The sequence below is a fragment of the Pinus tabuliformis genome, chromosome J (assembly GCF_031772625.1).
Source record: "Pinus tabuliformis cultivar Carrire ecotype Pingquan chromosome J, CPIR1, whole genome shotgun sequence".
Lineage (NCBI taxonomy): Eukaryota > Viridiplantae > Streptophyta > Pinopsida > Pinales > Pinaceae > Pinus > Pinus tabuliformis.
In genome coordinates, this window is record NC_142295.1 from 1,514,123,860 (window position 1) to 1,514,195,948 (window position 72,089).

Consider the following 72,089-nt stretch of genomic DNA (forward strand, 5'->3'; position numbering starts at 1 on the left):
GATGTTAAAAGCATTTGATGGATGATCATACACTCCATACGGGATTTTAAGTAACTTGCAAGTTGAACTGGGGGAAAAAATAGTAGAAATTGATGTTGAAGTAATCGACGGAAACCTCGATTACAACATCCTACTGGGAAGGCCCTGGATATATGCCATGGCCACAGTTGTGTCGACCTACTTCAGGAAGATTGCATTTCCCTTCCAAGGAGGAATTACAATCGTCGACCAACAAACATTTCTCCCCAACAGTTCACAAGTTACGGGAAGCATTCCAATGATCCATGGAAGCAATCATTCGCTTCAAAATATTGGAGTAGGCCTCCTAAAAGACCTTGCCTTAATGGGTACTTTTGCCCTACCGCCTCCGAGTAATCTGGCGGAAGTGGCCACAGTGGAAACCTGCAATATGAAATCTTCTATATCTAATAGATTCAAAAAATTCCTAAACATTTTGTCAGCATGGATCATCGCCATTTTAGAAATATTGTAGCAATCAATTTTCTTGGCCTGGGGGGCAAGCCCAAATCAACACTCATCGGTCTTTGGATAGATAGGTCTAAGGAATATGGTACCTCTTCAGATCCTTGGTCGCATGTACATTCTACAGACAAAGGAATCATTTAGTCAATGATGATAGGAGAGGCACCATGGGAAGATCACCACCATCGTTCCTGTCTTCCGAATTACCAGGAAGATAATTCCAGCAACCTTAATCATCCTTCAATTTTGATTTTCTATCAAATACTGTAAATACGGTGGGTTCTGAGGACGGTTCTTATCTCGTGTCGACCTCGTTAAAAAATGAAACAAGGAGTCATGAGGATAGTTCTTTTACTGTGCCAACCTCATTAAAAAATGAAACAACTCCCTTTCCAAATCGAGTCTTTGATTATGATCTCATAAAATCCAAGTCGAGACTTTCAAAGATCTTGGAGGTAAACCTTCATTCCAACCACCGAGATGAATGCAATGAAGCTTGGGGGGCATGCACCTTGATTTGTGTTATTATGTTGGGGGCATGCAAACTTATCATGAGCAGTGTTACCGCAGGGTTAAAGCTCGTTAAAAAATAAACCCGCCTCGAGCAGTTTTTATGTGGAGTTCAAGCTCGTTAAAAATTAAACATAAGCAGTGAGCAAATGTTTCCCCCAGAGTTTAAGCTCATTCATTAAAAAATGAACCAATTTCTAGAAAATAACCATCGTGAATGAATTATCATCAGCCTTTGAAGCCTTGGTCGTATTCTCATCATCACTTCCACTCTATTTTGGCCGATCATTCACCTCCATTTGATTGTTTACCCTTTTTGAAGAACAACTGCGAAGAGTGATCCTGTTAGCCATCCTTGTGACACTGCCGTGATTGGAAAATTCCAAACCTTACCTGGAATCAGCTGCTATCCGAATTTATCACTCGTTCCTCGAAAAAGGAGTCTCCTTTAAGCTCTTTTCATCTGACTCATAAAATATGAAAAGATTGCCAAGTAATTTTCCTCTCCAGCTCGTTAAAGTGACTGGAAGTGCTGTCCCTCCTTTAGATTTTAATCTTTTTGGACCTGAGGGATTATTACACAAAAAGATCAAGCGCTTGTTTTGTTCGACTCGTTAAAATTACCGAAAATTCATCCCTTTTGTATTATTTTATATTTTTTCGGACTTAAGGGATTATATGACAAAAAAGGATTGTTGGATTTTTATTTACGTCCCTTTCAGACTCTCTAAAATTGAAAAGGACCGAGTTATCTTTGTCGTTAAATTCGTTAAAACCAAATAGCGACAAACTTGTCCATACAGACAAGAACGAGTTTCACTATCGCTAGGCTCGTTAAAACAGAGCGATGGGTTTTCCCGAAGGGAAAATTATAGGACAAGAATATGTTATCCTCCTCAAGCTTGACAAAAATAAAGAGGTACTGGTCAGCAATGACTGGGGAAAAATTGGGAAGAAAACTTGAAGAAACTTTATTGGTAGCAAGTCGCTCTTGAACATGACACTTTCACTCCGCATCCGAGTCAAGTTGGGTTGTTCCGTTCATTGGTCATATCACCATTGGTCCATCACACCATCCATATTTGGGGTTAACGCTACCAATCCATCATGTCAGTGTCGCCGGTATGTTCAAGAGAAGTCGCTCAGAGAATTCACCTGTGTCTCATCCACTGCAATACATTTACGCTCCATTCTTTCATGACCGCCACCCTGAACCTTATATCATCAGATCGTTTTCACCTCCATTAAAATCATTTGCTCCGTTCCGTGTCATAGATGTGGGATTCATTAAGGCCCTCCTATGACGGATTGCTTCTTGTCGACATTAGCTCATTATCCAGGAAGTCGATCTAGGAACAACCCTTTCAGTACTTTGAAGCTTGCATGCCTCAATGGCAAGTTTCTCACTTCCGGCGACAGGTTTACATCAATGGCCTTCGACCGAAAGATTTTGTGTGGTGTTCGACACCAAGTCCCTTATTCACACCACGTGAATTGTACTGTAGTACCTTGAGGGTCATCATCATTATCGGTGATTCCTCTCGCGCCTGTTAACAACTTACATCATTGGCTGGTAATCAGGTGATGTCTTTCCATGTTCGACTCCAGAACATATCTCACATGGATCGACTTGTACTTTGAGTGAAGATCAAACGAGATTGAAGACCCCGGATCTAGTTTCATCCATCCAAGTTGCGATATATATTCAGGAAAATAAAGACATCAAATGTACATCATTGCTGCACAGATAATCATCCAATCTAAGGGATGATGGCTCTACCAGAATCATCAGTCTGCACACAGACGATTGTCTGTCTTATGTACATGAAAATGAATTTATAAAGCTGAGCATGGGAATGCCCGCCTCAACTAGATCATGAAAATATTATGAAGATAATGTATTGTATTGTATCTTATTACAGGTCGCCTTCCAGCTCGAAAAAACTTTGGATCCTCATGATAAAGCATTTCACCCGACATCAAAAGATTAACGACCTCATGCTTTAGGGGGCAACTGTTATAGACATTTTTGGGCACTGCAACCCCAATCATATATGTCCATAAACCAAGGGCTCCTAAGTCCCTAAAAGTGTTGCTTAACACTCTAAAGAAACAAGGTCAGCTGATTACATCATCTCCCAGAAGTTCTCCATGAAAAACTACTCAGAAATGGTCAAAACTGGACCATGCTGATTGCTCAGTGCTGAGGGTGAGATGCATTGCACCTATTACAAACGGGAGGTGCGATGCATACTAAAAAATCCTTCTATAGGGTGTGATGGACGAGAATAGACAAGTGGTGGAGACAATTTGCAAGGTGGATGATCATGGAATCTTCCAGAAACTTCTCCTGTGACACTTGCCTCTCAGAATTGCCCAAGGATGAGTAAGAGATCAATGAGATCTCCAAGTGGAATCAAGAACTATCAGAGAGAAGAAACTAATCAAAAACCCAGAGCTACCTCACACCTTTGCAAATATCTATACATAGATCTCTCATCCCAGAGATCCAGAGGTTGGAGGCTGGAATTTTGTATCTTGTAAGGAAGTGCTGCTGGTTTTTTGGTGTAACATCATAGTGTTGGGTGATCTAAGCTTTTCATGAGGTGAAGAAGGGCTTTCTTGCTGAGAGGATGACGCTGGGTCAGAACAATTGGTTGTAATCCTCTTTGTTATTCCTGATATTAATAAAGCTATTCAAGTTTTCCTCCACATTCTTGTATGATTGATGATATATGCATTTGTGTGGTCAATATATATCTGGTCCTATATTGTTTATGATTGTAGATCTTTGTTCTTGGATAGTGTTATGCTGCTTTGATTCCACAGGTGCTCTTTGAAGCTAGGTAGACGAGGAAGCGAGTGGCAAAGATCTATCAGAAGGGAGAGGAATCAAGCAAGGAACCAAGCGCAAGACAGAGGTTGGTCTCCTTTGTTCTCCTCTTATCTACTTCTCATAAAGGAAAGCGAAAGTAGTTTTAGTTTGTTTGTTTCTAAGATAGCTACCAGTCTTAGTGGGACTAGCAGATCCGAGTGGACACTAGATTTCCCGATAACACTCTCCAGTTCTTCTGTTACGACAAGTCAGCTGCAGCTTATTCATAGGGATATCTACCAGATGGTGCTGCTCTAGAAGATGCTCCATAGTGTCCAAGAGGGGGTCCAACTGGGCATTGTGTCCCCAAGATTCCGCATGTCCAATTGAGAAATTGAGATCCCCTCCCAGAATAAGATTGTCGAAGTTTGTGAGAGATAGGTTGAGTAGGTGATTCCAAAATTATTCCCTGTTATGACAGGGAGCATAAACATTGATAATTCTGAATTCCAGGCCCAGCTCCGAGGAGTATATATCCATACCAATAAAACCAGCCCCTCCCCCACCCCCCCAAGGATGAAAGAAGCTTAATCGTGCAGGGGTTAATGCCAAGTGTGATTCCCCCAGATTGTCCACTAACATCCAAAGCATGGAAGGTCCATCCCGACTTCAGGGAGTTCATCACAGAGATGACCTACTCGGCCAACCCAAGGGTTTCTTGTAGATAGATAATATCGATCTGCTCAAAATCCAAAAATCTTCTGAGGGCTAGTTTTTTGGTAGGGCTAGAACAACCCTCTACAGTTAAAAGAGATCCACTTCATGTATGAGGCTGGGCGAGGGTGTTCGATGCTCTAAGAACCCTATCAAGTGTAGTTTGCTTACTTTGAGCCACATCCACCCCTACTTGGATAATGGCTTTAGAAATGAAAGAATGCTGACCCCTTGGAGGCTTGGAGATCTTGGAGGGAAGAGATCAGGCCAATACCAGAAGTCTCAAAGGGCTATTTCCCCCGAGAGCAAAGATTGTAGGGGTGAGAGTGACAAGAGGAGACCGATGCACTAGGAGAGGGAGGTGAAGTGGTCAGCCCAACTACAGATGGCGAGGTGGTAGTAAAGGATGGGGGAGGGGGGTTTAGAGGGCAAGTAAGAGGAGTGGTGGATATGCATGCAAAGGATGCAAATGCAACATGCAATTGAGGTGCAAAAGTAGATAACGATAAAGAATATGCAGAGCAAAGAGATGAAGAAATACCCACAGAAAGGGCGGCCGCAGTAGCTGCCCGAGATCTTGTCATGGGAGGTGAAGGAGGTCGAGGGGTGGCCGATGAAGTCCTCTGTGCAGAACTACGACCCGGTGGCTTCAGACGAGAGGACTAAGAAGGCTGCTTATCCACGGGTGCTTGTGTTGCAGGGTCGACGCCATCCGTGTCTTTGATGGGAGAGGAGGTAGCAGTAACCAATGGGCATTCCTTGTAGAGATGGCCAACCTTGTGACACCTCCTACATCTGAACGACACCCCTTCATAATCTAGAATCTGGATGTGGGTGAATCTTTTCCACTGAAGAGTGATCTTCTCCTCCAGTCCTTCTCTGGTGTCTAGGTACACCAGGATGCGTGCCAACGATTTGTTGCCTGAGGTAATGAAAGATTTATCATAATCAAGGAATGTGCCCAATACATTCCCAATGCGAGTAAAAATGTCCTCATACCAGAAATGCAAGGGAAGTCCCAAGAGACAGACCCAAAGCAGTCAAGCACCCAATTGCTCCCACTCGGGGTCAAAAAGAGGACTCCATCTCTTAAGCAGCACAGGTGCCAATTCTATGTGCTAGTACCGTGAGAGGACCCATGATGTATAATCCTCCCTTTGAAAACTTAGAGCGAACCAGCCACAAGCCAGAGTGGTAACGGACGGGAGTTCACTGAGGATGTTCCCCCAAATCTCAGTGACCCAAAGACGGAGCTGGGCGGCCGAGTAAGACCTTCCTCTGACCCTTCCCACCAGAACCTTGTTCGTCGTGTCCACTACATCGCCCATTTGTACTCCTTCTCTAAAACAGAGGGACAAGTCCCTGTGTGAGGCTTTGACGCACTTAGATCTTCTAGCTTTTGCCCGAACGAGGGGCCACCGGATGATCATGTAGGGGATCCTGGGTACTCGAGGGAGCCTCCTGTGACCTAGGGTTTACGGCTGGGACATTGAAACAACGAGATGAAATGGATCGCTGCCCAAGTTCAACAATAGAGGTTGGAAACGATGATGAAGCCGAGTGTGCGAACGGGGATTAACCCGAGAGTTGATACCCACAAACGAGGGATGGGCGAAATTGGACTGCAATAGGGGTGAGTCAGGGAGCGAATGGTCGAAAGACGGAGATGGAGGAATGCAGGAGGAAAGAAATTGTAAGGAGGCCGGAGAGAAGGAAGGACTATCGAGACCCGATGATGAAATTGAGAGAGATGAAAACGGCAGGCTGGGCACAGAGGCGCTGGGGTCCGAGTGAACAGGCAGCGGTCCCGACCATGACAAATGAGGATGACTCGGGGACCCAGAAACGACACACCCGGCAAAGAGCTAGGGTATGTCCAAATGGGCTCATAGGGGAAAGGCTCCTCCGAGTAGTCGACAACATCTTCCTCCATCACCGACAAATGCTGCAACCAAAAAATGGAATGGTAGGAACGGGCTGTAGGGTGTGTTGACCACAATGTCGATGGAATATGCGGCAAACCGTCATGGTGAGATCACCACGCAGATTGGGCAAGGCGAAGATAGCTGCAGCTATAGTGAGAGTGAAACAAAGCCTAAACCCTAACCGAAATCCGTCACTACCCTTGATCAGAGCTCCATTTTTTAATGGTCCAAAAAGTTACACTTAGTTTGAAAAGATTTTCATTTGTTTTTTAATTTTATTTTATTTTAAAAGTCAAAATATTAAACATTACGACATCTCTACTACATGAAACTTAAGAAAACCTCTTTACTAAGATAATAATATTTTTCACAAATAATTAAAGATAATTATTATTCATTTATAATAATTAATTTATTATAAAAAAGATGTAAAATTAAAATGAATATAAATTTAATTTTCATAAAATGCTTTTCTTTTTTATTAATATATAAAAAAGTGATATATATTTAAAGCACCGAAGAAAACAACAACGTAAGTGAATGACAAGGAACAACGTCAACCAGAGGATGAAAATTTAGCGTCAACAAGGAGATCTACAGCCAACACTAACTTGTAGATGAAGTAAACTTTTAGTATTGGTTTACTGCTTACAAACTAAACTTTTGCATACTCTGTTTTCACCGAAACAAAAACATTTCGAGGTTTGGAACCTGGGTTGTGCTACAATAAACGTTCAGGCACATCCTCAGCCCGGCCAACAGCTAGAGACACATACAGAAATCAATCAAGATATTTCAAAATATAAGACTTCCAAATGTTTTGGAAGGATTTTGAAATTCATGCATAATCTCTATGACAAATAGGAGGGAGTTGCTAAACTATCTATTTCCCCAACTTTAGGTTACTCTTGTACAGAACTGTTGTGCAAATCATGGATGACGTCATCCATGGCCGCCTTGTGGGCTTCCTCAGCCAGGAACGAGGGGCTCAATCTGATCATTAGAACACATAATTCCTTTTCGTCAAGGGCCCCATCACCATCTGAGTCACCTTCCTTGATCATCGCCTGGAACTCCTCGTCCTTCATGCAATCCATTCCCAGGAGCGTGGCGTTTCTCTTGAGACTATGGAATGTGATGAGGCCTTTCTCTGGATCTGCCAGGAGACGGAAGCCATTGCAGAGCTCCTTCATGAGCCCTTCCTCCCCTAATTTCTCCGCCATCAGAGGCAGATAGTCCTCAAACTGAAAGTCCACACTGGGTTTGCCCGCCATTTCCTTTGTCACTTGGGCATTCAAACGTGTATCTGCAGAGTTATGAAATTGCAGTATCTCTGATGAAGCATAAAGCGATGAAGGTTGTGAATATATAAGTAACAATGGCAGCGAAAATTAATGGAAGAGGCACAGGTTATATTCGCGGAAGTTGCCGAGGGGAGTCACGGAAACTTCCTTGAATTGAATGGCATTGGTGAGACTCACGGACCTACGTAACGCTATTCCTTTACAGGCAGTCGCCGTAACTGCAGTCCTCGTTTGGCGAGAAAGACAACTCAATGGCTCCAAATTCCAGAGCATTGTCCACAAAATGTCATGTTAGGGATTTTCCATGCCATTTCCGCCTATCTGTCTCTGTCCCTCTTTTCCTAACAATACAAATTGGGATGCACGCCACGTAAATTGAGTCTTAAAAGGACAGCTCCAGTTAAGCTTTATTTTATTTGGATTCATCAATGTCGTCATGCCCTGATGCAATTAAAATTGAATTGGGAACTCCTAGATACTAGAGATCAAGGGTTGGAAATGACGATACGTAGGTTTGGACATTGAATCCCTAAAGTTCAATCACTATCAATACCAAAACCAAGAGTTACCATTTTCTATGGATGGATTACGGATAGTAAGCAGTATTTATCATTTTCTTTGAAACTTCACTTGAAGTTAATGAGAGCATGGAGTGTAAGTGGTCGCATGGAAAAACAAATTAGTTTTTTTAATTATATTATTTTAGAAGTTTTCTGGTGGGCTTTTCTCTTAAATCTGTTAGGAATTTCTTGAAATGACAAGTTTGATGGGTAACTTCTGCACAATTGAAGTGCTTTAAGAGTTTTTCACGACACTAAATCCAAAAAAACCTGTTTAAATAACACAAATCAAAATTTCACCTCAAATTTTTTAGCTGATTCCAACACCAAAAAATCAATAAAATCACACGGAAAACAACTCCTTAGAAAAATATATTCTACACTTTTATTTTTATGGCAAAAATGGCTTAATTTACTCTTTAGTTACAATTTTATTTATATGGCAAAAAGGCTTAATTAACTCATTAGTTACAATTGAATGAGTCATAAACGACTCTCTGTATAAATGTTGGATGAGGACATTATATAAATGTAGGTTGAGGTCATTAATTCATCACTAGTCTATTTTATTTATTTTTTGGGTTGGAGTAGTTTATTTTAATAATTAATTTAATAGGAAATAAAAGAAATATTATAAACAGAGTTGAGAAATTTATATTATATCATTTATATGAATGGTTGTGACACGATTCAAGGATTGAATTACTTCACATTAAGTTGTTAGTAATTTTTATGATAAGCATATATATTGTATGCAAGAGAATAGTTTATAAAAGAAATAATCCACAATCATGTATAGTTTATATGATATGATTATTAATGTAAATTTATTTTAAATAATGATTTATCAAATACTAAAATTAATTTGATTTTTTAAGGTGTAATTTGTTATTATTTAATTTCATTTTATGTATTAATTTTTTATATAGTAAATGAAATAGAATTAAATGATACAAACAATATATTTTTGGATCTTTCTCCATGTTTGATAGATCTCTATTTAAGATGGATTTATGTTGATTTAATTTTTTAGATGTTGTCATACGCATAGTTATTTATTTTTCAATTACAAATTAAGCAAATATATTTTTCCATTTCCATATCAACTTACAATAAATAGTAATTATAAATCTAAATTTACACTAAATGTTGGAATAAGAGGGGGGACGGGGGTGCGGGGTAGGAGGGGGGCTTAATCAGTAAAAGTGAGGTTCTTAAAACTTTAAGTATAAGTCTTTAATTCTTTTCACTACTCCCCAGTTACTGGTGAGAGCATTTATACACAATACAAATGAACAACAAGATAAGGCAATCACATGTACATACAATCCATCACATGCACAACATACACATATTGACGCATTTATTTTTACATGGAAACTGAAAGGGAGAAAACCACCAATTTGCTTGTTGTTATGACTTGAATTAAGTACCTACTCAATTACATCAATTTGTTTGTGAGCACCCACTCATAGGAGGCACCAACCCCCTTAAGATAACAAGCCACTACTTGCCAAGAGGCACCAACCTCTTATGAATGTAGGCAACTACCTTCTCTAGCCATTGTTCTACTTTTCATACAATTTTCAAACTAAAAACAAAGACAAATGTATATACATAGAAATGCAAATTTGGCATGTTCTGGTACCAGTTCCTTTCTTTCAGCTCCCCACTTCTCCTTTGAATTGTTCTCTTTACTGCGTAAACAACTCAATTCTTGGCCCTATGATACACCTTCTCTTAGTGACGATTAGCTCAGTCACACACCCACAACACTGCACTCTGTAACACTATACAATTATGCATTCCCCACATTTCATAACTTCTCTCCACTGTTTTGTTCCTCTGTTGTGATGTGACCGATGTTGTTTATGTTGTCTCTATACCTGATAGTGTGCTACAACATGGTATGGTCTGTTGTTTCTCGATTAGATTGCTTGCACACTTCAGAAAGGCTCCCTATTCTGTTGTAACTTGTGTTCTCAATCACGACAACTAATTTAATGTAGAGGAAGAAATTCTGAGTGATTCCCCATGCTGAGAATTAATTCTAAGTAAAATTGTGCACTTCCAGAGAGGCGTTCCATGCTTACAAACTGATCCAATTGAAAAAATTGTACCTCAAGCATGACTTTCTTGTTTCAGGTCAAACTTTTCTACACCCAACCGTCTTTTTCATTTAATTCTTCATGGCATGCAAGTAACATTGGGGAAATCTAGTTTTCATTTCATCCAGGCCCATTAAATTTGCTTTGCAAGATGAGTTCCTCGCTTCCTTGTTTATGCTCTTTGCAGTCACCATTAATACTGGCACCAACTCTAATCCTCTACCACAATTAATGAATTCACCAATAATACAAAAATAACATGCAAAATTAATTCTTGGGTATGTCTTTCAATATTGGTCGGGAGTTCATGAGTTGACCCGATCTGCCTGCTTGTGCACCCATATTAGCCTTAACCCCCAACTTCCCCGTAGGTTTGACTAGGGACTTTTTCCACTATTTTCGGCTTGTTCTAATCATTCAACACTGACATCTAAATATACAGGAAAAATTACACAAAAAAATCTTGGCACAAACTTCGAGGTTCTCCCAAATCATCAATGTATGTCATGTTGACATCATCCAGGCCACATGGGTCCTTCTGTATGGTGACACATGTCACCTAAATTTAGTCCATTAGGCCATCCAAATTGTCGAAACTCCCTGACACATATACTCCATACTCCCACGTCATGTTGATGTCACCTACCATGTTGCCTGTATTGGGTCTCACACAGGTTGGAGGTCAGGAGTCGGGGCTTTGTTTTTCTACTAATTTTTTTACACGACCTGACCTCCAACTTGTCCTGAGTAGACCCACCTCTTCACTTGGCTGACTACCAAATAATCCACATGCCCGACCTGGTAGCTAGTCCCACATAGGTTAGGGGCCAGGGTCAAATCTTTGTTCTCTTGCCAAACTCTGATCCACCACCCAACCTATGACTTTGTAAACTTTCTATGCAACACGACCCTACTCCAAAAATGGCTAAGTCCAAATTTTTTTTAACAAAAATATTTCACACAAAACACGAAGTCTATGTGGAACCTTGAGCCATGGAACCATGTCTATTGACCTTTTGATCTGCAACCTTTGACCACAATATCTTTCGATCCAAGAGGTCATTTGAAAACTTCAATATACCATTGGAAATCTCTTTCTGAGCACTATCCAACTATGTCATTTCTAAGAGCTTTTGAACTAATATTCTGAGGTATAATCTCCTCCAAAGTCTAGGAATCCCTAACCATCATAGTCATCTCTTCATGGCTTCTTCATAACCTTGCTACTATGATGATTCTCTACAGAGTATTGCGACAACCATGGGACTCCCCTTGAATAACATGTTCTTCACGGCCAACATATGTTTCCTATGATCTCAATACTAGTCTGGTTGACATCAATGCCAACATATCAGGTGCCACCAACCAATTAGACAATGTCAATTCTCTAAAAATCTCCCCCTTTGGCATTGATGGCAACATTGTAAGCTCCCCCTGAAACCAGCAGTGGTCTTCTTCATCGTTTTTCTTCTCCTTAGCACTGGTAATCTTCTCCCCCTTTTTCATCAATGGAAAAGGATTCTCCTTAAATCTCCCCTTAAACCACTGTAGCCTCAAGTTGGATAGATGCCAACACTCATTGTAAATGAGTCATTTGGGAGGAGGAGTCACAACTCCTACTTTTGTTGGAGATACACAAAGGTATCTCTTGCAAGTGAATTATTAAATATGTTTGCTAGTTGTTCTTTAGTTTCCACCTATTCAAGTCGGACAATATTAGCAATGACCCGTTCTCTTAAGAAATGAAACTTGATAGGAGTATGCTTGGTCTTTGAGTGCATGACAGGATTCTTAGAGATGTTGATTACAATTTTGTTTCCACACATGATTGGAATTGGATCAGTCAAATCTACTTTAATGTCCTTCAAGGTCTGCTTCATCCAGAGAATTGATTAACAACAAGTGGCAGTTGCAATATACTATGCTTCAGCAGTTGATAAAGAAATGGAGTGATGTTTCTTGTTGACTGACCAGGACATTAAGTTGCTTCCCAAAAAGAATGTTGCACAAGAGGTGCTCTTTGTATCATCAATATTTTCTACCCAATCAACATTAATATAGGACTTTAATTTAAACTCTCTTCTTCTAGCATACCACAACCCATAGTCTGTTGTCCCTTGAGGGTATTTGAAAATTATTTTTATAGTAATGACAAGAATTTCATGATGGCAAGCTTGAAATCTATCCACAAGACCCACTGCTTGCATGATTTCTGGTCTTAACGTTGTGAGATAAAAAAAGCTTCCTATCATTGATATGTAGACAGTGTGATTTTCCATTCGTGTCTCATCTTCTTTTCATAACTTACAACCTGTAATCATGGGAGTGCTAACCGGCTTGCAATCTTCTAGTCCAAATTTATTCAAAGTTTCTTGTAGGTATTTGGATTGGGAGATAAATACCCCAAATTTTGATTGAGAAATTTGCAATCCTAAGAAAAATGGAAGTTTTCCTATCATGGGCATCTCAAACTCTGTTTCCCAAAAAGAATGTTGCACTAGAGGTGCTCTTTGTATCATCAATATTTCCTACCCAATCAACATTAATATAGGACTTTAATTTAAACTCTCTTCTTCTAGCATACCACAACCCATAGTTTGTTGTCCCTTGAGGGTTTTTGAAAATTATTTTTACAGTAATGACAAGAATTTCACGATGGCAAGCTTGAAATCCGTCCACAAGACCCACTGCTTGCATGATTTCTGGTCTTAACGTTGTGAGATAAAATAAGCTTCCTATCATTGATATGTAGACAGTGTGATTTTCCATTCTTGTCTCATCTTCTTTTCATAACTGACAACTTGTAATCATGGGAGTGCTAACCGACTTGCAATCTTCTAGTCCAAATTTATTCAAAGTTTCTTGTAGGTATTTGGATTGGGAGATAAATACCCCAAATTTTGATTGAGAAATTTGCCATCCTAAGAAAAATGGAAGTTTTCCTATCATGGACATCTCAAACTCTGTCTGCATATAGTTTGAAAATTGATTTCCCAATCATTCAAGATCGTTGCCAAAGATTATGCCATCCACATACACTACCACAATTAATAGATGATCATCTTCAGATTTTATATACAAATTGTTGTCTACAATGCCCTTCTCAAAGCCTTTTTTTTGAAGGTATCGATCCAATCTTGCATACCAGACTCTGGGGGGCTTGTTTGAGTCCATATAAGGCCTTTTTTAGTTTGCATAGAAACCCTTCATCTTCAGTGAGCATGAACCCCTCTGGCTACTTAATATAAACTTATTCTTCCATATCTCCATTGAGAAATGTTGACTTCACATCCATTTGATATATCTTGATGTTTTTATGACTGGAAAAGGCAAAAAACATTATGATAGCTTCCAGTCTAGCTACTGGTGCAAAAGTTTCCTCAAAATCTATCTGGGCATACCCTTTACAGATTAGTCGAGCCTTGTTCTTGATTACTTGAACCTTCTCATTTAGCTTATTTTTTAAGACCCATTTTGTGCCTATGATGTTTTTATATTTGGGTCTTGGAACAAGCTACCAAGTGTCATTCTTCTCAATTCGGTCAAGTTCTTCATTCATAGCTCTCACCCATGACTTTTCCTCACTATCTTGACTGAGATTCTTAGGGTCAACCTGAGATAGCAAAGCAAGATTTGCATGGCTTGGACTGCCAACAAACTTCCCCTTGGTCTGAACCCCAAGTCTTTGATCTCCAAGAATTTGACTCTCAGGATGCTCTTTTTGTAGATACATGAACGATGTTTTGGGCCTTGGAGTTGTGCTTGTTTCTACGTCCTCATTATTTAACTCTATTTCTTCATGGTATGATGCCCTGATGGCTGAACTCTCTTCTCCATCTGAGTTCATGTTTCCTTTAGAGGACTCAGATTATGTGATATTTCATCTATTACTACATCAATGCAGTCTTCAACCCTCTTTGTCCTTTTTTTGTTAGTACTTGTATCCTTTAATTCAAGCAGAGTATCCTAGAAATATACCCTCATCAACACATGAATCAAACTTTCCATGATTTTTATCATTCTTTTTGTTAAATCATTTTCTCCCAAATACCTTGTAGTATTTTAGTGATGCAAGTCTTCCCTTCCACAACCCAAAGGGAGTTTTATCACTATTAGGCCTAAGTTGTGTTTTGTTTGATAGGTACACTGTTGCTTGTGCTACTTATCCCCAGAAGATGTGAGGTACATATGCTTCATCCATCATTTCCCTGGCCATTTCCTGGATTTTTCTATTATTTCTCTCAACTAGTTCATTTTGTTGTGGAGTTCTAGCCACAGAATACTATCTCCTTATGCCATGCTCTTCACATAACCATTCAAACTCTCGTGTGGTGTATTCTCCTCCTCTGTCTGATCTTAAGCATTTGATCTTTAGATATTTCTCATTTCCCACATGAGCTTTAAAATTTTTAAAATGTTTAAACGCTTCTGATTTTTCTTTTAAGAGCACGATCTAAGCAGCCCTGTTAAAATCATCAATAAGAAGCATAAACTACCTCTCTCCTCCTAAGATTTTTACTTTGGTTGGGTTGCGGATCTCTGTGTGAATTAACTCAAGTGGCCTGGATGAAGAGAATTCTTTTATCTTGAATTAAGTCTTGGTCTGCTTACCATATTGACTTGATTTGTAGATTGAATTATTAGGCCTTGATAGTCTTGGAAATCCTCTCAAAGCTCCTATCTTGTTGATTCTTATTAGACTGTCAAAATTCATATGACCAAGTCTCCTGTGCCATAACCGAGTTTCATTTTTCTTGCTCAGATAGCATCTTACTCTAGAGTCATCAAACACATATACATTATTGTAATTTTTTACTGCCTTTCCCACTAGATTTCCATCTTTTCATGTCGAACCTCACAATATTTGTATCAAAAGGTCACATTACATCCATTATCACACATTTGGATTACACTAAGCAAGTTGTGCTTGAGACATTCTACATATAACACAATTTGGCCTTTAGTATTTTCATCAAGATTGACTATGCCCTTACCATTAATTCTTGCTAGGGCATTGTTACCGAAAGTGACATTGTTCCCTCTATCATTTTGTTTTAGTGACAAGAATTTTCTCTTCTCCCCAGTCATGTGCTTGGAGCAACCATTGTCTACATACCATATGTTCTCTTGATGATGCACTGACAGAGCAAGTCCACATTCCATGTTCTTTCTAGATTTTCATTTCCAATCCTCCTTATCCTTCTCAAAAGTTGGTTGCCAAGTGTACTAGGACTTAGATGGGTACTCAAATCTTCTTTTGCATTCACTCACCTTGTACCAAAAATTATTACATTTGAAGCATTCAACATCATTCCTTAGGGAAGATAATGGATTTCAATCTTTGAGAGGAGAGTTTTGAGATCTAAAATCTTGATACTTATTGTATTGGGAATTTTCATCTCTTTCAATTTTTATCGTTCTACAATCATCAACCTTATGTCCAAATATGTGACATTTATAACAATGACCATAAAATAAATGAGAGTACCTGAAGTGAGAAAGTTCATGAGTTTGTGCATGAAGGTGTTAGCGCTTGAAATTTCACCTAGGCTGAGATAGACAAATCTCAAGGCTACATCAAACCATTACACCTCGTAGCTAGCCCTACGAGGAAGGAGAAGGCTCTCTCTGGTCAGACTCAAGGTATTTTCTCAATGGGGTGAGCTGACCAATTAGGATCAAAAATATTAGGCTAGTAAACTGATGAGGAGGGTTGATTTAAAGTTTTTTGGGGTTTTTGGTGGCAATTGGAGGGAGTGCAATTCAGGGTGTGGGGATTGAGCTCAGTTTTTGCAGGTGGGTCTTTGGGGCAAGGTAGGAGTTTGTGCTGATGCCTTTAGCTGAGATGGATGATCCAGGAAGAAAGAGAGGGAGCTAAAGAGGGCAAGCAATGACTTTGAAACCTCTTTAGACAGTGGAAAACATAAATATTAAACAAAATTGAAAGCTGAGCATGGCATGCATGAATTCAAACTTTATCACTTCTTTTGTTTAATTAGCAGCAATAGAATAAGAGATGGAACACATAAACACACTTACAATGACAAGTAGGAAACACACCATCAACACAATAATCCACAAGAATCCACAATGATGTCTGCAAAACCCTGGCCTTCCTTTTCCTCAAATTGCAGAGATACAAGTAAAATATACAATAGAGCTTCTCCCTCAAGAGTCCAACCATCAAAATGAGGATGAGAAGGCATCATATAGCTGATCTAACTCCTTTCCCCACCTCTAGGGGTCGAGCTCAGCTTCCTAGGAGTAGTTTGAACTAATTCTAAACTAAGAACTAGATAATAGGCAGTCAAAACAACTTGCCTCTAAAACTTAGGAAACTAATCCATGCATTAAATTTTCACTATTTACATCAAAGAAAGTTCTAGAAGTGTCAAAGGAGATTAAATGCATCCATGTGCCATGAAAATTACACCAAAGTTTCTTATTTACATGCCCAAAAGTCATCCAAGAGTAAAAACAGTGTTTTGCTGGCCGAAATGGTCAAATCTGGCAATTTTCCCTGAGTGGTCGCGCCCCTTTGCAGCTCTGGTTAAAGGCCTTCCCGATGTCCAAATCAGGTGCAAGATAGCTTGTTGGAAAGGTCTGGGAGTCTACTTTCCAACCCAAGTGGAATTTCTGAATTTGGAGTTGATTTGACCCCTCAAAAATCATTTCTCCCAAGGCAGCTTTCTGCAACTCAAAAAAAGGGGCAGAAAGTCAAAATTTGCATGTATTTTGAGCTTTTGGAGGCCCAAATCTCCATAAAATTTGAAACCCATCCATATCCAAGTGTATTTTGTCATGAAAAATCCAAATATGTAGATTTTTCCTCAATCTAAGCTGTCCCCATGAGTGGTCGCGCGGGGGGTGAGACCACTCAAATGACCAAAACCTGTAAAATGCTAAAAAATGCCAAAAATGCCTCAAAATCCTCAAAATTTCTTGTGTTTGCTGCTGGGAGGATACTAATGAGTATCATGGTGAGTGAGTGATGCCTCAGCCAAGATACGGAGTGGGTTGGCCTTCTTCTTCCTCGAAAGAGCCTCGTTCAACCGCCGTTGAAGGATCTTCATCCTTGCTTTGCAAACATGCATTCTTGCCCAATAATGATCCTTCATGTGTCTGAGCAACCTTTTGTCTCAGTTGGCTTTCTCCAACAGCTGCTGCAAGTGTACATTTGAACTGATGAGCCTTGATTCCCGGTCCCTAGGCCACAAGTCACCCGGCCTCCTACGGTTCAAGTCTCGGTTGCTACGAATTCTCCATAGTTCATCCAACTCTTTTTCCTCTTCTAGTTGCTTGTTGCGCTGCTCCAAGTAATTTATTGTCCACTTGGCCATGTCAAGCTTCTCCTACAGCAAGCGATTTTTCGCCTCTCTCTGTTGGATGATCTCGTCCAAATCTGATGTAGGGGAGCGAGCATTAAGATCAATGATGTTAACCGGCATGTCAATGGCTCTCTCCTCCTCTGTCACGGGCTGTTTGCCCTCTCGTACCTCTGATGAAGAATGCGAGGCCCCTTCCACCTGATGTGGAGATAACACTCGCTGACCTGTAGCTGATGATGATGGCGAGACCCCTTCCACCTGCTGTGGAGAAAGTACTCGCCGAGCTGCTGCAAACAAGGCCCTCGGGCCTTTCTGATAAGTGAGGCGAGGTGAGGAAGCCATGTGTCTCGGAACAGTGATCTCAGGCTGATTTGAAGGACCTCCCTCCTCAAAAATGACCTCTGGCTGTGGCTCGGGCTGTGGCTCTGGCTGTGGCTCTGTGAAGAAATCCCGAGAAATGAAGTCCGCCCATGCAATGCCCTGCTGAGTCAACTGATGGGCAACAATAAGCTGGATAAGACCGTGATGGCACAAACTCCGATACTGCTGAGCTCGAGACCGCCTCTGGAACACTGACACCATCCTCTGAATATCATGGAAAAAGAAAACCGGGATGTTCATCATCCTCACCCGGGTGAAGTGCATCAGCAAGCGAATGTGATAAGAGAAGACCCGAGAAAATCTCCCCTCGCATGTGAAGTAGTGCATGATAAGCCGCATAATAGAAGCATACTCCGCCCGGAGGAACCTGAAAGGAAAGATCCCCGACAAATGACTCATGAATGCTGGCCTGACATATGGCTCAAAATAAACATAATCCAGCATTTTGCGCTTGGGCCACACCTCACCCACATTTGGTATCCCGGTAGCCTCTGAAATCACCTCCGGAGATAGTACAAAATTCACCCCTGCAAGAGTGACCTGCCCATCATGAAGGTGCAAAACAAATAATCGGGCCAACTCCCTGTGGTGCTGAATCTGGGCCAGCCTCTCACAAAACTCAAGACATGACATGTACCGGAAAAAAGTCACTGCCAAAGGGCAAGCCTGTAACTCTGCTAGAGAACTGGGCTCTTCTCTCTTATGATGACCACCTTTGCCACCCTTCCGAGGCCTCTGTACCTCAGACTCCGAAGAAGAAGACCGGTCATCACCTTGCTCATTAGTTTCAGTGGTTGACATGATGTTATTGAGCAAGGTGGAGAAAAAGAACACAACTGATTGCTGCCCTGCCTGCAAAATGCTGAGAAGTATGCTGTTTTCAAGGGGAAAAAATCATGAAGGAAATGTTAGGGGGGGGACTTTTAATAAGGAAAGGGAAATATATAAAAACAGGGAATTTAAAGGACTGATTCACAAAATATCAAACATGTTCCTCATCTCTTATCATTTGGAAATCATTTGCAAATAAATACTTTATTAGGGAAAATATGTGTAATGATCACCAAGGGAAAGGACAATATTTTTTTTTTTAACATGGGGTATAGGACAGCATGATCATAGGGGTATGGGGTAGCATCAATCATTAGCATCAACAGGCTGCTCCTTTAATTTGTCTTTGACTGTACTTTATAAGCATACTCTGTTTTTTCAAGTTTATGTGCTTTTGATGCTAAGGGGAAACAAAGCATTAGTTTGCATTTGTCATGAGGGAAAAAGGGGCTTTAGTTACATGTTGACAAAAGGGAAGAGGGATTTCAATTGCACTGGGATTTTTAGGGAAGGAATAGAGCAATTGAACCGGGATTTTAATGAAGGGAAAAGTAGGGAAAACAGAGTTTAAAATTGGGGAGATGCAACAATTGTTCCTGTGCAAACCCTATCACAGCAAACTGTCCATTTTGAGCATCATGTACAGCTGTATATTGTTGATTTTGGCATGAATGTTTACACAGCATCCTTGCCTCTGATTTTTACACAACAATATGTCTTTTTGCTCTTGTAGTGGCTAGGCTATGGCATGGTAATACTTGACTCTGTTTTTGTGGTGAACATGCACATGCATTTGCCATATATATATACTCTTTTCTTTTTCATAACATTTCTTTTTATCTTTGCTGTGTTTTTATATATCTTTTGTTTTATTAACTGCTGTGTGATAATGCTTTAGGGTTTGAGTAGGGTATATAGGCATTAGGGTTTGGGAAGGATAGATAGGCATTAGGGTTTTGAGGAGGGGTTAGGGTTTTAGGAACTTTGGGATGGGATTTTTAGTATAGTTTGCAAATGAGATAAAAGAGAGAGACACACTGACATTTGTGAACCAAAATGGGAAACCAAGGAGGGAAAAAGGAATTATAAACCTTGAAAAACAAACATAACCGTAGCATAATGCCTACAACACAAACAATCATTCCTATCCTTTCTCCATGCATTTTTTCTGTGATAACATACATATCAAGCCCATGAATTCATATCTCTAGCTTTCAAATGTATAAAGAGACCCTACCTCGACCGATTGAGTGAATGAGAGAGAGTTTGGGTCGATTTTGGAGGTTCCTGGGCAAATCGACCTGAGTGGTCGCGCCCCCGTGCTGAGTGGTCGCGCCCCTGCTGAGTGGTCGCGCCCTTGCAAATTTACACAGCAAAAATTGCGCTGAGTGGTCGCGCCCCACCCAAGTGGTCGCGCACCCTGCCTGAGTGGTCGCGCACCAGGCAAATACCCAATTTTGCTGCAAATCGCCTTCTTCGACCTCTCAAGTGTGTTTTCTTGCTCTCAAATGCATAATGAGGCTCCTTAGAGGGAAATTTGGCCTTTATATGCCCAAATTTGAAAAAATTAACTTACCAAACCCACTTTGTAATGTTTTTGCTTTGGCATTCATTTTAACACTGTTTTTGAGTTCATTTTGTCCTGATTTTGGCCTTTTGAATGTTTTAACTCCGTTCTTTTTGCAGGTTAGCCATCTGAGGGATGCTAGTGAGGAGACCAGGGTTATTGCCGGCATTTTGGAGAATTTTGAAAATTTTCTTTATTTTTGCAAATTTCACATGACCTTGGGTTTAAAAACAGAGTTTTTAAAACCAAGGTATAAATGAGCTGCAACTGATGAAAAATATTAATGAAACATATGTACATGCTTCCTTCTGGTTTGCTGGGCACATGAACCTTTGACTCATGAATTTGCAGTGATTTTTGACTTAAAACCCTAGACCTAAGACTTGGGATCTCAAGACCAAAATAAACAAGTATAACACAAGCTCATTAAATGACATGACCTGCTCCAGCAAAACCAAGAAGGGAACAAAAGACCAGCTCCTCCATCAGTGTTATGGCATGCCTAATGGGATGCAAGACTGACACTGATGAGACACCTACTTATGCAAAATGCAAAGAGCTTTTGATCACCAATGGAGGGCTCAAGACCGACACTAACATTGGCTCCGATTGGGGATGGTAGCTCCTTGGAGGTGCCAAGAACCTTAGACCTCTGGGAGAGCAGACCAGTGCTTTATTTATTGGGCAATGGAGTCAACTTGTAAACCTATGACCAACCATGGAAATGACTTTATTTGACTTGGACTAAACTGAAAATGTGAAAGGACTAAGACACACACACTGGCCTACTTTTGCAGAAAATAAACAATCTGAAAACTTCACACCAACTAATCACCATCCTTAGAATTATAGCCTTCACTGCGGGCCCCAAACTAAGAATGAGAGATCAGTTCACACTTGCTGTAATGAAAGGAAAATGGTAATTACAATGAGAGTGATTAGAGCAGCATTTGCTCAAGCATGATATCTCTTAAGAAGTCGGCCATTCACCGACCCACCGGGACAGTCATCGCCATTCATCTCCTTGAGAAGGAAAGCATTTGGACCACGGTAAGTAGCAATCTTATAAGGACCTTTCCACAAATTATCAAATTTACCATGCTTACCTTTGTCCTCATTTCGGGCATCCCATCTCAAGACAACATCTTCCAGCTGAAAGTTATCCGACTTTGCTTTCTTGTCATAAATTTTCTTGATGCGCTCTTGTAACTTCAAAGCATTTTGGAGCACTTCTTCCCTTGTCTGCTGTAAGTGAACCATTTGATTGATGCGCCTTTGCATTGGATCCGGATCTTCACCTGCCTCTTGAAGCAATCTTGCAACCGGTACACTAAGTGATGTTGGAAAAACTGCATCAGTGCCATAAACTATTTCAAATGGCGACATGCCAATTGACTTCTTTTGACTTACCCGATCCGCCCATAATGCATTCACCAATTTCTTGTGCTAATTTTTCTTGTTAATTTCCAACATTTTCTTGATGATGTTCACTAGTGATTTATTCGATGATTCGGCCAGCCCATTACCTTGCGGATGATAAGCGGTTGAGTGCCCCAAGTTGATGTTATACTTATAACAGAAATCAACCATCTTCTTGGACTTAAACGCTGCTGCATTGTCTGTGATCAATTTGAATGGACAGCCAAAACGGGACAAGATATTATTTTCAAGAAAAGAGATGATTACCGAATCTGTAGCCTGGCGAGTGGGAATTGCCTCTATCCACTATGTGAAGTAATCGGTAGCGGTTAAGATCCAACGGTGCTGCCCGGATGATGCTGGGTGGATTTTGCCAATAAAGTCTAAGCCCCACTGCTGAAATGGCGCACTAATCTCCACCGGTTTGAGAGGCAATGGCTGCAACTTTTGCTTTCCTTGAAATATTTGGCATTCATGACAGCTCTTCACCGCTTTGTACACATCAGAAAATAGGGAAGGCCAATAAAAACCAGCTCGCAAGATCTTTTTTTTTTTATTGTTAATGGAAAAACCTGTGAGCAATTTAAGAAATCGACGTTTCGGACTAGCTAGGTGAGTCCATCATCAGGGCAATGAGATCTGAATTATGAGAAGAGAGAGTCGAGAAAATAAGCTATTAATAGAAGAATCGAAAGATATCTCTTAGCTTGTAATGTCGGCTGGAAGATTTACATTTAAAAATTAATTAATTCAATTTAATTTCAATAATTTTTTATTTATTTATTTATTTATTAATTTATTTTTATTTGTTTATATATATTTATATATTTATTTTATTTTAAATTTCAAAATCGAAATAAGTTAATAAATAAGTTTTATTTAAAAGACTTATATGTAAATATTTTTTATGTTATTCCTAATAATGTTATTTGTTTTGAAATAATTGCAAATGAAGAAATTTAAACTAACATAAAATATGGATTAAGTTAATAAATTAATTTAATTTAATTTTTATTTATTATGTTTATTTATTTATTAATTTATTTATTTTTCTTTTATTTATTATGTTCCATTTATTTATTTATTTATTATTATTATTAATATTATTATTTATTTTATTTTATTAAATTGCAGTTAATAAATAATTTTTTATTTAAAAGACTTATATATAACTAATTTTATTTTATGTTTTTTATTATTTATTTTGTTTTTTCAAATTATGTGAGATATAATATAAATGAGTTGTTTGTTTTGAAATAATTTTAGTTGGAGAAAATTAAATTAATAAAAATTGGATTAAATTAATAAATTAATTAATTTCATAAATATATTATATTATATGTTATTTAAAATTATGTGATATGCTGTATAAGTGAGATCTTTACTTAGAAATGATTTAAGAAGAAGAGATTATTATATGCATTAATTTATATAATTAATTAAATAAATTATGAATTGTCAAATGTAGTCATAAGGTTGAATTGGATTAGTTTAAGATTTATTTTTTCATTTTATTTAATAAGGGTTTCCAGGTACTACTTAGTTTAAGACCATCATCCCTATTCATGTTATTAGAGGATTTCTCAATTTCGATTGCCTCTTTAATTCTTCTTTTTAAATAGTGGTCTTCTTTATGGATTAATTTAGCTTGTTCCATACATATATAGTGAGAAGAGGAACAAGCATGCTCTGCAAGACTTGATTTATCTGACCTATTTCTAGAAATATCATTAATGTGTTCTTTTAATCTTGTTCCAAAGGATCTTCCTGTTTCCCCTATATAAACTTTACCGCAAGAACAGGGAATTGAATACACACCTTTGTGATTTTTTGGGTCTATAGCGTCTTTAGCAGACTCAAGCATGTTTTTTATGGTGTTGGGGGGCGTGAAGGCAACCATAATGTTATGTTTAGCGAGAACTCTGGCAATTTTATCAGTGATACCTTTAATATAGGGTAAGGAGACTCTAGGGTTATCACGAGTTTTTCTTATTTGTTTATTGGTAATGGAGTCTTTAATTATTTTATGGATAGTGTGGTTTTGATAGCCATTGTTTAAAAAGACTTCATGGAGATGGACAAGTTCTTCTTCTAAATGTTCCGGGTCAGAGATTCTAGAGGCTCTGGTGGTTAGGGTTTTGATGACACCAATTTTTTGTTTAGGATGGTGGTGGGAGTTTGCATGAAGATACCTGTCAGTGTGTGCCTGCTTTCTGAAGACTTGGTGGCTAAGTTTACCATTTTTCTTGGTAAGGAGGACATCTAAGAAGGGGAGCTGGTTGTCTTTTTCAATTTCAATGGTGAATTTTATGTGTTTAGAGAGGCTATTTATATGAGATAAAAATTCCTTCAGCTTATCCAAACCATGGCTCCATTTAGCAAAAATGTCATCTACATATCGCTTCCATTCTTCAGGGGTAAAGGGGAAAGACTTAAGGGCCATTTGCTCAAAGTGTTCCATGTAAAGATTGGCAATCAATGGTGATAATGGGGAACCCATTGCAACACCATGAGTTTGCTCATAAACTTTTCCCTTAAAACTGAAGTATGAGGATTTAAGACAAATACTTATAAGTTCCACTGTTTCAAGGTCTGTGATTTTCTTCAAAACTTCTAGGGCTTCATCCACAGGAATCATAGTGTAAAGAGACACCACGTCAAAGCTAACCATTAGGTCATTGTCATTAAATTCTAGGTTTTTAATCCATTCTATGAAGGAAGCGGAATCTTTGATGTAAGAGGGAGTATTACCGCATAAAGGTCTAAGTTTGCTTGCTAGATATTTAGCTAACCAATAAGTGGGAGATCCTATAGTGTTTACTATAGGTCTTAAAGGGACACCAGTTTTATGGATTTTAGGAACTCCATAAATTCTAGGGATAATGGCATTGTTAGGAATTAATCTTTTCTTAATGGTGGCATCAAGAGAGGAGCTTTTAATTTTGTCACTTACTTGGCGAAGAATTTTGCTGCTAGGGTCTTTGTTCAAAACTCTATAACAGCCACTATTGTTTAAGTGATCTTCCATTTTATGCTCATAATCAGTCCTATTCATGATAATCGTGGCATTACCTTTGTCGGCTTTTAAGATTATAATGTTTTTGTTATTCTTGATGGTTTTTAGGGCTATGGCTTCTTCTTTGGATATGTTGCTGGGGGGAGGTCTGGCATTTCTAAGAATTCTGGAAACATCTTGTCTTATTTCCTCAGCTGTATTTTGGTCATTGTTTTTTATAATTACTTCAATATTACTTATGATGTCTGATATAGGAATTTTGGCTGGGGATAATGCAAAATTTAAACCCTTTTCCAGAAGCAGCTTTAGGTTGTCATCTAACACTAGCTGTGAAAGATTAACTACTATAGACTTTTTGCTAAGGGAGTTAAGCGAATTTGACGTGTTCTTGATGAGACTGCAGGCAGCAACGTGGGCAGCAGCGCTATTTTGCTGAGATGAGCTAATAGTGGAATTATTACAGGTCGATCCATCTTTAGCTATCCCAGAAGACTTCAACGTTTCTTGCTGCGTGGAGACCAGTTCTGGAATTTTCTGCGTAAGGACGAGATCCTTAGACTGCGCATAAGCGTTGAGATGCTCCTGCGAAGGGACGAGACCATCACACTCAGCAGAAACGTTAAGGTATTCCTGTGTAGGGATGAGATCATCGAACTGCGCAGATGAGTTAAGAAAATTCTGCGTATTGCTGATGGAGGGACTGCTGCTCGAGGGACTGCTGCTCAGGTCCAACGTATTGCATGCTACATTGATATTCTGCGCCAAGTTGCTGGAGGTACTACTGTTTCGGTTGGAAGAAGTGTGCAGACCCTGCGTGATGCCTGTATCTCGGATGTTAGGTTTGGGAAGGGCGCAAGGCATATGGCCATGTAAAGGGGAATAAACAGAATTACTAATGAGTTTGAAGTTTCTTAGAGAGTTAAGTTTTCTGGTTTCATTGGCCAGAGTAAATTCAAGAAATCTCTCGGCTTCGGTTTCTTAAATTGCTCACAGGTTTTTCCATTAACAATAAAAAATTCTACCAGCCTGTATGGATTCTCTCTTTAATCGCAAGATCTTGTTGGCCGTTGTTTTCCAAAACAAGTGACCTCCACAATCACCTTTATGGAAGTCTTCCACTGTTGCCTTCGCTTCCTCTTCGACCAAACAATTCAGCAAGATGCCTCCGGGATCTTTCCAATAAAGTGCAGATTTCAAAATGCAAAACTTAGCAGCCTTTAGCTTTAATGTTCTTGCCTTATTTCTTGACATTTCGGGAGGTGCAGATAAGTTTTGAAGTACATAAACTATATCAGCATACCAAGGTGAAGAAACAAAGATGTCTGATACCTGAACTGCTGAATTTTCTTCGTCACCATCGGATAAGGCAGCGATCAAGTTGATGTCAAGAGCATGAAGGTTTGTTTCAGCCATTAATTTCGCGAGACCTTGACCTTTAATCAGCTTGGTAGGCTTGATTTCAACATCATACTCTAAGAGAGCAGCAATCCATTTGCCTCTCCTACCTTCCGGCTCTGTTTGCACCAAGACATCCTTTACGGCCGCATTAGGAACATATGCCAACACATGAGAGTTGAGAATATATACCCGGAAATCTTTCAAGGCTTTGATCAGCGCCAAAGCTTGCTTCTCAATGATGTTATAGTTTAGTGCTCCATCTCTAATAATCCGGCTGAAAAAAGCTATTGGCCTCTCAACTCCTTCTCTTTTTTGCATCAATACTGCTGCCAATGTATGCTCGGAAGTGAAAGAGAACAAGATGAAATCTTGAGTATAATCGGGGCTGATCAAGGTAGGGGCTGAAGACAATATTACCTTGATTAGATTGAAAGATTTGACTGCCTCCTCGGTCCACTTAATCTCGTTGTCCTTCCGAAGCATATTGGTTATTTCTCTAAGGTGCTCTGCAAGGTTGGGAATGAAGCGGCGCAGAAAATTTAATTTGCCATTAAAAGACTGTATTTCCTTCTTGTTTCGGGGCTGCTCTAGCTGCTGAATTGCTTCCACCCGTGCGGGATCAATTCGGATGCCATCTTTGGAAATGATATGTCCCAGCAATTTGCCTTCACTCATGGCAAAAAGACTCTTTTTCGGGTTCAAGGAAATGCCATATTTTCTGCACTTTTGGAACACTTTAGTTAAGTGAAATAGATGCTCTTCATCTGATTTGGAAAACACGGTTAGATCGTCAAGATACACAACTAAAAATACATCCTTTTCATTAGCGAAAGCCATATCCATAGCTCGCTGAAATGTGGCACCCGCATTTTTCAACCCAAATGGCATTTTGGCGTAGTGAAATGTTCCCCATGGTGTAGTGAAGGCTGTCTTATCACGGTCATCCTCGTGCACTAAAATCTGATTGTACCCAGAGTATCCATCAAGCAATGACATTCTTGAAGCGCCCACTACCCGCTGCAATATGTGGTCCATTTTAGGTAGCGGATAGTTGTCCTTTAGCGACACTTTGTTTAAATTTCTGAAGTCTATGCACAAGCGAATCTCACCGGTCTTCTTTCTCACATGCACTAGGTTGGAGATCCAATCTGAAAAGCGAATGGGAACTATGATTCCGGACTTGTAGAGCCTATTGACCTCTTTCTCAATCAAAGGCAGCAACTTGGGATTGATCCTCCGCAACTTTTGCCGAAAAGGCTTTTGATTTGGCTTTATAGGAATAGTGTGCTGGATGATGCTTGTATCATTTGTCTTTAAGTCTGAATAATCCCAAGCAAAGACATTAGAATAAGATGACAATAATCTGATATATTGACTTTTTACCTTGGGTGGCAATGCTTTAGATAACTTGACCATCCTTGGATTGTCGGCTGTCCCGAGATTCACATCTTCAACACCTTCATCCGTTGGCTTCAAGGTTGGCTTGCGGGCCACATCATCTTGATCAAATAATTCTTCTAAAGGAATCAAACCTTTTGGAATATAATTATCTTTGAGCTGCAAAACATCCATTTGATTAACTCCTTCAGGTTCTATGTCAATTGAGATTTCTTCAAATTGACCTTCTCCATGCAAGAAATCTTTGATCTCCTCGTCATCTTGAAACACTTGCCAACATCTTTGATTATCCGGGACTGTAGGACGGTGCTTTACATAGATTTCGAACTTGTTGCTTGAATTCATTGGTATCTTCAAATTACTTGCTGCTTTGGCCAATGCATCCGCAACACCATTTTGAATCCGGGGCACACATGTCAAAGTATGTTCAGAAAATCTTTTCAGGATATCTAAAACAGCATTTTATAAGCTCTCATACGTGGGTGTTTGGCCTGAAATTCACCTTTGACTTGTTTGATAACTAGTTCGGAGTCGCCATATACTGCTATTTTCTTTGCCTTTAACTTCAGAAGGATTTTCAAACCAGCAATAAGAGCTTCATATTCTGCCTCATTATTCGAGCAATCAAATGCTAATTTATAAGAACATACTCGTACCTTGCTTGGAACTCGATCTTGGGCTGAGAATGGACTTCGAATCCACACACCAATACCAGCACCATCGCTGCCCACTGCACCATCAAAATCCATAGTCCAAAGACCCTCTTCATCATCTTCTAGGTGCTGAAATCCTGATGTTGTTTCAGTCATAATCTGCTGCCCATTTGTCTCAGCGATTGATCTTATGACAGCAGTCCTTTCTTCGCTTTCCGTTCTCAAAACTTCTCTGAAATTTTCTGCAATACCTGGGATATCTTCTACTTGAACCAACTGACTATCTACCTCATTAAAATTATCAGCAAATAAAACAAAGGATTCTAAATCTGTTTGTACATAATTTACAGGATGATTTACTGGCTTTTCCTTGCTAGTAATCATATACTTCATCTTTTGCTCTCGGTACACCTTTCTCATTTGGCCAAACACTGGAATAGTAGCATATGAAAAATCAAGCTGAAGTGCACCCTTTAGCTTAGCTCCCCATGACCTTGAGAGCAGCATGCCAAACCGTGGAGGAATGTCCACCACCACAACATCCATCAAAAGATTCTTTGCTGGGATTTGATCTAGACTCACAACCAAATCTTTAATCAAACCGATGCATCTCACCCGGCTGGAATCAAATGAGTATAGATCATGGTACTTTCTGGTAGTGTCAAGTCCCAACTTCTCCATAATCGCCTTAGGCATTAGATTGTGTGATGCTCCCGAATCAAACATGGCGTTGTGAAGAATAAAATCATGAATTCTCAAACTGATATAGAATGGAGGAACATCACTTTCGGGAGACTCGCCATTTAGCGCTGGCCCAAAAATCAACTCCGGCTGATCATCCTCTACGTTCACCGCATCTAGCATTGGATCAATGTTGAACATCTTGGAAATTTGTGCTCTGTATGTGTTGTTCTTCATGACCTCCGTCAATGGAATGGTCAATTTCAATTTTGCAACTTCATTCTCAATGCTGAATGCTTGACTCTTTTCACCTTCCTTTGCCGGATTGTCTCATTTTTCTGCTCTATCTTTGGGTACATTTGATGGCTGATCCATCTTGTTTGCTGGAACTGTTTGAGTTGATGAAGGATCCATGATTTCTTTACCCTTTGTCTGTGGGGCAGCAGCACCATTCTTTGCTAAGTTTTCTGCTCTCTTTTGAATAGGATTGATGGGAATTGTCCGGTTCCTCAATTGCCTTTGCTTACCTTGCTGAGCTGATAAGGCATGTAAGTACCCTCTTTGATACTCTTCAGATTCCTCTTGAAGTACAACATCATTAGATAGAATATAATGCTCGTCTTGAGGTGTGTATGCATTACCTACCAGCTCTTCTTCCTCCGTGATGTATGTGGGCAGATCATCAGGAGTGAAGAAATGATTTTCTTCGCCAACACCTTCACCCTCATCATCTGATTCTTGAGTGACATAATTTTGCTGAAATGGGGGTTGGATTGGCTGCTGCACGGCAGCCTCTTGTGCTCGTGTTTCCCGCTGCTTGATTCTATATTGGGGCTGCTGTTGTTGACCTCTGAAATTTGGGTTTCGAACTTGAGGTTCCGGTTTGCCAAGACTAAGATTTTGGAGTGCCTTTTTCATCTCCTCCACTGTACGAAGAACCTGAGAAGTGGATGCTGCCTCTTCTTTGATTGTGACCTTCTTCTCCGCTTTCATTCTTGCCCTTTTGTCATTCAAATTAGCCTCCACACTGACTGCAATTTTCTGCATTTCCTCCAAGGTAGGAGGATCTCGGTCCCGCAGTGAGTAGGCCATCTCCGGATCGAAACCATCCGGGAACTTAAGCAATGCGGACTTTCTTGATGGTTTCAAATCATCGGGTATAGCGTTATACACTGAATTAAATCTGATTATATAGTCTTGAATCGACTCACCCGGATTTCGCTTGAGGTTGTTGTACTCGGCATTGATTTGCAGCGCGTCTTTTCTTATTTCCCATCGGTCCAAGAATTGATTCTCGAGTGCTTCCAAGGTGGTGATGCTGTTAGCTGCTAACCCTCTGAACCATTTTCTTACTTCTCCGGCAAATGTTTGCACGAACAACCGCATGGTAACATCTTCTTCATCTAACTCATATAGATCAAAGAAAGTGGACATTTTATCGATATGTTGCTGTGCTGTAATACTTTGTGGAGTGCCATCGAACATGGGAATTTTACTTTGGTAATCAGCAGGCATATCATGAAGATTAGCAGGCAATACAAGTGGGGCAAACCGGGCTGCCATTTTTCTTGGTAATGTAGGTCTTGGAGTAGCAGGCGGGGTAGGTGTGGCAGTATGAGGAGTAAGAGGAGGAGAATTAGTGTGTGAAACCGAAGGCGAGACAACTGTAGATGGGGGATGAGTAACTATGGGAGTGATGGCAATATAAGGGGGATTTGACTGTTCATGCGCCGTGATAGAGGATCCAATATGACCAGAGATATTTTCAAGGAAATCTGCAAGAGTTGTAGCTTGTACACGTGTCTGGAGATTCCTCAAAATGAAATTTTCAACTAATTTATTATGCCTCTCAAATTCAATAGCAGCTGCAAAATCAGGATTAGGAACTAGAGTAGCAAGTGCACTTTCAGATTTATCTTTAAACAACGACAACTCAAAACTTTCATCGAAATCAAGATCTTCAAGATACTCAAAAATAGTTGGGCATGAATTAGATCTAACAATTAGTCTTGGATCAGTAGCCAGCTTGTTTTCGCGAATAGACTAGGAAAGGAAAAATCGCTCAGCCGTATGGAAACTCTTAGCCCATCATCCGAAGCTTAGAGTCCATAATGATACTGGGATAAAGATGTCACTGAAGTGAGGGTTTCAGAAGCTCACGGAGATTGACTGAAGCAGCGTTTATCTACTAACGCTGATGTAAAACAAGAGCGTTTTCGAAGGCTCCTGGCGTAACTTCAGGCTCCGTCTAAGACTTGCGAAACACACACATCAACACACAAACAAGTATGTTCTCCCCAGTATGGTCGCCACTATGTTAGCGCTTGAAATTTCACCTAGGCTGAGATAGACAAATCTCAAGGCTACATCAAACCATTACACCTCGTAGCTAGCCCTACGAGGAAGGAGAAGGCTCTCTCCGGTCAGACTCAAGGTATTTTCTCAATGGGGTGAGCTGACCAATTAGGATCAAAGATATTAGGCTAGTAAACTGATGAGGAGGGTTGATTTAAAGTTTTTTGGGGTTTTTGGTGGCAATTGGAGGGAGTGCAATTCAGGGTGTGGGGATTGAGCTCAGTTTTTGCAGGTGGGTCTTTGGGGCAAGGTAGGAGTTTGTGCTGATGCCTTTAGCTGAGATGGATGATCCAGGAAGAAAGAGAGGGAGCTAAAGAGGGCAAGCAATGACTTTGAAACCTCTTTAGACAGTGGAAAACATAAATATTAAACAAAATTGAAAGCTGAGCATGGCATGCATGAATTCAAACTTTATCACTTCTTTTGTTTAATTAGCAGCAATAGAATAAGAGATGGAACACATAAACACACTTACAATGATAAGTAGGAAACACACCATCAACACAATAATCCACAAGAATCCACAATGATGTCTGCAAAACCCTGGCCTTCCTTTTCCTCAAATTGCAGAGATACAAGTAAAATATACAATAGAGCTTCTCCCTCAAGAGTCCAACCATCAAAATGAGGATGAGAAGGCATCATATAGCTGATCTAACTCCTTTCCCCACCTCTAGGGGTCGAGCTCAGCTTCCTAGGAGCAGTTTGAACTAATTCTAAACTAAGAACTAGATAATAGGCAGTCAAAACAACTTGCCTCTAAAACTTAGGAAACTAATCCATGCATTAAATTTTCACTATTTACATCAAAGAAAGTTCTAGAAGTGTCAAAGGAGAGTAAATTCATCCATGTGCCATCAAAATTACACCAAAGTTTCTTATTTACATGCCCAAAAGTCATCCAAGAGTAAAAACAGTGTTTTGCTGGCCGAAATGGTCAAATCTGGCAATTTTCCCTGAGTGGTCGCGCCCCTGATCCTGAGTAGTCGCGCCCCTTTGCAGCTCTGGTTGAAGGCCTTCGCGGTGTCCAAATCAGGTGCAAGATAGCTTGTTGGAAAGGTCTGGGAGTCTACTTTCCAACCCAAGTGGAATTTCTGAATTTGGAGTTGATTTGACCCCTCAAAAATCATTTCTCCCAAGGCAGCTTTCTGCAACTCAAAAAAAGGGGCAGAAAGTCAAAATTTGCATGTATTTTGAGCTTTTGGAGGCCCAAATCTCCATAAAATTTGAAACCCATCCATATCCAAGTGTATTTTGTCATGAAAAATCCAAATATGTAGATTTTTCCTCAATCTGAGCTGTCCCCATGAGTGGTCGCGCGGGGGGTGAGACCACTCAAATGACCAAAACCTGTAAAATGCTAAAAAATGCCAAAAATGCCTCAAAATCCTCAAAATTTCTTGTGTTTGCTGCTGGGAGGATACTAATGAGTATCATGGTGAGTGAGTGATGCCTCAGCCAAGATACGGAGTGGGTTGGCCTTCTTCTTCCTCGAAAGAGCCTCGTTCAACCGCCGTTGAAGGATCTTCATCCTTGCTTTGCAAACATGCATTCTTGCCCAATAATGATCCTTCATGTGTCTGAGCAACCTTTTGTCTCGGTTGGCTTTCTCCAACAGCTGCTGCAAGTGTACATTTGAACTGATGAGCCTTGATTCACGGTCCCTAGGCCACAAGTCACCCGGCCTCCTACGGTTCAAGTCTCGGTTGCTACGAATTCTCCATAGTTCATCCAACTCTTTTTCCTCTTCTAGTTGCTTGTTGCGCTGCTCCAAGTAATTTATTGTCCACTTGGCCATATCAAGCTTCTCCTGCAGCAAGCGGTTTTCCGCCTCTCTCTGTCGGATGATCTCGTGCAAATCTGATGTAGGGGAGCGAGCATTAAGATCAATGATGTTAACCGGCATGTCAATGGCTCTCTCCTCCTCTGTCACGGGCTGTTTGCCCTCTCGTACCGCTGATGAAGAATGCGAGGCCCCTTCCACCTGATGTGGAGATAACACTCGCTGACCTGTAGCTGATGATGATGGCGAGACCCCTTCCACCTGCTGTGGAGAAAGTACTCGCCGAGCTGCTGCAAACAAGGCCCTCGGACCTTTCTTGTAGTGAGGCGAGGTGAGGAAGCCATGTGTCTCGGAACAGTGATCTCAGGCTGATGTGAAGGACCTCCCTCCTCAAAAATGACCTCTGGCTGTGGCTCGGGCTGTGGCTCTGTGAAGAAATCCCGAGAAATGAAGTCTGCCCATGCAATGCCCTGCTGAGTCAACTGATGGGCAACAATAAGCTAGATAAGACCGTGATGGCACAAACTCCGATACTGCTGAGCTGGAGACCGCCTCTGGAACACTGACACCATCCTCTGAATATCATGGAAAAAGAAAACCGGGATGTTCATCATCCTCACCCGGGTGAAGTGCATCAGCAAGCGAATGTGATAAGAGAAGACCCGAGAAAATCTCCCCTCGCATGTGAAGTAGTGCATGATAAGCCGCATAATAGAAGCATACTCCGCCCGGAGGAACCTGAAAGGAAAGATCCCCAACAAATGACTCATGAATGCTGGCCTGACATATGGCTCAAAATAAACATAATCCAACATTTTGCGCTTGGGCCACACCTCACCCACATTTGGTATCCCGGTAGCCTCTGAAATCACCTCCGGAGATAGTACAAAATTCACCCCTGCAAGAGTGACCTACCCATCATGAAGGTGCAAAACAAATAATCGGGCCAACTCCCTGTGGTGCTGAATCTGGGCCAGCCTCTCACAAAACTCAAGACATGACATGTACCGGAAAAAAGTCACTGCCAAAGGGCAAGCCTGTAACTCTGCTAGAGAACTGGGCTCTTCTCTCTTATGATGACCACCTTTGCCACCCTTCCGAGGCCTCTGTACCTCAGACTCCGAAGAAGAAGACCGGTCATCACCTTGCTCATTAGTTTCAGTGGTTGACATGATGTTATTGAGCAAGGTGGAGAAAAAGAACACAACTGATTGCTGCCCTGCCTGCAAAATGCTGAGAAGTATGCTGTTTTCAAGGGGAAAAAATCATGAAGGAAATGTTAGGGGGGGGACTTTTAATAAGGAAAGGGAAATATATAAAAACAGGGAATTTAAAGGACTGATTCACAAAATATCAAACATGTTCCTCATCTCTTATCATTTGGAAATCATTTGCAAATAAATACTTTATTAGGGAAAATATGTGTAATGATCACCAAGGGAAAGGACAATATATATTTTTTTAACATGGGGTATAGGACAACATGATCATAGGGGTATGGGGTAGCATCAATCATTAGCATCAACAGGCTGCTCCTTTAATTTGTCTTTGACTGTACTTTATAAGCATACTCTGTTTTTTCAAGTTTATGTGCTTTTGATGCTAAGGGGAAACAAAGCATTAGTTTGCAATTGTCATGAGGGAAAAAGGGGCTTTAGTTACATGTTGACAAAAGGGAAGAGGGATTTCAATTGCACTGGGATTTTTAGGGAAGGAATAGAGCAATTGAACCAGGATTTTAATGAAGGGAAAAGTAGAGAAAACAAAGTTTAAAATTGGGGAGATGCAACAATTGTTCCTGTGCAAACCCTATCACAACAAACTGTCCATTTTGAGCATCATGTACAACTGTATATTGTTGATTTTGGCATGAATGTTTACACAGCATCCTTGCCTCTGATTTTTACACAACAATATGTCTTTTTGCTCTTGTAGTGGCTAGGCTATGGCATGGTAATACTTGACTCTGTTTTTGTGGTGAACATGCACATGCATTTGCCATATATATATACTCTTTTCTTTTTCATAACATTTCTTTTTATCTTTGCTGTGTTTTTATATATCTTTTGTTTTATTAACTGCTGTGTGATAATGCTTTAGGGTTTGAGTAGGGTATATAGGCATTAGGGTTTGGGAAGGATAGATAGGCATTAGGGTTTTGAGGAGGGGTTAGGGTTTTAGGAACTTTGGGATGGGATTTTTAGTATAGTTTGCAAATGAGATAAAAGAGAGAGACACACTGACATTTGTGAACCAAAATGGGAAACCAAGGAGGGAAAAAGGAATTATAAACCTTGAAAAACAAACATAACCGTAGCATAATGCCTACAACACAAACAATCATTCCTATCCTTTCTCCATGCATTTTTTCTGTGATAACATACATATCAAGCCCATGAATTCATATCTCTAGCTTTCAAATGTATAAAGAGACCCTACCTCGACCAATTGAGTGAATGAGAGAGAGTTTGGGTCGATTTTGGAGGTTCCTGGGCAAATCGACCTGAGTGGTCGCGCCCCTGCTGAGTGGTCGCGCCCTTGCAAATTTACACAACAAAAATTACGCTGAGTGGTCGCGCCCCACCCAAGTGGTCGCGCACCCTGCCTGAGTGGTCGCGCACCAGGCAAATACCCAATTTTGCTGCAAATCGCCTTCTTCGACCTCTCAAGTGTGTTTGCTTGCTCTCAAATGCATAATGAGGCTCCTTAGAGGGAAATTTGGCCTTTATATGCCCAAATTTGAAAAAATTAACTTACCAAACCCACTTTGTAATGTTTTTGCTTTGGCATTCATTTTAACACTGTTTTTGAGTTCATTTTGTCCTGATTTTGGCCTTTTGAATGTTTTAACTCCGTTCTTTTTGCAGGTTAGCCATCTGAGGGATGCTAGTGAGGAGACCAGGGTTATTGCCGGTATTTTGGAGAATTTTGAAAATTTTCTTTATTTTTGCAAATTTCACATGACCTTGGGTTTGAAAACAGAGTTTTTAAAACCAAGGTATAAATGAGCTGCAACTGATGAAAAATATTAATGAAACATATGTACATGCTTCCTTCTGGTTTGCTGGGCACATGAACCTTTGACTCATGACTTTGCAGTGATTTTTGACTTAAAACCCTAGACCTAAGACTTGGGATCTCAAGACCAAAATAAACAAGTATAACACAAGCTCATTAAATGACATGACCTGCTCCAGCAAAACCAAGAAGGGAACAAAAGACCAGCTCCTCCATCAGTGTTATGGCATGCCTAATGGGATGCAAGACTGACACTGATGAGACACCTACTTATGCAAAATGCAAAGAGCTTTTGATCACCGATGGAGGGCTCAAGACCGACACTAACAGAAGGTACCTCTTTCTCTAGATGATTGATTCGTTCTCTGTTGGTATGGCTCCTTGGGATGCTTGGAGTCATTATTCTAGTGATGGGATCCTCTCTGGCTTGCTACCTTTTTTTCTTCATTGATTCTTTCTTGATTCCCCTTTGCATAGATCTGAGGTTCCTCAAATCTTGAGAAACTGAAGCTCATCTTTCCCATAGAAGATTCTTGTGGTCTAGAGTATCCCACACCTGTTTTGTTTCCTAAAGAACTTTGACTGTTCAGAATATGATCTATATTTCTTTTTCCTTCTGAAAATTTTTCATTTATACCCTTCTCAGTCTCTAATATCTCAATATATGTTCTCAAAGAGACGACCTCTACTTTAATACTCTGCCAATTTTCTTCCCATTCATGGATGAAATCATTAAGAACTTATTCTTTTCATTTAGTTTCTTCTAATTTGACTTTTAAGGAAATAATTTCATATTTTAATGTTCTTGAGATCATTTCCCTCTTTACAACAAACAACTCCTGCTTTATATTTTTATTCTCTTATTCTAGCTTCTTACATGTTACTTGTTTTTCTTCTAGTAGAAGATCTAAACTATCTTTGCTTTTATGACTTATTCAAAATTTTCTTCTTGATAAAAAAAATCCTCATGTTCTAAGTTGTACATACCTTCTTCAACATGTTGCAGTTGTTATTTTAGTTGTCTGTTCTTTTTCCTAGCCTTCTTTAACTCATCAAGAGCATTGATGAGTTCCCCTTCAAAGTACACTACTCCTACTTCATCTTCTTCCTCTTCAATGTCAATAATATTTTGTTTCTTGGAGTATAATCCAAACGCCATGAGTAAATATTCATTTAAATCATCTTTTGAAGAGTTTTCACTATCTGACTTTGGTGCTAAGCTATCCTCTTTAGAGTAGAGCCCCTTTTTCTTAAAAAACTTCTTCTGATGTTGTTGGGTCCCTATAATACTAGTGATTACCCCATTACTATTGTAGTTATACCCCTTATTAATATTGTTGTGCCCCTATGGCCCCCATATTGTTATTACTGTGCCCCATAGAATCCCTCTATTGTTTTTTTTGTGGCTTTATATTATTATTGTTAGGTCGGCTGGATTATATTGTGACTCCTTAGACTCCTATATATAGAAAGGAGGTTTTGTCATTTGAATCATCCAAGAATTGTTCATTTATGTAATGTAAAGGAGGTTGCCCCCTCGAAGAGGCTGAATTTTAAGGCGTTGATCTATCTTTTCTATATTTTTCTTGAGCTGGTTTCATAACATTTGGTATCAGAGCTTTGGATTCTAGGGTTTCGCTGCTCCAAACAGGTCATCGTGAAATTTTCGCTATAACTTTTTTTCTGTGACGTTTCAGAAGTCGCAAAAAAAACCCATTTGAGAAGAAATCACGCTGAACCTTGGGTCCAAATTTCAGAGCTTTTCGCGCGATATTTATGGAGATATGATCTGAGGAAGTTGGTCTTTTTGCAGACTCCTGAATTACATTCAAAACAGGTGACCTGGGGAAAATCGTCATAACTTTCTCTCTGAGGATCGAATTGAAATTTCGTAAGAAGGTATAGAAAGAGGATGGACTTTAGTTTCGTGTGTTCATGTTTCAGATCCAAAGGTCGAAACAGTGACTCGTGGCACGTCGTACAAGTTTGCTCTACTGAACTAGTCTATAAGCAAGTCACTGTGGGAGATTTCACATAACTCTTCCTTGGAGAATCCAATTTGGGTCAGACTTGTGGCATTGGAAAGAGGACACAGAGGGCTACTACAGGTCACAAATTCAGAACTAGATGATTGGAAAGTACAGAGATACATCAGAGGCAATATCGAGCTCCTACAAAGTGAAAAAAGGTGTGTAGATTTTCTTAAATTTTTGCTTAAGCTTGGTTTGAAAATTTATTTTGAAGGAATTCAAAGGGCATAGTAGAGCATTATTATCGGTAACTGATGCCCCGAGGAAAGAAAATGCAAACACCTAGTAAGGAACCTGAAAGCTCTAGCATGACTCATGAAGAAGAGGAAGAAATGCAACATGATATATCAAAATTACAAGACCAAGTGCAACAACTGTCCCTTGCACAAAAAGGAACAGAATCTAAGATGGATGGTTTAAAGAAAGATGTAGAAGCTAAGATGGATGGTTTAAAGAAAGGTGTAGAAGCTAAGATGGACTGTTTAAAGAAAGGCGTAGTAGCTAAGATGATTGACGTGGAAGCTAAGATGGATGATTTGAAGATAGATTTGAAGACAGACATGGACGAATTGAAGATAAATATGAATAAGTTGCTACAAGAAATGGTCCCTAATGGTGAAAGGGTACTAAAGGAAACTCATGATGAGAACAAAAGAAATGTTAATCATGATTCCATAGACGCTAATGTTGGATCGAAGACTCACCATATTCCAAAAATCGATATGAGGAAGTTTGATGGCAAGGATCCCGCCACATGGATATTACAGATGGAGCAATTCTTCGATCTCAATAATGTGCAAAACACACAAAAGGTACGTATGGCAACTTTATATTTGGAACCAAATCAGTTTGTATGGTATCAATGGCTTTGCTCTCGTAAACAATTTATCACTTGGGCAATTTTTACGGAAGAATTGATAGCACATTATGAGGATACAAAAAGCAACACTTTTTTTAGCCAATTGATAAGTCTCAAACAAAAGGGTTCAATAATGGAGCACATTGAGGAGTTCCAAAAATTGAACATAAGGGTAAAAGATATTCCAGAGGAGCATAGGATTGATGTGTTCATAGGGTCTTTAAAGGATAATATCCAACATGATGTTCGCCTTTGGGAACCTGATTCATTAGAGAAGGCATTCAGGTTAGCAAGAAAAATGGAAAGCAAAATTATGGCAACCAGGAAGCATACCACTCACAACTATAAAGACGGAAGTGTTGTTGCCCCTAGTCTTCCACAACCTATAAGGTTGACACCACAACAATTGGAAGAAAAAAGAGCAAAAGGGCTTTGTTACAGTTGTGATAGCAAATACACTAAAGGTCATAAGTGTGCTGAGAAGAAATTATTCTACATAGATTGTGAAGAGGAAGAAGAAAAGGAGCAAGAAAGGTCAAAAGAAGAGGATATACTCCAGGAACAAAGCCTAGATGAAGAACAAATAAATCCGACCATATCTTGTAATGCATTGGCGGGAATTACCACTCCTCAAACCATCAAGATAGAAGGACAAATCAAGAAGAAAAAGGTAATAGTGTTGATTGATTCAGGAAGCACCCACAATTTTATTCATTGTAAGGTAGCAAAAGAATTGAATTGCTTCCTATATCCAGCACCAGAGTGTCAAGTGATGATTGCAAATGGAGGAACAATAAATTGCTCTGGAAAGTGCCATAATATCAAGCTATCCATGGGAGAATATGTATTGACTAGCCCAATGCTTTCCATTCCAATGGGAGGTGCTGATGTTGTACTAGGAGTCCAATGGCTACAATCCTTGGGTACAATAGCTTTTAATTTTCAAGAACTTTTCATCAAATTTTCTATGGAAGGAAAGGAAGTTGAATTAAGGGGTATTGCAGGGAAACCAGGAAAGATAATCAGCTCTAATGGTATGACAAAGCTTCTAAAAAAGGAGCAAAGAGGTGTAATTGCACAATTATGTTCGCTAGATGTTTCCACATTGGAATCATCTATTTCTCCAGATCTCCAAAAAGTCTTGGACAATCATTCCAAGGTATTTGAGACTCCCAAAGGTCTCCCACCTATGCGTGATCATGATCATGCTATTCATCTGATTCCAGGAAGTGTTCCTCCAAACATCAGGCCGTACAGATATCCCTATGTCCAAAAGAGTGAAATTGAACGTATGGTTGCAGAAATGCTAGAGGCTGGTATAATTCAACCGAGTCAAAGTTCTTTCTCTGCTCCAGTAGTATTGGTGCACAAGAAGGATGGATCATGGCGCATGTGTCCAGATTATAGGGAGCTCAACAAGCTCACTATTAAAGATAAGTTCCCCATTCCTGTCATTGATGAATTACTGGATGAATTGCATGGATCAATTTACTTCACCAAGTTGGATCTTCGTTCAGGATATCATCAAATCAGAATGAAGATTGAAGACATTCCGAAAACAGCATTTAGAACTCATGAGGGTCATTATGAATTTTTGGTCATGCCTTTTGGCCTTACCAATGCACCTTCAACATTTCAAGGTTTGATGAATTCAATTTTCAAACCATTCCTTAGAAAATTTGTGTTAGTATTTTTTGATGATATACTAATCTACAGCAAGTCTTGGAAGGATCATGTTGAACATGTTGACAGGGTGCTACAACTATTGGAGGAGAAACAATTATATGCAAAAAGATCCAAATGTTTCTTTGGAGTCCAGGAGGTGGAATATTTGGGTCATATTGTATCTCATGAAGGAGTTAAGGTAGACCCTAGCAAAATTAAAGCCATTAAGGAATGGAAAATCCCCACATCCATAAAGCATCTGCGAGGATTTCTGGGTTGACAGGGTATTATCGCAAGTTTGTTAAGAATTATGGGAGAATAGCAGCACCTCTAACAACATTATTGAAGAAAGATGCATTTTCATGGACTCCGGAAGCAACAAAGGCCTTTGAACATCTTAAAGAGGCAATGTGCCAAGCACCGGTCTTAGCTACACCGGACTTCACAAAAACCTTTATTGTGGAATGTGATGCTTCAGGAAATGGAATTGGTGCTGTTCTAATGCAAGATGAAAGACCCATTGCTTTTGAAAGTCGTCCAATCAAGGGAAAGTTTTTAAGCAAAGCTATTTATGAGAAGGAAATGTTGGCAATACTCCATGCACTTAAGAAATGGCGACCCTACCTAATGGGAAGACACTTCAAGGTAAAAACGGATCATGATAGCCTTAAATACTTTTTAGAACAAAGATTATCCTCTGAAGAGCAACAAAAGTGGGTCACAAAGATGTTGGGTTATGACTTTGAAATCATCTACAAAAAAGGGAAGCAAAATGTGGTGGCAGATGCACTCTCAAGAAAGGATGAGGATGTGGAAGCATTGTTGTGCGCCATTTCTATTATCCAACCAGATTGGATAAACGAAGCAAGGGAGGAATGGAAGAATGACGAAGAAGTGTGGGCACTTATTCGAAAGTTACAACAAGATTCCAGTATGTCTGATACATTTAGCTGGCAAAATGATTCGTTATGGTACAAAGATCGCTTATACCTCTGTAAGAATTCCCAGCTAAAACAAAAGATTCTTATGGAATTGCACACTTCTCCCTTAGGAGGGCACTCAGGATTTTTAAAAACTTACCACAGGGTTAAGAAGGAATTTTTTTGGGATGGCCTTAAATCAGATATTCAAAAGTTTGTGGCGGAATGTTTGGTTTGCCAACAAAATAAAGTTGAAACAATTAAGACACCGGGTCTATTACAACCTTTATCCATTCCAAGCCAACGTTGGGAGGAGGTTTCAATGGATTTTATCACAGGTTTACCCAAGTCTGAGGGAAAGAGTGTCATCATGGTGGTAGTTGACAGACTTACCAAGTATGCACACTTTTGTGCATTATCACATCCATTTAAAGCCAGTACAGTTTCTACTGCATTTATGGAAACAATTCAAAAGCTACATGGAAACCCAAAGATTATTGTAAGTGACAGAGATCCCATTTTCACTGGAAATTTTTGGACAGAATTATTTTCTTGTCTTGGTACTCAGTTAGCTCATAGCTCATCTTATCATCCTCAATCTGATGGGCAAACTGAGATAGTAAACAAATGTTTGGAAGGATATCTTCGTTGCTTTGTATCTGATAAACAGACACAATGGGTCAAATGGTTGCCTCTGGCTGAATGGTGGTATAACACTTCCTTCCATACAGCAACAAAAATGACCCCATTTATGGCACTTTATGGGTATCAACCACCATCCATCACATCATATTTAAGAGAAAATTCTAAGGTTCAGGCAGTGGAACATCACATCGAACATCAACAACAAGTCCTCCAACTCTTAAAGGATAACCTCGTGTTGGCACAGAATAGAATGAAACAACAGGCAGATCAACATCGCAGTGAAAGAAGTTTTGATGTAGGTGATTGGGTATTCCTACGGCTACAACCATATAAGCAAATGTCCCTCAAGCAAGCTAAGAAGGATAATAAATTATCACCAAAGTATTATGGTCCGTACAAGGTGTTGCAAAAGATTGGTACTATGGCATACAAATTGGAGCTTCCTGCAGCTTCTCGATTGCACCCAGTTTTCCATGTTTCATGTTTAAAGAAGGTTATAGGTGACAAGCTCCCAGTTCAAACAATATTGCCAGAACTTGACGAGGAAGGAAAAATTATATTGGAACCGGAAGCAGTCACAAAAACAAGAACTCGACAGCTACGAAATCGATCAATTTCAGAGTATCTTATCAAGTGGAAGAACTTATTTGCTGAAGATTCCACATGGGAGGATGAGAATTTTATGCAGAAGTATCCAGAACTACTCAAGCGTTGAGGACAACACTTTTTTGAAGGAGAGGGGCATGTTGGGTCCCTATAATACTAGTGATTACCCCATTACTATTGTAGTTATACCCCTTATTAATATTGTTGTGCCCCTATGGCCCCCATATTGTTATTATTGTGCCCCATAGAATCCCTCTATTGTTTTTTTTGTGGCTTTATATTATTATTGTTAGGTCGGCTGGATTATATTGTGACTCCTTAGACTCCTATATATAGAAAGGAGGTTTTTTCATTTGAATCATCCAAGAATTGTTCATTTATGTAATGTAAAGGAGGTTGCCCCCTCGAAGAGGCTGAATTTTAAGGCGTTGATCTATCTTTTCTATCATTTTCTTGAGCTGGTTTCATAACAGATGTCTTTTAAATTTATTTCTAAATTTTTTATCATATTCCTTTTATGTCCTTTCTTTGTAAGGGAATTTGGACAAAAAATGTCAAACTCTTCCAAAATCAAAGCATTCAAAGAGAAGCTTCCGGGTGAAAGCATGAAGATGGGTTACACTTTTGGGCCACAAATGTGGCAATGAAATTTCAAGTTTTTCCTCTTTTATCGAATTGCATCCCTCAAAATTCATATAAGCATTGAGAATTTTCATTCAGAGTACAAAGACAATATGTGGAGAATTATGTTGTTGTCTTAATGATAATTTTTGCAAAACATTTTAATGTCGTATAATCTCTAAAATTTCCATTAAATGCAATATATTTCCTTGCAAATTTTCCAAAACTTAAGAGGTATGTGTGTGTTCACGTAGCATAGTGTAATTAAAAAAAAATATATGTGAGCATGATCTACACAGAGAGAACTGAGTTTTAAGCATTATGTTTAAAAGAAATTAGATAAAAAATGTCATATCAATTCGAAAATTTCAAACTCATATGCCTTTGGATAGAGGGTTCCTTCCTAAATCCAACATGATCAACTCTACCACTTAAGGACAAATTTTGCTTGGACTCTACTTGGGTACAAAATGGTGTTGCAGAAAAAACTCCAGAAGAGGAGCTAAAGCTCTATTCTTTAGGCCCTCAACAACTCGATCAAGCGCTTAAAACGCTCAATCGAGTATTTGAAATTTAAATTTCAAATTGCTTGATCAAGGGTTTAAGAAACCCTCGATCATATTAGCCCCACATCAGAAGTGGCATAGTTATATTGTTCCAAATTCATTAACTCAATAATTTGATGGACTATTTCTTCTTCGTTATAATTCTTCTTCACACAGTAGTTAGATCGTCAATTATTAGAGATTGTAGACTAAGACTCTTTACAAATATTCATGGTCAAATTCCTTACCATGGTGGATTTAGCTTGGAGAATATTGTTTCTTTATTTTTGATGGATTAACATATTCATTATGTTGGCATGCTTTGTAGTATAGTGATACTCAAACTCTTTAACCTTTTAAATTATAAAAAGGAAAGTCCTTTCATTGTAATAAATACCTTCCTCATGCCTTTTTAGAAATCTTTTGAAATCTAAGAGGTCCCTATTGTCCATTTTGTGCATCTTTATTTTCTTAGACAAATTTGATAAGTAAATATTGGGAGAGAGATATTATGCCTCAACTGAGTGATAACATAATTCTCTTGTAATCTAGGAGTTGGGTTCAAACTAGTGACATGATTAGGGACAACAACATATATATTTACTCCAATAGATACAAGGATATTATAATATTGAGAAAACTTGTAGCATGAGATGAGATGAGAGGGTAAGGTCAATAGTGTCCCAAAATACCAAAAACTTGGCTTGATGATAATGAAATTTCTAGCATTATGACTTCTATTATAGGCCCCTCGACATGTAAACTTTGTGAAAGCTCCCAATTTGAAATGAGACCAGAAATAAAATATTTCATATAATATACTATTAAATGGATGAGAGATAACTTTTTCCCTTGAGGAACTCGAACTATGGCCCAAACGACTACCACCACAAATGAGGAGAGTTCGACAGGTTCATAAGAGTAGACTTAACAAATTTTCGAAAAAAAAGGAGAGACGCAAGAGAAACATGGAGATTCCAATGTCCCTAATCGAGTCCCTTTATATCTAAGAATGACGCATTATGCTAACATAGAAGAAGGATTAACTACCAACTCCAAAATAATAAAGTTTGCAAACATTCCTAGAGTAGGAGGATCCATACTATAGATCAAAACTATAGGAAAATCTAATAGAGAATGTGATATTCTATTGTGTCTATTATATAGAATAACATTGCCATCCTCAAGCACCGAAATACATGCAACAAATTCAAAGTAGATACCAAAATTGATATGTAACTATCGTGGATATTCCACTAGAACATTTCATCACAAAAAATCTGATAAAATATTCAAATATCTACTGTGAAGAATAATTTCCTTTGTATTTCATATTATTTAATTAATGGATTTATATTTAAATGTATGAAAGAGTTGAAATGTTCAAAATAGATAATAGGAAAATGCTCACACTCCATCCATAAATGAACAAAAATTTTACCCTAGGAAACTTGTTACGGGAGAAAACACAACTAGAAGGTGAAGTTGCTTTGCTCTCTTTTCTCTAGTATGGAAGTATGTAAATTCAAAGAAAGAGGTACTCTCTATGGAGTTTTTGAGACATTGTGGCCTATAAGGTGGCCACAAAATCTTATCCCTCTCTATTTTGTTCTCTAAAATACAACTCCTAGATATTTTGCTCAAGTATGAAACAAATACAATGACATCGAATGGAACCCCTTTTCCTCGCAGTGGCTTGATATTTAACATAGCTTGATAGCCATGTAGGGTTATGGATTTGAATTTATCAACCCTCAATGTGGTAAGGTTTTGGACCTTCTATAATCTTCTTCAAATTTCAGATGTGGCTAGCTCTACATGTGAGAAATGAGGGCTAACATGGAATCCACTTATATCGTGGTGATGAACAAGGTAGGACAACTTCTAGGAGGTATCACTTTCGCATACGAGCTCGAATTGAGGCATTTTTTTCATTGTTATAAAGGACTTGATGCACATATCAATATTAGGGGTGTGTGCAAATTTTTTAAGCCTTGTAACCCAAAAAATCACCATTTGATGCCTCAAAATTTCCCTTATGAATGTCAATTTTCTAAACTATGACCTATCACTAAAATGGACTTGCAAGCTAATTTCTCCCTTTTTTTCCACCTAAACAATATCAATATACATGAAAACATTATGATGCTCCAATATGGATCAAACATTAATAATGTAAATTACCACCCCAAGAAGATTTCTCATCCGAGCCAAAGGAAAATGAATGCTCCCCACTAAAATATGGTTGTTTAGGATCCCCAATTTTGAAACCTAGTCTCACCATTATCCCATAGAAAATGCACACCATATTATTATTCTCTTCATTATGTGGATCCTTGTTAAATGTTCACATGCTACAAGGACTGTGGTGTGTCCTTTCAACTCCAAAAAAAAAGTGGAGGGAGTGATGTTTAGTATGGATTATTATGTGGAATAATTGTTGATGAAATTATTCCCTGATTTGAGAGGTTCTCAAGTTATATTACATGAAATTCTCTCCCTATTTTTCATGAAGACTCCTTTTTCTAGGTTGGTGACTATATTAGCCCATTGATTCATTGTTGCATTAAGACTTCTTTTGACTTGGAAGAACAAGATTTCTATAAAAGATCTTATTTCATTTCTTCCACTTGCAATGATAGTATCCAATTTGAAATCCATGGAAATTATTTTACTAATCATAATTTTGAGAATAATCATAGGTACCAGTTAATTTTAGAGTTTTGATCATTTCTTCCTTAGATATAAAAATGTTCCTCAATTACGCATAAATCTTTGTTTGAAAATTAATAATTTGACCTAAACCCTATGTATATAAAACTATACTATTTCCTCCCAAAATAAATAAATAAATAAATCACCACATCTAATATCATTAAATAAATTTAAATTATTAATAATATATCCTAATTTTTTTTTATTTTTTTTTTTTAACAAGAACGAGTATGTGATTATATTGATCTCTGGCCAAAATGCCTTTCAACGGTTACATTTGGTCGGGCGTAGCCCTTCAAATATCCTTCCACTAGCTGGTCAGTGATCTCGACTCCTGGATACCCGCGGAGTTTGTTCCATCCTATCGAAATTATCTCTGTTATTTTCTCTAACTTAAATAAACATACAAACTGGTTCAGCAATATGCAGAAGAACATGACAAACGTTATGGAATGGAGTCCCAACTCTCAATTTCGTCTACCAAGAGACAGCCAGCGGAAAGAGGAACTGCCCTGTTGGCTTCTATATCTGCATCTTTATTATTTTCTCTCAAAACATGGAGGAGAGATGTAGACTGGAAGGATTTCATCAAGGTCCTGATTCTTGAAATGATTCTTGCCAGGCTGATGTCTACAAGAGAGGAGTTCGCTACTAAGACTTTGATGATGGCTTGAGAATCTCCTATAATGCTGACTTCTGAGAGATCCATAGCCTTTGCTTGCTTAAGGCCTTGCAGAAGTGCCAAGGCTTCAGCTTGCATGCTGGTTGACTGCCCTAACCCCCAGGCGAACTTTGCCACTGTTATGCCCTCTTTGTTTTTTATAATGCCTCCTGCTCCAGCCCGTCCGGGATTGCCTTTCGCTGCTCCATCAAAGAACAAAGCAGATCTGGATTGCCTGAGAAGCAAGTCCGACAGATCATTCTCCTTTCCCCTGAATTGCCATTCTTTTGTAATCTTGTGGTGCCTAGTTTCGTCAGTGAAATGAAGGCCCATCGAGGCGCCCCAATCTAAGTCCCGCTGATTTAGGTTCAACTCCGAAAGATGATCCCCAAGACTTTCTTTCCAAAGGCACTTTGTTTTAATGATAATAACCTGTGCATTGAGTCTTTCCTCCCTGAAGACTCTTCTGTTACGCTCGAGCCAGATCTGCCAGCAAGCGAATTTCGGCAGGGAGAGCCAGGCTGCTCTAAATCTTTCATTTTCTGGGAGAGTTTCAGGATAATAATTCCTCCAATTTGCAAAGAGATCGGTTATAGTCAAGGGCAGTGTAAAATCGGATTCCCAGAAACTCAGGAGGCCTTGCCATATTTTTTTTGAGTAATTACAGTCCAGCATTATGTGCTGCGCGCTCTCCTCATTTTCACAACATAAGTGACAGCGGGAGGGGCCATGGAAGCCTTTTTTCTGCAGTCTGTCGGTTGTCAAAATCGCGCTGTGGCATAACAACCAGCAAAAGGCGTCAACCTTGGGAGTAGTTTTAACGTTCCAGATTCCATTCCAAACTGCTGGATTCGGGGGGACGTGAGGCCGCATCTGCAGACATTTGTAACCTTGCACCACAGTGTACAGGCCTGGGGCGGCTCCCCAACCACGTGCGTCCTACTTGCCCATGCGCAGAGGCGCCATCCCATTGAGCGCTTCAAGGAGCTGATCACGGGCTTGAGTAAGTTCAGGAGGGATGGGAGGGAGCCTCCAGCGCAGCCATGATCTGCCTTCCCACTGCGAGATGTCCCATAGAGAGTTACAGCCTGCGTTGTTCATCCACAGGCGCAGCGGTTGGAGGGAGCTGAGGGACGATAAGGGAGGATTCATCATGATATTATCTTCCCATATCCTGCAATCTTTACCATTGCCAGGGATCCAGAATGCTCTGTCTCTGATTAACGGAACAACTTTTTGGCAGAGCTTGATCAGCTGTGAGCCTGAGGAAGGAAGAGGGGCGTCCAAGCATCTCTTTCTCTTTCCCCTGAAGTATTTCCTCCAGAGAGCTCTTTGCGCCCAACCAGGATGTGATCCAATGACTCTCCAGAAAATCTTGGCACCCATGGCTATGTTCTGGAGGCTGAGATCCTTGAAGTTGAGGCCTCCTTCGCTTTGGGGCTGGCAAATTTTCTCCCAACTAACTAATGGGATTTTCCTGTCATTATTGTTTCCTCCTTTCCAGAAAAACTTACGTATGTAGGTTTCCATTTTTTTTATGATACCTGAAGGGGATAGAATAACAGAGAATTGGAAAATGGGAAGGCTGCAGAGGATGGATTTGATGAGGACAGTTTTGCCAGCGAGATTTAACCATGAAAACCCCCAGGCTTGTATTTTGGTTTTAAATTTATCCAACAGAGGGACCCAGTCTTTGCTGTAAGCCAATTTACGGAAGATGGGGAGGCCCAAATATGTGAAGGAGGACCAGCTAAGGGATGCAGTAAAGCCCAGAATTCTTGAAATGGATGTAAGGGTAGAAGGGGAAATGTTCCAACAAAAGATTTTACACTTACCCTTGTTTAATCTACTGCCTGTAGCTTCACTGTAGTCGTCCAAGACCTCCTTGAAACTTGAAGCAGATCTGGCAGAGGCAGCCCCTAAGAGGAGGGTATCATCCGCGACAGGGTGTGATTGACATTTTTTACTCCTCTAGCTATATTGAGCCCCAGGATCTCTTGATCTACCAGTTTCTGATCCAGGTAGAAGCTCAGGACAGAAGCCTGAAGAACAAAGAGGAGAGGAGAGAGGGGGCACCCCTGCCTAAGCCCACTTGAGGCTTTAAAGAAACCAGCTGCTCTCCCATTCACAAGAGGAGCAATCCAAGGGTCAGCAATACAAGCACGAATCCAATTTAAAAACCCATACCGAAACCGAATTTTCTCAGGACCTCCCAAAGAAAGCTAAGTCTGACCCGATCAAAGGCATTAGCAAGATCTAATTTAATGACCATACCTTTCTCTTTACGGAGCTGGCTTGAGTGGATCGCCTCTTGAACCAAGATGAAATTGTCGACAAGTTGTCTCCCTTGAACAAATCCGCCTTGATTCTCTGGGATGATGGCTGGAAGAATTCCTTTTAGTCTATTGACTATGACCTTTGTGATCAATTTGTAACCAATGTTGCAAAGAGAGATGGGGCGGAACATCTTTGGCACCCTTTTCCTTGGGGATGAGGGCAAGGAAGGCTGAATTTGTGCTGCCTCCGATTTTCTGGAAAGATTGCGTTTTCAAAACCATTTTGCAGAGGTCTTTCTCTACAATCTGCCAGCAGGTTTGGAGAAATCTTGCAGTAAAGCCCCCGGGCCCGAGGCTTTGTCCGGTGCCATGCCGAAGAGAGCATCTTTAATTTCTTGAGTAGAGATCATTGCCTCCAGCTTATGGTTCATTGTGGGAGTGATCAAAGAAGGGATCGCTTCCAAGAATTTAGAGTTAGGGTCCGTCTCTCCCTCTTCTCTATACAGATTTTGGAAATGGGTGAAAGTTGCTCTCTTTATGCTGTCGAAGTCTTTGTGGATTGAGCTGCCATCTTTGATTTCTGCAATAGAGTTGAAGCTCTTTCTAGCTTGAGCCTGTTTGTGAAAGAAGGCAGTATTTCTGTCTCCTGCTTTAAGCCATAAACTCCTTGACTTCTGCCTCCAGTGCTCTTCCTCCGAAAGGCAGGTTTTGTGGAAGATTTGCTGGAGCTCTGCTTCCTTGTCTAGAACGTCTTTAGTGATTTCTGCATCCTCACTTTGGACAATGTGGTGGGCGAGGTTGTCCTGAGCCTGCTTTCTCTCTTTTGCAGGGGAGGGGAGGGATTTGGCCCAAGATTTGAGGACCTCTTTCAACCTTCTGAGCTTTTCTTCCCATATGAAGAAAGGGGAACCTTTTACAGGCAAACTCCAGCAGTCTTGAACCAGCTTCAGGAACTCTGGTGCCTTGACCCAGAGAGGGTTAAATCTGAAGGGGATGGGACCAAGGTCTTTATGGCCCAACATCTCCAGCAAAATTGGCTTATGGTCAGAAGCACTGCATGGGAGGATGTGCAATTTGGATTCTAAGCCTAGCAGAAGAAAGGAACTCTGCACCAAGCATCTATCAAGTCTAGCAGCAATATGACCCGGACCTATTCTTTTGTTAGACCAAGTATACTTACCATTTTCTGGAGGGATGTCGAGCAGATCCCAGTCCTGCATGAGGTCTTCCACCCATTCCCTTGCGGGGTCCCTTACGATTGATCCTCCACGCTTATCCTCCATGCGCATGGTAAGGTTTAAGTCCCCTGCCACAATGATGTTTTCCAAATTTTCTGACTCCGACAGATGTCTGATGGAGTCCCAGCACTCTCTTTTCTCCCCTATATTTGTTGGAACGTAGACATTGAAAAGACTGACTACCTCCCTTGAGTCCAATGGCTGGAGCTTCAAGAATAGCCAATGGGTGTTGTGCAACTTGGTGATCAGCCTATACTTGAGAGGATTCCAGAGGGAGCCCAGGCCTCCATAGGCTCCTCGTGCTGAAACTGCATGTCCGCTGCTACCTTTCCAAAACTTTTTACTAGTCTGGAGAAACTCCTTGTCCTCCATTTTGGTCTCCTGGATCAGAAGAATGTCTGGGGCTTCTCTTCTTATAAGACTTCTTGTAGCTTCTTCTTTCACTTTGCTTCCCATTCCTCTGCAATTCCAGGAGACAATCTTCATCATTTATTTTTATGGTGATGGGCTCCCTTGGAACCCTGCAAGTGGCTTTTGTTCGTCTTCGGATTTTTCCCCAGGAGTTTCTCCAGAGTGGGCTGGCTACCCTGAAGCTTGTCCTTGTAGGTTTCCTGATCTCTCTTTTCTCTAGCTGATTTACGGCCTCTTGCAGATCTTCTGACCGATGTCTGCATGTCTCCTATTTCTCCATCCTCCTCCGACTCCTCCAAGCCATGTTCCTCCTCGGATGCTTCTGGTTGTTTTTCCTTGTTTCTTGCCATGGTTTTGTCAGGACTTGCCTCTGCTGGGGACAATTTGTCTGATGGAGGATCTTGCTTATCTTCTGCCTGGAGAGTCTCTTCAGCGGAGCTTAAGACCACATACCTGTTTTCCTGACTGTTTGACAGGGGAGCATTCTGGGTGGAGGCAGGATGGGGTGCATGAGCCCCAGGTTTCTTTTGGGATGCCTTTGATCTCTTGACCTGGTTCCAGCCTTCTTCCTTTCCCTTCTCTGCCTCCCCTTTGGTCGGGCACCCTCTTGCAAAATGGCCATAGACATGGCATTTACGACATTTGAAAGGAAGCTGCTCATAGTCCAGCACTTGGACATGCGTCCAACTGCCTACCTTTAATTTGATGGCCTCCGGAAGCCCCACCTCTAAGTCTACCTCGACACAGATACGGGCGCAATCATACTGGTCATTGTTGTTTGCTCTATCAATGAACTTTCCCAGAGTGTTCCCTATGTGCTTGAGGGACTCCCAATTCCAGCAATGCACCGGGAGATTCGGGAGCCGAACCCAGACAGGGACCGCCGTTGGGACATCCATGGTCGGGTCGAAGTCAGGTGTCCATTTGTTAAGGTAAAGACCCTGAGGCCCCATAAAATATGGCCCGTTCCTGAAGATCAGGTCTTTGTCCTCCTTTGTGTTGAACTCGAACAGGAAGAAGCCTCTACCCAGAAAATAAGAGGTGACATTGTTTTCGATCAGGGGAACCCAGTTCTTGATGACCCAGTTTTCCGTCGATTTTGGCGAGGGCCAAAGGCCCGTGAATTGACCCACCAAGGCTCGATCTACCAAAGACAAGGCAACCTGGATCGGGCCCTCAGGGGGCAGGTTCACTTCCGGAACATCGTCGATCCTTTTGACGAATTTGGAGAGTTCAGGCTTCTTCTTTTTGGGCAGCGAAGCCAGGAGAGAGGAGAAAGCTGCTTCAGCTTCCGGAGGAGAAGCATGCGAACCGGTAGGCGAGCCTTGAGACTCCATGGCAGAGCAAGGATCAACAAACCCAATCTGCTCCAGGCGGGTACAGGAAACCAGGCATTTCAATCACTGAAAAAAGGAGTCGATCCAGACCTCCAGAGCAGTCCGATCTGGCTGCTGCAGGGGACTCGGTCAAGGCAGCAGGCCTGGCAGATCCAGGCAGCCCCGCAGCAAAGAGGATCAGGGTCGGGACGGAAGAGCCGAGAGGGCAGCGCCCAGTCAGGCCGCAGGTCGCAGCGAGGGCAGCTCTTCAGCGCGAAAAATTATATGGTATGGAATGTTAATATATCCTAAAATATTTTATTATTAACCATGTTGCAGGTCTATATTATGAATCTCATACTTATAAATCTGGATTTCCCATATATATTTTAGAAAACATTTTATATTAATATATATGTTCATTGATAATTATTTGTAAATTTCTTTTAGCCTTTATCTTACTAGAAAAGTTGAGCATGCCATTTTCACAACTAGATGCACTACTTTGTTTTGTCACCATTGCATTTCAAGTGCACCATTGAAATGATATACTTCAACTTAATATGTAAATTAGTTGGTAGTTGAGAGTGTCACAAATGAACAGCTAAACATTGGACTTTTTTCGGGCTTACCATCATTAAAATTTATGTAGTCAATCTTTGAAAACATAAACATTGGATTTTTTGGGCTTGCCATCATTGCAATTTTGAACGGATAGAAATGGTTGTTTTTAATGAGTAATTGGAATCAGCTCTCCTGAATGCCCTAAATCAAATTATACAATATTAACCTATCATATTTGCATTTTTATGAATCCAAAATATCTCTTTCCAAATTTCAAACAAAAAAACTAACTTTTTTCCCATTTGAAAAAATCAATCCATAACACATTTAAACTATAACATTAAACATATATAAACATTCTAATTTTTTTCACATATTACAACTATAGATATATACACATATTAAATAGTTAATATTTAATTAAATTATTTAAAAAATATATATAATTTGAATTCCATACTCATCATTTATTTAAATTTTCTATTAAAGTTAAACGGTATAAATCAATATATATTTTAATCATTTTAATTTCATTAATAATAAAGACAAGTAATGCCATTATGCTTTAAGCCCACTTTTGAATTTGATTGATTCAGGTGGATGTTGGTGGCCACCCACCTATCCCATTTGGACCCCCACAACTGTCTCTGTCAGCTTTTTCAGTTTCCTAAATTGTAGCACAGTTTACTATTTTTAGCAATTTTTCGGGTCCTGAACTTTTGGAGCCGCTTTGAGGCCCTAAACGAAGTTTTTTGGGAAATCTGGGGCAACATGGGTCCCTAGACCCATGTTGCCTCCCAAAGTGGTAGTGCTTGGATAGATCTTTCTAACGAGCTATTGTACATGTCAAACGGAGATCGTATGCCAAAGTTACGACCCCGGGAAATTGATGTACCAATTTACCCAAACGGGGCCCAGAATTTGGCGTTTCATCTTCTAGGGTTAGGTTTCGGGATTTGAAAGGTTTTCCATTGTTTCTCAACAATAAATGGGCCTTCGAGCCTCATTGTAACACAGTTCAAAGGCATGTAGCCACCACATCTCTTCTCAGAGATAATCTACCATCGCCCTAGCTGGTTTATTTCCATTTCTGGTTGTAAGCATATTTCAGTATTTTCTATTAATGAAATGAAGTATTATTTCTACTGCATCTTTATGTATATGGTTATCTCTATAATTTGTTGCGTTCCTGTTTAAGTCCGGATCAGTGGTATCAGAGCGGTCTGCTTTTTCTCTGTTTTTCTTTGCATGTCCCCAACGAGGTCGGGATATAAGGAGTTAGGGCTTGAACTGGTCGAACCTTTGCAATACCAGCCTCGCAAATCCCGACGGCCTCCCATGGCGGATGAGAAGAAAGACGAGGGGGCAGGAGATCCTATCAAAATCTTGCTCGAAGAAGCCCTCGAGCGACAACAGAATGCGATGATGGACAACTTTGCCTAGATCCTTCAGCGGCTACCCAAAAGCAACGCATCGGCTTCCAGCAGCTACTCTGGAAACGCCACGCCCTTTAAGGTACAAGTTAATTTTGAAATCCCCATATTCGAGGGTCAAATAGACACAGATGCCGTAGATAAATGGTTAAATCTGCTAGAGGGTTATTTTCTGTTCATGAATTTTCGAGTCGGGAAAAGATTGTTTTCGCTCTTCTCAAAGCAACCCCCCACGTCAAGGACTGGTGGGAAACCTACTGCGAGCAGAAGGATGAAAGTACAGGCTCACTCTTTTCGGCCGCACCCACTTGGAATGACTTTCGGAATGCCATCAAGGAGCAGTACTACCCTGTCAAAATCTATGAGGACAAATACATCAAATGGACCACACTGCGGCAAGGACGAGACCAAGATGTGCCGGAGTTCAAAAACATTTTTCATAACCTTTGCATACAGTTGGGTATCAAATATTCTAAGCTACATCTGGTACTCAAATACCACGGCTACCTACATAGATACATCCAGGAAGAGATGGAGTTCTTGAACGTTTCCTCACTTGGCACAACATACTGATACGCTGTCAAAATTGAGCAAAAGTTCAAACAGAAGAAGCGATACTTTGGATCTACGAATCCGAAGCCCAAAGGACAAAGCCAAGGTGGGATGACCCAAGGCAACCCATCGAAGCCACAAGAAAAGAACAACACCACGAAGCCGAAGAAGGACACAGGAAAGTGGTGTGAGTTCCACAAGAGTCCCACTCATAACACAAGTGAGTGTCGGACCAAGCAGTCGCTAGCGGTCGAGTTTAAGGCTTCCGAATCAGATGCATGTTCTGACCCTGAGCCAAAACCCGACAAGGGGAATGGAAAAGGGAAGCAGATCATTGATGCGAATCCTAGTGCCACTGTTGCCACCGCCAAGATCCAGAAAAATGAGCTCGAAGATCCAGAGGAGGGGGAGCATCTTTTCCACTCACGGATGTGGGTGAAGGGCTCGCCGCTACAATTCATTGTCGACAGTGGCAGCCAAAAGAACCTTATTTCAGTAGAGGTCGTGAAGTGGTTGGGCCTACCGACTACACCACACCCCCAGCCGTACAGTATCGGATGTCTTCATGAAGGACAAGATCTCAAAGTTTGCCAGCAGTGCCTCCTTTCATACAGCATCAAGCCCTTCACAGACGAGGTATTGTGTGATGTTACACCTCTGGATGTTTGCGATGTACTATTAGGCCAGCCATACTTGTGGTGGCGACATGTTGTGTATGAGTCAAGGCCTCGCGCTGTCATTATTTCTTTGGATAATTCATTATACAGGATATCGGAGGTAGCCCCACCTATCGCCACCTCTTTGATCACTACCAAGAAAGGCAGCAAGCTCATACCACAGACCAGGAAATTCATCTGTCTGGTTCACTCCCAAAGTAAGGGGAAGATAGTTGCTACATCCATGACCCCTGCAAAGGGTTCCTCTACGCAGCAGCAGCAGCAAAGGAATACGGTAATGATAGAACACAAGAACAACTTCTCCTCACCCACAGGGGTACCACACAAGCTTCAAGTGGGCAACAAAGTTTGGTTACATCTAGAGAGAGAACGCCTTACCAGAACCCATCAGAAGCTCAGACCACTCCGACATGGTCCTTACAGCAGTACCAAGGCTGTGGGGAACAATTCTTTGGAGCACATCATTCCTCCATTCCTTCTCTTGCACCAAGTGTTCAATATGGACCATCGTCGACCATGCTTCCCACCATTACTGGACACATCAGAGATTGCAGGACAAGTTCAGCATATGGAGGAACCTAATGCAATGGGGACCATTGCTTCCTAAGGGGGGAGGAATGATCCAGGTGGATGTTGCTGGCCACCCACCTATCCCATTTGGATCCCCACAACTGTCTCTATCAGCTTTTTCAGTTTCCTAAATTGTAGCAAATTTTACTATTTTTAGCAATTTTTCGGGTCCTGAACTTCCGGAGCCGTTTTGAGGCCCTAAACGATGTTTTCTGGGAAATCTGGGGCAACATGGGTCCACGGACCCATGTTGCCTCCCAAAGTGGTAGTGCTCGGATATATCTTTCTAACAAGCTATTGTACACGTCAAACGGAGATTGTATGCCAAAGTTATGACCCCGGGAAATTGATGTACCAATTTACCCAAATGGGGCCCACAATTTGGCGTTTCATCTTCTAGGGTTAGGTTTCAGGATTTGAAAGGTTTTCCATTGTTTCTCAACAATAAATAGGCCTTTGAGCCTCATTGTAACACAGTTCAGAGGCATGTAGCCTCCACATCTCTTCTCAGAGATAAGCTACCATCGCCCTAGCTGGTTTATTTCCATTTCTGGTTGTAAGCATATTTCAGTATTTTCCATTAATGAAATGAAGTATTATTTCCGCTGCATCTTTGTGTCTATGGTTATCTCTATAATTTGTTGCGTTCCTGTTTAAGTCTGGATCATTGATGCTCTAAATATGTGTTATTCTTTGATTATATAATATGATTTCAAGCCTTTTGTTTTTATTTGTCACATTATTTTTATCTTTATTAATATTCAAGAATTATATTTACATCTAAATTTATTTTTAGAATTAAAATACATTAATGTATATTATTTTATTTTACTATTAAAATATTTTATCTATATAATATATTTCATTTTTAATATTGGGTTTTTAGTAAAATTTTGTATGGTTTTTGAAACAAGAAATTACATGAAAATATTGAAAGTTTTAGAATGATTGATTATTAGGAAAATTTGATCATATTAAAAAATAAATTCTCTTAAGAGAGTCAGAAAACAACAAGTTACCCAGAAATTCAAAGTTTACTATACATAAACTAAAATGCGAGCCTTTACAGCCATGAGAGAAAACTACCCAGAAATTCAAAGTTTACTATACATAAACTAAAATGCGAGCCTTTACAGCCATGAGAGAAAACTAAGTAAACAAGAAATATAGAAACCAAAGACATAACAAGAGACTAGGAAGAGGGGTTCGAATTAGTTCTTGCAACTTGGATCAGTTCCTTGTTGTCGTCTGGTGAGCTATCAACAATGGGAGGGATGCCAAGGTGCCTCTCAATGTGTGCAAGTCATTGATCCACGTCCATCATGTGCTCATGTAAGTGCTCCATGGAGGGTCCTCTCTATGGTCATGTCAATCTAGGAGAACCCTACCTAAGAGGAATTTCACATGAAGGTACATGTCCACTGTGTGCATGTGTTGATTAAAGCACCCATGTGTGTGCCTGATATTTGGCAACCAATCAAACAATTCTGCCAGTATCTTAATATCTGAGAGGTGGTGCATTTAGGATGTCCCTTCTTGCTTAGCACAAGTGAGTTCCTCCTAAATGAGGCCCAGAGTAAGCTCTCAAAATCAAGTTGTTATTTCCTCCATCTGTGATGAGTTTTTGTGCTGCCTTGACTAGCTTGTTCCTGTAATATGTTGGCCCCTGCGAAGTTGGGCTCACTGTTGTGGCATGGTGGTAGCATAAGTAAGGAGAAAAGGCAGAGGAATAGGTGGAAGTGTGTCAGGAAGTTGTTAGAAAATTATATATTACAAAGCAATGGAACACATAAAATATATTATAGAAATATAAACACAAAAAACACATAAACCAAGAGAGACACAAATATACGTGGTTCACCCAATTTGGGCTACGTCCAGGGAGAAACAACCAGTCCTTCCTTTTATATTATCCAGCAAACTAAATAGATACAAGCTACAGCAGATCCGTTGTAATTCCCTATTCGCTCTCACAAAATCTCCTCTCTCTTTCTCACTCAGAATACAAATCTACATAGATGCAATACAATTCCCTCATATATAGCGAGGAGTTGCCTTCTAGGGTGAAAAACCCTAAATTAAACATAACTTCCACCATCAAATCTCCGCCTAATGAATGACCCAGATTGACTACGAAATTACAACATTTTACAAGGCAATTTTACATCTATTTTTAGCTTCGAGGGCGTTGCCCCTGATCCCCTACCAGGGGGGGGCTCCCTGTTGGGCAGCAGATCCCCCAATAGCCACTTTTGGGGCTTAAAGCCCGAGCTTTGGTCATTTTAATTTAAAGACCCCGCAAAATGCAGGTGTGGAGCGTGAGAGTCTAGGGTTGTCCGCCCTAAAATAACGCAATTTAATATAGAATGTGTTGGCCTACCCATGGTCCACAGACCATGGGATTGTATAAATAGAGCGAGGCTCTAAGTGTAAAGGGTAGTTAGTTGGAGCATCTGGAGAAGTAATATGGGTTTTGATTAAGGGATTAGGCTTTGAGTCTGTAAGTCTGAGTCTTGGGTTGTAGTAGTAGGAAGAGGCTCTGTAGCTATGTGCGCAGAGGCTTGGTAGAGTTTGCAACTGTGTGCGCGGACCCCTACAGCTGAGTGCGCAGGGCAGAGTTGGGATTGTATCTGAACAAAGGATTAATAAAAGATAAGTTGATTCTCGAATATTGTGCATTTGCTCATAGATCTGTGTGTTTATGCTTCTGTTATGTTTATGCATCGCATAATGGTTTTATGATTGCATGCACTTGGTATGAATGTTGAATGGTTAGTAAGAATATTGGGTACACACAAATAAGTCAAGATCTATAATAATAGTATAGTACAGATCCAAGATCTAGATAGCACATCTTTGCGCTCTTTACAGAGTTGCGCGGAAGCAGTCGCACTAGTCACGATGGTTAGACGGCTACGCGGATCAGTGCAGGTACGCAAGTTGGGCTCGAGAACTTCCTAATACCTCATCAAGACATCCCTAGGGTGTGGAAACCTGGTTCCAGCACCCTCCCATACTACCTTGAGTGAGACCTCAGTCTGCACACCACGGCTTGTTGCTGAAAGAGCCGGTAGTTCGGGGATTTGTTTGGCTAAATCACTTTTGAACCTAGGTCAGGCCCCATCAAGCCAACAAATGGTTCCGTTGTCGGGACCGGGATCTGCCTAAGTGATGTCTGATGTCATGCCATTGGAACCCTACGAGAGAAGAAACTGAAGAGTGGTTAGATAAAAAGCTTCATGAGTTCATGACACAGGAGTATAGAACTCCGCAGATATCCGAGAAGAGGTGGCTGGATCGCTACGTAGATACAGAAATCCATGAGATCTTTTTCGCGTCCTTCCCGTCTGAATAATATAACTGGATCGCGAGGTTAGCCAACAACCAAGGAAGGTACAAGCTTGATCAGCCAATAGTGTGGACTCTAGAGTTAGTGTGCAGGCTAAAGGCATCATAAGATAAGATCGCGCAAGCTGTGGACCATTGGCTCAACCAGATAATAGGAGGGTTTATCACTGAATTTGCGATAGACACGATGGTGAGTTACAACGAAGTAGAAAGACGTTTTCTCAACAGACCACGAGGTAAGTACATCAAATCTTTGAATACCTAGATTTAGATGTTTTTATGTGAAAAACGGGTGATGCGAATACATTAATGTTTGGGACGATGCGGAGCGGAAAGGTCTACAGAGGTAGCGGGGAATTAGAAACAAGTCCCTTAATTTCCCCTTCGTGAGAGAGCGAGGAAGAGCTCGCTCAGGTCTCTCCGAGGAGTGTGGTCAGTTTGATAAGGCAACGCATTCCGCAGTTACCATCTCCACTTACGCCACCACTCACGTCACCTCCTTCTCCTCCATCTTCACCCACACCACCTCCACCAAACCAGCAGTTCAGTATGGCAAGCACGATTAAGCTACCTGTATTCAGAGGAGTAGGAAATGAGGACCTGGATCAGTTTTGGTTCGTGGTAAGAGCAGTGTGGGAAGCACAAGGGTTTATGGTCAATAAAATTAAGAAGGCTACATTGGTAAGCATGCTGTAGGATCACGCATTGACGTGGTATATCAAGCACTCAAATGATCACCCAAATGCAGGAATAGTGGAGATCCAAAATGCGCTAAACAGAGAATTTAGCTGGCCAAAATCAGAGATGTAGTCAATCATTATATTTAAGGAGATCACAATGCTTCTAGGTGAGACCCCATGGGATCTGGATCAGCAGCTGAAGAGTACGATCTGTGAGGCTAATATGATGCTAACGGATGTGCAGCACCACGCGTGGTTTGTGGCATCTTTGACACCCCACCTGAGGACGGCGCTGTCATAATAGAAGCTTTCAACCCAGGCCGAAGCATTAGAAATGGCGATGAGGTTGCATGAAACACCGATACAGGATCCAGGGCTAGGAGTTCAACAGATTCACGCGTAGCTATAGAATCTCTGCCTGGAAATGCAGAGCTTGAAGCAGGATAGGGCACCGTGGCCGGAGGCGCGCAAGGAAGTGTGGTGTATAAAATGCAAAGGCCAGGGCCACGATAAGGATCACTGTCCGGTATTCGCGAACTACTTGGCAGGAGGGGGGCCAATTCCATTGAGACTGAAGGCCCAAGCAGGGCCGAGTGCGACACCCCCGCTATGGTGTGCGATCTGTCAGATAGGAGGAAAACACACAACGGACAATTGTCATCTGTTGCAGAAGTATACACAGACTCCGCAGCAGTTGTTTTGTAATTTTTGTAGATCGGTGGGCCACGAAAAGCATACTTGTCGCAGCTACGAGTTGATGATGGAGTGGACCCCAGCCTATAGAATGCAGATAGAAACACGAGGCCTCGACCCAGCCGCGGGGATGGCGCATGCTAGATTTCAGGGGCGAGGTCGAGGACGAGGAGGAATGGGCCCAGGAAGGGGCCACGGACAATTAATTTGTTACAATTGCGGAGGACCGAGGCACTACGCCCACGATTATACCGACCCAACCAGAATAACTTGTTCATATTGTGCTCAGTTCGATCACGAAGCAGTGGATTGTCCTACATTGATTGCACAAATGCGCGAGAAAGGAGTACTTCAGCCTACTCCAACTCAAAATATTCAAATGATGAGGTCTGAACCACGCGAAGAAGACCCAAATATGAATATGGTGCTCAGAAGCGACACGACCACAGGGGAAGATAAGGGGAAGCAACTCGAAGAAGATACATGGGTTCGTAAGGCTCCTACAAAGGAACCGGAGTTTGAATTGGAACACACAAAGAAGACGCTTATGGAAGCTAAGAAGAGCTTCGCGGAGGCCTCTACTTCAGGTAGTAAGGATCAACTAGAGCTAGGAATGGATCCTTCTATGCTTACTACCTTTTTAGAGACATGCATGAAACTGTTGCGCGACAATAGGGAAATTAAAGGACTACAAGAGCTAATCACTTAGTGCGTAGGGTCAGGTGAACCGCGCGTAGTCCAGAAACTGGGAAAGCATACATTGCGCACTGGAAGGGAGATGAGGTTAACAACACAGATTGGTGAATACGAAATGGATCAGGTAATCTTGGACCTGGGGTCCGATGCGAATGTGTTACCTAAGCAGACATGGGAATGCATGGGTAGGCCCATGTTACAGTGGTCCCCTATTCAATTATGAATGGCGAACCAACATAAGATTTTTCCCATGGGAAGGTTGCAAGGGGTAATAGTTGACATCGAAGGCGCAAGCACGCAGATGGACTTTGAAGTGATAGAGATTGTCGATGACAGCAATACTTATCCTGCGTTGCTAGGAATAGGCTGGGCCACTGATATGAATGAAGTCATCACCCTGAAGAAGCGGAAGATGATATTTGAAAAAAATTCCCTGCGTGTGGTAGTTCCGCTAGATCCAGCTGAAGGAACACGCTACACTGAACCTATGCGCGATGATGATAGTGACGATGAGCTAGATTGCATTTACCAAATAACGACGCAAGACAAGGATCTAGTGAACCTGACTTCAGATGGGAGAATCTCGTGGGAACGTGACAGTTCCTGTAATACAGATTCAGATGAAGAAGTAGAACATTGGTAGAACCGGTTGCATGAAGTGACAATGCTGAATTGCAACATGATGATTAGATCACTGCGGTGTGTGACGAAGGAAGCAAGGGAACTGTCAACATATGATGAGGTAACAACGGTGGATGAATTCTTAGACAATTCTGAAAGTGCAGTACCAGAATAACAGTGATACGGTGCACTGAAATGGGCGTTGCGTGCGACACCTGCACGGTGGTGGAGTACACATCAGAGGACGATTGGAAACTGGTGTGAATGTGGAAGTCGGATGCGCTTACAGTTTGAAAGCCCCTAGCATCGAACCAGAGTTGGGCAGCCAAGATGACGCAATTTTCGTGCCCACCTATGTCGATGGGCGCAGACGTGTGTAATGCAATCACATCCTAAACTAAGGATCGACATTCTGAATCAGCTGCTGCAACAAGAGAAGCACTGCACACAAAAAAAGTTCCACATAGAAGCATTCAAGAGGAGTACGTGAGATCTTGAATAAGGTTTACCGGGCGGAAGGAACTGATTGGGACCTGTGCATACCAGTGATTTGATGGGCCTATAGGGCCATGCACAGGAACCTAAGCGCGGGAATGATTTCGAAAACGACAAGCGGAGTCAGGGCCGTAGCATGGGAAAAGAATCCTCACGCAATAAATTCCATAATTGGGATAGCACACGAGGACCAGATCAAAGAGATTATGCAGCCATGCGAGGACAAACATATGCAGATTCAAGAAGCCATTTAGCGAGGGAACATTGAGCTTCGCGAACTCGAAGAAGAGCGAGTACGAATGAAGCAGAAGAGCATGTTAATGGACGTGGATATCAGAAAACTAGAAACTGAAATCGTGCAAGCATTACGCGTCGACCGAAGAACAGGCCAATGTATGAGTAGCCTTACCACCACACTAGAAGACTGTCGCCATGAGTTTCTGGTTATACTACCATGGCTACGACCGCACCTTATTAGACAAAGTAACCAGGGAAGCACACCACATAAGGAAGAACAAGAGGCGCGGACTGGCGTGAGGGTGACTAAGAAAGGCCTGCGGATCGGGTTGGAAGGTGACGTGAAGCCTCACACCGGTGGTGCGACCACCTGACTATCTGTAGGAAGCATAGTCTCAGCGCTCCAAGCAGTTGAAAGAGGGCATGGGACTATAAACAAGTCTACAGGAGAGCTGCGCGAGAAGGAGGTTACGTGCAGGGCCAGTATGTCACAGGGGTCGCAGTCGCGTGTAAGGAGCTGCGCTACTGCATGGATAGGTTGGGAGGTGACCGTCGATGTCACTTTGCATGACAAGAGGTCCAATTTAAGGTAGAAAGGAGTGGGCGACGGGCCATTAAGACAGGAATTAAGAGCTAGATTCGGGACGATCTGCCACCAAGAAGGTATTAATGACTCAGAAGTGGAGGGAATGGTCGAATTCAAATTCAAACGTTATTATAAAATCCTTTGGGGTAACCTTGAGGAAACACTTGGTTGTTTAAGATTTGAGCCAATACAGAGCACTGAGCACCAAGCTACCTTTCCACCCATGAGTATGTGACCGAATGGATCCAGTGTAGAAACAATGACAGCTGCGAGACCCAGAGTGCGATTCGCAAAAGTTACCCCGAAGCCCCGTGTGACCCAGGAGGAACCTGGAGAGGTGACAACTGCACCAGAGGTTCCGAAGTCCCCACGCACGCCATGACCACAGAAAGAGAAGCAAACAAATGGGTCAGTCTGGGTATCATCACGGAACCCACAGTTTACTAAAATATCAATGGCAGAGAAGGGCAAAGCTGTCATCTTTGAAACAGAGGAGGAGGATGAAGATTTACAAGTCCTGATCGCACAAATTGAAGCACAGGATGACGAGGCAGAGAATGTCTCCCAAGTGCCTTCAGTGATAAATCTACCCCCCTACATCCCCCTGTGGAAGGGGAAAGCCAAGATACCAAAGGACCTGGAGGCCACAAAGAGTGCATTCCAGACCCTGCTCCTTCTTGATGAAATAAGGTTTGAAGGTTTGCTGTTGGGACCGGTACCTAATATGAAGTTCAAAGACTGGGACCTCGCAGATGGCAAGAAGTTCCCACAGTTGACCACAGAGAGATTACTGAAGCAGAAATGGCTACACGGCGTAGAGAGGGTTGGGATACTCCATCTACGATGGATACCGCACTACCACCATGCGGCTGTCACTATTTGTGTCATTCGACAGCTATCGTGCCCAGTGCATGATGGGTATCTCTGGCTGGAGGAGCTGATTCCCATCACGGCCGATCTAATTCACTAGATTTTTCAGCTGCCAATCAAAGGAAACAACCCCACATCCATAGCAGGAAAGAGCAGCGACTTGGCCCTCACAGAGGCTATGAAGGCCAAATATAAGCTAGAGAAGAGGAAGCAAGGGTATGTAATAGCGAGCATCAAGGACCAAGGGGTGCGTGTAGCCACCCAGCTGCTGGCTGACAAGCTAATGAGGAAATGCCGTGCAGACGAAGTGCCAGCATCTATAATCGCATTTGCGAAGCAGTGTGCAAAGGGAGTCCAGTTCAACTGGGCGCAGTTTCTCTGCGATGAGTTTTTGACAAATTGTAGGGAGGCCCAGGTGCAGGGTAAGACCTTCCACTACACGTGGTTTCTCTTATCCATCCTGTTGGTTGCAGGGGAGCTGCCAGAGGACAACCAGTTTCCCACCATTGAGAGGAACCTACCTGAGGCCGTGAGGTACACCTTGCTCTGGGCTACGAAAGACGCGACGAGGATTCACGAAATAAAGGTGTTTTGGGTGTTCATGGAGGCAAGCATTCGCACATGGATCAACCGCAGACCGCGCTTGTCCCCTACCGTATATAACAGTTTGCAAAGCGTGGTAAAGTTTAAGGCGGATATGCATAGCTTGTATATCCGGGCGCGCAAGGATCTAGCCCGAACATGGGTAAAGCTGTCATTCATTGCAACATATGATGCAATATTCGAGGTGATGGCATCATGGTCCCCAGAGTGGCGTTTCCAGGACTTGGCCGCACTGGAAAATATCGCAGCATAGCAATGGAAGAAGGATACCAAGTTGTGCGTCGCGAAACTGGCAGAGAGAATGTGCCAGGAACAAGAAGCAGCCACGCAGCGGAAAGCAGTTGAGGTAGTAGCAACAGTGTAGACAGCAGAAACCACAACCGCACCCACCAAAGAGACCGAGGAAGGTTAAGAAATGTCCACGTAGCAGGACATATAGGGGGAGGCTGAGACAGAGGAACGCACAAACCCTACACCAAAATCGACCCAACTCAAGAGGCCGCGTGTCCAGGAGAAGCCAACTGCGCGGAAAAAGACAAAGGCAACAATGACCTCTAGGGGAGACCTTGTTGACATGGGCAAACTAGTTTACGATGTCACTAAAAATGCTCTTGAAGAATTAATGACGGAGCAGATGACTGTGTTGGGGGCGCTCAGAGCACAGTTGTAGGCCTTACAGGTGCGACCCCCATGAATGATGACACCACACCTTGAGGAAGGTGCATCCAAAGCTGAGTAAATGTTGCATGCCTACAAAATGAACACTTTTGGTGTTACCAGAAGGAGTAGTCTTAGCAGAAGCCGAGGGTGACATGAGGGGCTGGGGGTTGAATTTGGCCCCCCTTCCTAGAGAAGCCCTATACCAGTTGCAAGATGGGGTAACTACTGAGCTTCGTGCCAGGGAGGGCTGTGCCCTCAAAGTCTTGAGTGAGCAAAAGTTAAATTTAGAACAGCTCAGCTTGTAGCACGACAACCTGGTCGCACAAAACCAGGGGTTAGAACAGGCCATGGAGGAGGCCTGCAGTAGCATACTGGAGTTGGCCATGCTGGGGGCCCTCCCCACTACAGAAAAGATTCACCAACTAGCAGTTGGAGTCTGAAAAACCCAGGAGGAGGCCGTGAAGGTTCAGTTGGAGCTGAACTTGCAGATCATGGAGCTATGACTGAAGGCGCAGCGCTCTACACCCCCAGAAGACAAAGAGCAGAGACACCATGCCATTCAATCGGGGTTGGAAGTGATAGAGCACACTGTACAAGACTGCACAGGATTGTTGGATCAGTCCCTCTTCATGCTAACTTCATTGCAGGAAGACCCAATGCTACAGCAGTTGGAGACAGAAGCACGGGAGTTGTAGTAGGCCTATGACAATGTCCGGGGGACCGTGCAAACGATCGCCCTTACTCAGTAACTAGCCAAGATGAGGGAGGCCCAGGCTCTGAAGGAACAGGTGGATGCCGCACACCAGAAAGAAGCAGGGCTTAAAGCATGCATCCAGCCTTGGCTCGAGGAAGCATTCACGGTCATCGCCACGATCGAGGCAAAGTTGGCCTAGATGCAAGATACATATGTGTTAAGGCAAGAAGGTGCCTCTTATAATGATGCACTGGAGAGTCGCGCACAACTAATACAACGAACAGCGGAGGAATGTGTGGCAGACGTCAGTGAAGTGCCAAAGTTGCTAGATGGACTCCGCGCAAAGATCACTGCACTAGCCGAGTAACTCGGGATGAGTCATGATGATTGTGTTGGGCGCCTGTTGGGCAGTGGATCCCCCCATAGCCAGTTTTGGGGCTTAAAGCCCGAGTTTTGGTCATTGTAATGTAAAGAGCCCACAAAATGCGGGCGCGGAGTGCGAGAGTCTAGGGTTGTCCGTCCTAAACTAATGTAATTTAATATAGAATGTGTCAGCCTACCCATGGTCCGCGGACCATGGGATTGTATAAATAGAGTGAGGCTCTAATTATAAAGGGTAGTTAGTTGGAGAATCTGGAGAAGTAATATGGGTTTTGCTTAAGGGATTAGGCTCTGAGTCTGTAAGTCTGAGTCTTGGGTTGTAGTAGTAGGAAGAGGCTCTGCAGCTGTGTGCGCAAAGGCCTGATAGAGTTTGCAGCTGTGTGCACGGACCCCTGCAGCTGAGTGTGCAGGGTGGAGTTGGGATTGTATTTGAACAAAGGATTAATAAAAGATAAGTTGATTCTAGAATATTGTGCATTTTCTCATAGACCTGTGTGTTTATGCTTATGTTATGTTTATGCATCACTTAATGGTTTTATGATTGTGCGCGCTTGGTATGAATGTTGAATGGTTAGTAATAATACTGGGTACACACAAATAAGTCAAGATCTATAATAATAGTATAGTACAAATCCAAGATCTAGATAGCACATCTTCACGCTCTTTACAAAGTTGCATGGAAGTAGTCACACTAGTCGTGAGGGTTAGACGGCTACGCAGAGCAGCACAGGTGCTCAGGTTGGGCTCAAGAACTTCCTAAGACCTCATCAAGACATCCCTAGGGTGCAGAAACCTGGTTCTAGCATCCTCACATACTACCTTGGGTGAGACCTTAGTCCACGCACTGCGGCCTGTTGCCGAAAGGGCCAATAGTTTCGGATTTGTTTGGCTAAATCACTTATGAACCTGGGTTAGGCCCCATCAAGCCAACACTCCCAAAGATCACAACTGCCCCCCCTGGACTCCCCTTGCAGCGAAATTATTACAAGTGGTGTTGCCACCACATTACAAACTAGGGTCCAATGCGGTGATACCTCTGAATAAAGAAGATAATTAGGCTCCACACCCAAAAATCTACCACTTGGAGACTAATTATAGCAATTGCATCGCTGCTTCATTTGTTGGACAATGATTCCACTTTGGACCTGGTTGTTTCTCATCTTCATCATCATACTTGAAGATCAATTGAATCTGAGAAAAATCTTAGTTTCTCCCTGGTTACAACTTTTATTAACATATCTGTAGGATTCTGGCTAGTGTGTATCTTTTCCAGCTTGAATTGTCCATCTTCCAACACGGACTGCATGAAATGATACTTGAGTTGTATATGTTTTGTCTTGGAATGAAATGAAGAGTTCTTTGCAGGATGTATCGCACTCTGGTTGTCACTGTATAACCTTCCGAACTCCTGCTTCTTACCTAATTCATCCAGAAACCTTTGTACCCAAATCATTTCTTTACTAGTCTCTATAGTAGCAACATACACTTCTTCTATTGTTGAGAGTACAACAACACTTTGTAGTTTTGAAACCCAACTGACAGTTGTTCCACCTATAGTAAACACATACCCTGTTGTGCTCCTCCTGTTATCTCTATCACCTGCCATATCTGCATCAACATATCCCTGTAGAGAATGTTTGAACCACCAAAGCATAATTCTTGATTTGTGGTACCTCTCAAATACCTGAGAATCCACTTCACCGTCATTCAATGTTCTTTTCCTGGATTGTTCATGTACCTGCTTACAATTCCCACTGCATGTGCAAGATCAAGCCTTGTGTAGACCATTGCATACATTAAGCTTCCAACTGCTAACGCATATGGAACTTTAGACATATAAGCCATTTATTCCTGAGTCTTGGGACACACCTCCTTACTTAGTTTGAAATGGTTAGCCAAAGGTATACTAACTGGTTTTGCATTCTGCATACTAAATATTTTCAACACCTTTTCTATGTACTCACTATGAGATAATGTTAATTTTCGATTCTTCCTGTCTCTAGTTATTCTCATACCAAGGATTTGTTTTGCAGCACCCAAATCCTTCATTGCAAATGAGTTTTCCAATTTTCTTTTGAGCACATTTATTTCCTGCATGTTAGAACCTGCAACAAGCATGTCATCTACATACAATAACAATATAATATAGTTGCCATCATTTTTCCTTTTGAGATAAACACAATGATCAGAGTGACATCTAGTATAACCTTTTTCAGACATAAACTTGTCAAATTTTAGATAACACTGCCTTGGAGCCTGTTTTAAACCATACAAGCTCCTCTTCAACCTACACACTAGTTTATCCTTCCCTTTTACCTCATATCTTTGTGGCTGCTGCATATATATCTCTTCCTCCAAATCCCCATGGAGAAAGGTTGTATTTACATCTAGCTGCTCAAGATGTAGATCTCCAGCTGCTACTAGACTTAAAATAGTTCTGATTGAAGTCATTTTAACAATAGGAGAAAATATCTCATCAAAGTTTATACCCTTTTTTTGTGAAAACCCCTTCACCACAAGTCTATCTTTATACCTTTTTCTACCTCCATCTTCTTCCTTCAACCTGTAAACCCATTTATTCTGCAATGTTGTTTTACCTGCAAGAAACTTGACTAAGTCCCAAGTCTGGTTATGTGCTAAGGTTTCCATCTCTTCTTTCATGGCTTGCTCACACTTATTCCTGGTTTCTACCTGCACTGCTTCTTCATAACATTCTGGTTGACCAGAATCAGTCAACAATACATAATATAATGAAGGAGAGTGTCGTTCAAGGGGTCTACTTATCCTGGTAGATATTCTAACTCCACTTTCAGGTGTTTGAGGTGCTTTTTGTTGTTGTGGTTGTTGTATTTGTTCTTGTTGTTGATCATTATGATTTTCATGCACCTTCACTTTTTTCTGTGATCTCATCAAGCACTGTGTATTCTCTGTTTTCTTTTTCCTGTTTCTTTTCCTGCAGCTGATCCTTGTACAAAACCTTTTCATTGAATATGACATCTCTGCTCCTAATGATTTTTTGTTTTTCATAATCATAAAAGCGATAACGAAAATCATTAACACCTATCCAATAAAGGTACACTTATTTGATTTTGCCTCAAGCTTTGTTCTATTTTCTTTATTAATGTGGACAAAGGCTTCACAACCAAAAGTATTTAAAAATGATTAGTTTACGTTTTTACCTGTCCATGCCTCCTCTAGAATACCACCATCCAAGGAAATTGAAGGCCCTATGTTTATTAGATAAACAACAATATCTACAGTATCTACCCAAAATTGTAAAGGCAATCCTGCATGCAATCTCATGCACTTTGCATGCTCCATGATTGTCCTGTTCATCCTTTCTGACACACCATTTTCTTGTGGTGTTCCTGGAACTATATTCTCTCTGCGAATTCCATTCTCCGAACAATACCTATCAAACTCTTACCTACAATATTCACCTCCATTGTCTGATCTGAGACACTTCAACCTTTTTCCTGTCTCATTTTCAACCAAAGATTTCCATTTCTTGAAAGTATCAAATACATCATATTTATTTCGAATACATTAAATCCAGGTTTTTCTGGTTGCATCATCAATAAAAGTAACATAATAGCAAGAGCCACCGAGAGATGATACCTGACCAGGTCCCCATACATCTGTATGCACAAGTTCTAATTTTTTGCTCTTCTTTTCTTTCCCAACTCCCAGGAATCTGACTCTCTTCTGTTTTCTATAAACACAATTCTCACAGAATTTTAAATCAACATGCTTCAAACCTGGCAACAAATTTCTTAAGTGAAGAATCTGCATCCCCTTCTCACTCATGTGCCCAAGCCTATGATGCCACAATGTCGTATCTTCTCCTGTAGAGGTTAAAGCATTAACATAATTAGAAATACCATTGCATAAATACAATGTACCAACCTTTTCTCCTTTTGCTATTACGAGGGCTCCTTTAGTGACCTTCCAGGTTTTATCTGTAAAAGTAGTCAGACAGCCTTCACCTCTCAACTACCCTGTTGAAATAAGTTTGTCTTCAGATCTGGTACATGCCTTACCTCCTTCAATAGCCATTGATTTCCATTCTGCTATTTTATGAAAACTGTACCCATTCCAATGATTTTACAGGGTTTATCATCACCCAATCGAACCTGTCCAAAATCTCCTTGAACATAATCATGAAAATGTTTCCTATTAGGTGTGGCATGGAATGAGGCCCTTGAATCTACCACCTAGGCATCAATAATATTTTCTAATGAAAGAATCAAAGCATCTTGCAACACATCACCTGTCACATTCGCTTCATGATTGTTTTCTTGTTGCGCATCTCCTTCTTTTCCCTTCCGAGACTTGCAGTCTTTCTTCAGGTGTCCTTTCTTCCCGCATTTCCAGCACACTATCCCTGATATAGACTTGGATCTGCCTTTCCTTGACTTGTTGCGATATCCTGGGCTCTTTCCTCTTTCCAATTTTCTTCCCTAGTCTCTGCAGTGAAAGCATTACCTGATGTCTCACCGGAGCTTTTCCGTCGCATTTCCTCGCTAAGGATTGCACCGACAACGTCATCAAGCTTTAAAGTACTAGATCCAGAGACAGAGTTACAAATGGCCATAACTAAACCATTCCAACTTTCTGGCAATGAGCATAGAAATAACAAAGCCCTAACTTCATCATCAAAAGTTACCCCTACAGAACTTAACTATATTAAATTCATCTAAATGATCAGCAACAGATCCACCTTTTGAAATCTTCATATTGAATAAACGCTTCATAAGAAATACCTTATTTGAGGCCAAGGGTTTTTCATATAGTTTGGCCAATGCCTTCATTAAACCCTATGTTGTCGTTTCCTTTGAAATATTAAATGCTATCGACGCCGCTAGGCACAATCGTATTGTTCTAAGTGCCTTTCTGTCAAGAATATCCCATTCTGTGTCTGTCATACTCATCGACTTCTTTGTCTTTTTGCTCAATGGTAGGTACAGATCTTTC

The 72,089-nt window shown here is 41.0% G+C and overlaps 1 pseudogene; it reads right to left on the bottom strand.

Annotated features, from left to right (window-relative positions):
- Window positions 1-7,054: 7,054 nt before the first annotated feature.
- On the bottom strand, window positions 7,055-7,822 carry LOC149233233 (calcium-binding protein KRP1 pseudogene; annotated as a pseudogene).
- Between the last annotated feature and the right edge of the window lie 64,267 nt (window positions 7,823-72,089).